Consider the following 61,532-nt stretch of genomic DNA (forward strand, 5'->3'; position numbering starts at 1 on the left):
CGGTAGTGTATGTTTGTTTTGTTTAATGTTTAAATATAGCATTAAAACTAACAGCAGTAAAAGCATTATTTTAGCGTCACGTGTGTTACCCTGATGGTGTTTTGTCCTTGTGTAGGTCACACTGTGCACGTTCTACAAACTGTTTATGTTATTATATGTTTGTATTTTCATTAGTCACGGTTCATGGAAAGTCAATTTTGATGAACTTAAGCCATTTTTCTGTAAATTTACCAGGATGTTTTACAGTGCATGAAACCTGAAATGAGCTGCAATCTGACGGAACAGCAATTTAGTGGTTTTCCTTTTTATCAGCACAAATAAATATTTCCCACCATGTCAGACGTAGTGTTTACAGCCCACACAGCACCTGAACACACCTGTTCTCTCACTGTCTCACACACACACTGTGTGCAGCGGCCAGTAACGTGATCCTAAAGCCCATCAGGGTTTTGTCTGGGATCCAGAGGAATTACCTCCAACTCCATCACACTTCTCAAATCCTATTGCTGTAAGATGGTCAGTGAACGCTGCCAGAACGTGTGCTTATTACGTAAATATACAGCAGGATTATATTTGTGATTTTTCCACACTCTTTCAACTGCAACTAACATCATGCATTTCAGTACACAGTAATCATTTTATTTAAACCTAATCTGTTCAAAATGAAGGTTGATGAATTTTTGATGGTACATTACATGTTCTTCTGATCAACATATTAATTTCTGGGTACTTTAAAGCATGTTTTCTAAAAACAAAAAATTAAGGAACATCATATGCAAAATGACAACAAAATGACATTGAACAGGTCCTCTTGTTGTATTATGTATGTTTTTATTGGAACCTTAAATCTAAAATGATCCTAGTCTGATGATTGACAGCTATTAACAGTTTATTGCTGATTTATGGAAAAACACTTTCATTCCATTTACTACTTTATCTGCTCGTTGAGAGTTAAATTATATAATTGAATAGTCTTGAATGGATAATCTATATATTAAATTGTCGTTTATGAGCACGTTTTATTCTCTAAAAAATTTCAACATGCACGTTACTCATCTATAAGTCACGTGTGCACTTACTAAATGTTTCCACCAAAATACTATGTATTGCTAATTGAATATGGGATCCCCTTCAATAAGTACAACAATATTTTAGCCATTTTATAGTAAATACAGGCCTATACTTTATAGGAAACTGTCATTACAGTATTATATGTAGATATACTTTTCAATAACAAAGTTATAGTAAACCAAATGAAGTACAATAAATACAACAGTACATATAAAACCATTATTAAACATATAATTAAAGTTACTTACTTGTTATGTTCAGAAGGGAAGGAAAAGGATTCCGGGTGATAAAACTGCACTAGATCCATGAGACAGCCGAGAATGAAACCATTACCTGAGAAAACGCTTGTGAAATCAAGAAAAACACTAAATATCTCACTTGTTTTCTTCTATATTGAGGTTTTAATGTAAACAGACGCTCGTCTGTTTCTCTTCACTGCAGCGCAGGACTGCTTATTGAATAAACGTTTCGGGTTATTCCCACCTTAAGGCCAACGTCACCGGATAATCGACCAATGTGAGCGCGCTCTAATGAATATTCATAAGCATTTCAGGTGCGCGTAAAAGACGCTTCAGTTTGAGAGTGAGGAGAGAAAGACGGCAACAAAACTAAAACGTTGTCAATTAAATTGTATATTTTTAGGGGAGTATTATAAATTAATATAGACACAGTGTTTTATTCTCTAACCAGCCTCTAAAACCATTTATATATAGCCTACCTTTACAAAAATACTGCATTTACCATGGTACAATGATGGTATCAGATAGTGGCCACACTTACATAAAAAGTACCAAACATTTCTGAAGGGTATAAACAGATTTCCACTATAAACATTACAGCAATTCTTGTCTTCAGAATTGTGACTGAAATAAGACCCTTTCATTCTTCCCCTGCACAGCTAGGCTCAGCAAATTAATGCTCAGCAAACTTTTAAGAAACAATAAGGTGTTTATGCGAGATCATGGTGTTTGAAATGAGAAAGCCTTCATTATGCAGGAGGTAAACAGACAGTGTTTTCAGTGGTATTATCTGGGAAAGCCTCTGTCCACTCATGTGCTGAGGGCAAACACACACTGAGCTGAAAAACAAAAGGAGATCTCAACGCTCTCTGTGTCAAAATCCGTCATTTACTTGATTCTCCAACTCTCTCACCATCATCATTGTCAATGCAGACTAAACAGCAGGAAACGCTCCTCATTAAACATCCTCCTCATCGCTTTTGATCACAACTACACCCAGATTATCAGACGGACAGGTCCGACCACACCACAGATCTCAGTTCATAACAACACATCAGATGAAATATAAGAGCAACTATCTCCATGTCATTCACCGCTGGTGTTTTTTAACACATTTTATAAGCCAGACAATAGCAGTCCTGTATGCTTCAGAATGCAACTGGTAAAAAAAAAAAAGCAACATGGGTTTTGGATGTTCATGTGCTGGTATCCTTACCTGGGTTCTTACCTAGATAACCAGTGAGAGATTTGCTGTTTAAACTAGTTAGGACGCCAGGTAAGGATACCAGTTTGTGAACATCAAGCATCAGAAAGATTCTAGCATGATATTTACAACACTTTACAATATAAGGCCCCGTTAGTAAACACAATATTATTTACAGTGATTGTTAATCTTTGTCAACATAAGTTAATAAAAATACAACTGTTCATTGTTAGTTTATGTTAACTCAGGTCCATTAAATAATATGAACGGATACAACTTTTGATAATATGTTAGTAAATGTTGAAATAGCATGACTGGTTAAAGGCACAATATGTAATTTTTCGCCCCTAGATGGCGCTCATTCAAAACAAATGCGTAGCTTGATGTTCATTGTTAGTTTATGTTAACTCGGGTCCAATAAATAATATGAACAGATACAACTTTTGATAATATGTTAGTAAATGTTGAAATAGCATGACTGGTTAAAGGCACAATATGTCATTTTTCGCCGCTAGAGGGCGCTTATTCAAAACAAAGGCGTAGCTTGATGTTCATTGTTAGTTTATGTAAACTCAGGTCCAATAAATAATATGAATGGATACAACTTTTGATAATATGTTAGTAAATGTTGAAATAGCATGACTGGTTAAAGGCACAATATGTAATTTTTCACCGCTAGAGGGCGCTTATTCAAAACAAATGCGTAGCTTGATGTTCATTGTTAGTTTATGTAAACTCAGGTCCAATAAATAATATGAACGGATACATCTTTTGATAATATGTTAGTAAATGTTGAAATAGCATGACTGGTTAAAGGCACAATATGTAATTTTTCACTGCTAGAGGGCGCTTATTCAAAACAAATGCGTAGCTTGATGTTCATTGTTAGTTTATGTAAACTCAGGTCCAATAAATAATATGAACAGATACAACTTTTGATAATATGTTAGTAAATGTTGAAATAGCATGACTGGTTAAAGGCACAATATGTAATTTTTCACTGCTAGAGGGCGCTTATTCAAAACAAATGCATAGCTTGATGTTCATTGTTAGTTTATGTAAACTCAGGTCCAATAAATAATATGAACGGATACATCTTTTGATAATATGTTAGTAAATGTTGAAATAGCATGACTGGTTAAAGGCACAATATGTAATTTTTCACCGCTAGAGGGCGCTTATTCAAAACAAATGCGTAGCTTGATGTTCATTGTTAGTTTATGTAAACTCAGGTCCAATAAATAATATGAACGGATACATCTTTTGATAATATGTTAGTAAATGTTGAAATAGCATGACTGGTTAAAGGCACAATATGTAATTTTTCACTGCTAGAGGGCGCTTATTCAAAACAAATGCGTAGCTTGATGTTCATTGTTAGTTTATGTAAACTCAGGTCCAATAAATAATATGAACAGATACAACTTTTGATAATATGTTAGTAAATGTTGAAATAGCATGACTGGTTAAAGGCACAATATGTAATTTTTCACTGCTAGAGGGCGCTTATTCAAAACAAATGCATAGCTTGATGTTCATTGTTAGTTTATGTTAACTCAGGTCCAATAAATAATATGAACAGATACAACTTTTGATAATATGTTAGTAAATGTTGAAATAGCATGACTGGTTAAAGGCACAATATGTAATTTTTCACCGCTAGAGGGCGCTTATTCAAAACAAATGCATAGCTTGATGTTCATTGTTAGTTTATGTAAACTCAGGTCCAATAAATAATATGAACGGATACAACTTTTGATAATATGTTAGTAAATGTTGAAATAGCATGACTGGTTAAAGGCACAATATGTAATTTTTCACCGCTAGAGGGCGCTTATTCAAAACAAATGCGTAGCTTGATGTTCATTGTTAGTTTATGTAAACTCAGGTCCAATAAATAATATGAACGGATACATCTTTTGATAATATGTTAGTAAATGTTGAAATAGCATGACTGGTTAAAGGCACAATATGTAATTTTTCACTGCTAGAGGGCGCTTATTCAAAACAAATGCGTACCTTGATGTTCATTGTTAGTTTATGTAAACTCAGGTCCAATAAATAATATGAACAGATACAACTTTTGATAATATGTTAGTAAATGTTGAAATAGCATGACTGGTTAAAAGCACAATATGTAATTTTTCGCCGCTAGAGGGCGCTTATTCAAAACAAATGCGTAGCTTAATGTTCATTGTTAGTTTATGTAAACTCAGGTCCAATAAATAATATGAACAGATACAACTTTTGATAATATGTTAGTAAATGTTGAAATAGCATGACTGGTTAAAGGCACAATATGTAATTTTTCACTGCTAGAGGGCGCTTATTCAAAACAAAAGCGTAGCTTAATGTTCATTGTTAGTTTATGTTAACTCAGGTCCAATAAATAATATGAACAGATACAACTTTTGATAATATGTTAGTAAATGTTGAAATAGCATGACTGGTTAAAGGCACAATATGTAATTTTTCACTGCTAGAGGGCGCTTATTCAAAACAAATGCGTAGCTTGATGTTCATTGTTAGTTTATGTAAACTCAGGTCCAATAAATAATATGAACAGATACAACTTTTGATAATATGTTAGTAAATGTTGAAATAGCATGACTGGTTAAAAGCACAATATGTAATTTTTCGCCGCTAGAGGGCGCTTATTCAAAACAAAAGCGTAGCTTAATGTTCATTGTTAGTTTATGTTAACTCAGGTCCAATAAATAATATGAACAGATACAACTTTTGATAATATGTTAGTAAATGTTGAAATAGCATGACTGGTTAAAGGCACAATATGTAATTTTTCACTGCTAGAGGGCGCTTATTCAAAACAAATGCATAGCTTGATGTTCATTGTTAGTTTATGTTAACTCAGGTCCAATAAATAATATGAACAGATACAACTTTTGATAATATGTTAGTAAATGTTGAAATAGCATGACTGGTTAAAGGCACAATATGTAATTTTTCACCGCTAGAGGGCGCTTATTCAAAACAAATGCGTAGCTTGATGTTCATTGTTAGTTTATGTTAACTCAGGTCCAATAAATAATATGAACGGATACAACTTTTGATAATATGTTAGTAAATGTTGAAATAGCATGACTGGTTAAAGGCACAATATGTAATTTTTCGCCGCTAGAGGGCGCTTATTCAAAACAAATGCGTAGCTTGATGTTCATTGTTAGTTTATGTAAACTCAGGTCCAATAAATAATATGAACGGATACAACTTTTGATAATATGTTAGTAAATGTTGAAATAGCATGACTGGTTAAAGGCACAATATGTAATTTTTCACCGCTAGAGGGCGCTTATTCAAAACAAATGCGTAGCTTGATGTTCATTGTTAGTTTATGTAAACTCAGGTCCAATAAATAATATGAACGGATACAACTTTTGATAATATGTTAGTAAATGTTGAAATAGCATGACTGGTTAAAGGCACAATATGTAATTTTTCGCCGCTAGAGGGCGCTTATTCAAAACAAATGCGTAGCTTGATGTTCATTGTTAGTTTATGTAAACTCAGGTCCAATAAATAATATGAACGGATACATCTTTTGATAATATGTTAGTAAATGTTGAAATAGCATGACTGGTTAAAGGCACAATATGTAATTTTTCACTGCTAGAGGGCGCTTATTCAAAACAAATGCGTACCTTGATGTTCATTGTTAGTTTATGTAAACTCAGGTCCAATAAATAATATGAACAGATACAACTTTTGATAATATGTTAGTAAATGTTGAAATAGCATGACTGGTTAAAAGCACAATATGTAATTTTTCGCCGCTAGAGGGCGCTTATTCAAAACAAATGCGTAGCTTAATGTTCATTGTTAGTTTATGTAAACTCAGGTCCAATAAATAATATGAACAGATACAACTTTTGATAATATGTTAGTAAATGTTGAAATAGCATGACTGGTTAAAGGCACAATATGTAATTTTTCACTGCTAGAGGGCGCTTATTCAAAACAAAAGCGTAGCTTAATGTTCATTGTTAGTTTATGTTAACTCAGGTCCAATAAATAATATGAACAGATACAACTTTTGATAATATGTTAGTAAATGTTGAAATAGCATGACTGGTTAAAGGCACAATATGTAATTTTTCACTGCTAGAGGGCGCTTATTCAAAACAAATGCGTACCTTGATGTTCATTGTTAGTTTATGTAAACTCAGGTCCAATAAATAATATGAACAGATACAACTTTTGATAATATGTTAGTAAATGTTGAAATAGCATGACTGGTTAAAGGCACAATATGTAATTTTTCACTGCTAGAGGGCGCTTATTCAAAACAAAAGTGTAGCTTAATGTTCATTGTTAGTTTATGTTAACTCAGGTCCAATAAATAATATGAACAGATACAACTTTTGATAATATGTTAGTAAATGTTGAAATAGCATGACTGGTTAAAGGCACAATATGTAATTTTTCACTGCTAGAGGGCGCTCATTCAAAACAAATGCGTAGCTTGATGTTCATTGTTAGTTTATGTAAACTCAGGTCCAATAAATAATATGAACAGATACAACTTTTGATAATATGTTAGTAAATGTTGAAATAGCATGACTGGTTAAAGGCACAATACGTAATTTTTCGCCGCTAGAGGGCGCTTATTTAAAACAAAGGCGTAGCTTGATGTTCATTGTTAGTTTATGTAAACTCAGGTCCAATAAATAATATGAACAGATACAACTTTTGATAATATGTTGAAATAGCATGACTGGTTAAAGGCACAATATGTAATTTTTTGCCGGTAGAGGGCGCTTATTCAAAACAAAGGCATAGCTTAATGTTCATTGTTAGTTTATGTTAACTCAGGTCCAATAAATAATATGAACAGATACAACTTTTGATAATATGTTAGTAAATGTTGAAATAGCATGACTGGTTAAAGGCACAATATGTCATTTTTCGCCGCTAGAGGGCGCTTATTCAAAACAAATGCGTAGCTTGATGTTCATTGTTAGTTTATGTAAACTCAGGTCAAATAAATAATATGAACAGATACAACTTTTGATAATATGTTAGTAAATGTTGAAATAGCATGACTGGTTAAAAGCACAATATGTAATTTTTTGCCGCTAGAGGGCGCTTATTCAAAACAAATGCGTAGCTTGATGTTCATTGTTAGTTTATGTAAACTCAGGTCAAATAAATAATATGAACAGATACAACTTTTGATAATATGTTAGTAAATGTTGAAATAGCATGACTGGTTAAAGGCACAATATGTCATTTTTCGCCGCTAGAGGGCGCTTATTCAAAACAAAGGCGTAGCTTGATGACGCCTTGATTTCACAGAATCATGGGAGGTGTTGTCTTCACGTCTAAGAATATGACGGGACTCGGACAGAAATCATATTCATGGATGAGCTAATGTATTAAAGATTTATTAACATTACTGTAGAATGAAGCAGGGTGTGGATGAAGGCCGTTGGAGCAGAACAAGGCCGTTGGAGTGATTGCTAATGAGAGACAAGCACGACACACGAGAGCAGCTGGACTTTTATTATGCCGCAGACGAGCGCTTCCGCTTCTACCGGTAAAGAGTATGTGGGGTAGCACAGCGCTGTTTATCATATTAAATACCTTTGTGTGTTGAAAGTTGTTATAATGCTACTCTGTGCATTCACTTGGCGGCTACTATGAGATACTTGTTGCACACTGCACTAAGCTAGATCGATATTAGGCATGGTAATACATGGTAAATCCAGAGAAATAAGCAAATCAATAAGTAAATCAAGAAAACAAGATTTAAAGAATTAGACTTAACGTGTTGAGCTATATAACAATGATTAGTTTTCTACATTTATTTAATCAAAAATGCAGTAAAACAGCGATGTTGTGAAATATTATTACAAGTTAAAAGAATGGTTTTCTGTTTTAATATATTTTAAAATGTAATTTGATGCAAACCTAAATTTTCAGCATCATTACTCCAGTCTTCAGTGTCACATATGCAGACAATAAGTACTATTTCACATAATATAAAAAGTAAAGCAGAAAATACATATCAATGGCCAATCCTGTGATTAGTTATTCCTCTAAAAAGCACGCAATGTATCAACCGGTATCTTGTTACCAGATGACTTTTTGAAATATATGCATCAATATATGCTTAAATGTATAAACCATAACTTGTGGCACTATGAATTTGTCTGGATGTGTGTGTGTATCTGTGACAGCCGTTACCTGTGTGCTGAGTGTTATGTAATTCAGGTCTCAAAGTGATGAGCTGAGCAGGATTACATGCTGGATTTCCTCTGACTGAGAAGATTCTCATCTCGCTCGTCTCACGCACGTCTGTGTGAGAGAGAGACAGACACACACAACCACACACACACACACAGAGATGATGACACAGCATTTTAAAGAAATAAGAGCACAAATCCCATGTTTTTTTAGAGGCAGAACTATTAGATATCTTAGGCCTTAAATATTAACATTGGATAAAACACGATACCTTTGGTCTTGACCACATCTCTATTCAACAAAATCGAACAAATGTCCATTTTGATACAATCAGTTCAATTGATCATCATTTGAATTAACTGAAGAAAAAATATACATCATGTATCGGAAATCTTAAATATATAAGGTTGATCTCTTTTTAAACAAGACAATCAGCAGATTATTGCACTTCATGAAAATTATTTTATACAAAATATATATTTTACAAAATAATCTGGACCCTAAAATTGATATAAAATCAAACCAATATGTCTAACCAAGTTGTGTTCCAAATTTGAAGCTGATATCACAAACATTTTGTTTAGGTGCCATACCAAAAATAGCCACTGGGCGACATCCCCTCCATTGAATTTTTTAGATGCGTTCTCCTGTCACAATTTAATTAATTTCTGTCAATATCACCTATATGCAAAACAGTGACCAAATATGGATCCTTGAGTCTCAGACCTTTCTAATGACATGCATTTTGTCAAGATTAGAAAAAGATTTGATTATAAAATAGTACAGTAAATTTTGTAATATGAAAAATGATACCACTGCTAAAAGGTTTTTAAGTACCGTTTACATGGTAATGCAATGTCCAGTTTCAGAAGAATCACAGAATGGATTTTGAGTTTTTAAAGGTAGGGTAGGCAAATTTGGAGAGGCTAGAAATAGCAAGCTAGCCGGCTTGCCTTCTTCCCATAGTGCATCCTGGTGCCACGTGTTCCCCAGTTAAGCAACGCACACGCATCCGGCCATCCACGTGATGTAAAAGAAAACATGATTCATCAGACCACCTTCTTCCATTGCTCCGTGGTCCAGTTCTGATGCTCACGTGTCCACTGTTGGCTCTTTCGGTGGTGGACAGGGGTCAGCATGGGCACCCTGACTGGTCTGCAGCTATGCAGCTCCATACGCAACAAACTGTGATGCACTGTGTATTCTGACACCTTTCTATCAGAACCAGCATTAACTTCTTTAGCAGTTTGAGCTACAGTAGCTCGTCTGTTCGATCAAACCACACAGGCCAGCCTTCGCTCCCCACGTGCATCAGTGAGCCTCATGACCCTGTCGCCGGTTCACCACTGTTCCTTCCTTGGACCAAACATTTCTTAAATCTGTGACACCCAAATGCAACATTTGGACACTTTCTACAGTAAGTTGTCATTGTATTTTTATTTATTTATTGTAGCATTGACTGCATTCCACTTCAGAGCTAATCAGGATTCTATTGTGTTCACACTGACTCACTTGCGTGATGCTTTGAATAAATCTTTAACATAGCTGCTGAGCAGGAAAGGGAGACATTGAGTCCATTGGTATAATTTTCTGCTAGATTGCACAGTTATAATTACTCTAGAGATCAGCTGTACTGTTGAGAGTATATTAGTATTGATCTGCCCACTGACAGTCATCACAATAAACACACACAGAATATGAAATAACTACCGTTAAACACATCCCCTGAAGACAATCCACATGATAATTGAGTTTTCTCTTAATAAAGTTGTACATTTACTCACCCTCATGTTCTTGTAAGCACTTACGGCTTTCTTTCTTCCATTGGAACAATAAAGGAGATGTTTAAAAGAATGCCCAAGCTGCTCTTTCTATTAAAACCATGACAGAATTTTCTGGAGGGAACTAACAATTTAATGTTGCAAAACATATATAATAAATCATTTAAATGAATTTAAACTTGAACTCTGCGTTCAAAGTATTAAGCGTGTTTAAATTACATTTAATGACTGAAATTTAATCTGATGGAGGATCACAGGAAAGATTCAAAGATTCAACCTTGAGCAGAGAATGCTTTAATACTGATCTACAGTATATGAACATACATCACTTTGACTTCAGAACACACACATCAAGACCATATCACCCCTGTTCCCAAAATGCAAATTGGCAAAAATGACAAAAAGACCAGAGTAAACAAATGTATCATGTTTGGTAGTTTGGCATGTTGTACAGATTACAGGAAGAGACAAAGCTGACATGTTCCTCATTCACGTTAACGACGACTTGGTAACTGTTCATTCTGAGTGCAAACATGGTTAAAAATACAACATGTTCCCAAAACAATAATAATAAAAAAAAAACCACTTATCTTCATTTAGGGCGGTACAGCCCTGCTCAAACATCAGAGAGGAAGTGATGTCACATTCAACTCAAAGACTCTTCCTGTCTCAGCGACCGTTCTGCCGAGATAATAGCATCTCCAATCATCTGGGATTGTTCGTAAGAGGCATTGAAGTGTTTACCCAACAATGGCCTAATCTTCACCTCGTGACAATCAGAAATGGCAGCCGTCAGTGTGTCACATCCTTGAATAGTTAATTCCATCTGAACTAAGCCAATTCAGTCAATTAATCTTATTCATTACTCAAACTCTGCTGAGAAATACGTGCATTTCACCGAATTTCAAATGATACGGGCTGGAAATAAACAGAATGGACCCCAAACCCTCATAATATATCACCATTAAAACACACGTGTGTTCAGTCATGTAAAAGAGCAGCACTCGCTTGTTTCAGTCGGCATCTTTTTCATACATGCAGAACTGATTTCATAAGAGTGTGATTGGCTGAGGTATTGACATTCATTATTAGTGCATGATATTTGCACAAACGTCAAAAAACAGGATGCAAAAACTAAAAAACAACAACAAATCATTATAAATTAAATGAAAAACAAATGTCACCCCAAAAAATAGGCTAAAAAACAAATTATATCATGAGCGACATCAGATATACAAATATCAAATGAATACAGGAGACAGACGGTCATTCGGACTGAACTAATCTGCTAAAACAGGTCTTCATGAGGTGAGAATTAATGTTTAAAAATTATTTTTGAAAAAAAAGAAGAAGAAACAACGAAACGTATAAAATATTTTGCTAATTTCCGCTGGTATTCACTGAGAGCTGAGGTTTGGCGGTTAGTTTGTAATTAGCGTCACTGATAACGACCCACAGGCTTGTTTAAAATACTTGTGCGGGGTGTTGAATTACTGCTTGATAAATCAACATCAAAATAAAATAAAAAATAATAAATTATTTTTTGTATAAATAAAATGAAGCCTGTTTTTAGAATCATTATTGTTTTCGAGACATATTAAAATGACAGTTAAGCACAATTATTTGCCAAATTCTCATTATTGTAATGTGAATTTTTTGGTCACTATTGTAGAGTATTATGGAAGCTTTTTTACGCTACCGAATAAAGGATAAAAAATAAAAAAGGTAACTGTGACTTTTTATCTCACAATTTGGACCTTTTTTATTACAACTGTGTGATATAAACTCGCAATTACAATATAAAGTCAGAATTGTGAGATATAAACTCGCAATTTTGAGATGAAAGTCAGTCTTTTTTCCCCTCAGAATTGGACTTTATAATTCGCAATTGCAAGAAAAAAGTCAGAATTGGGGATATAAACTCACAATCAAGAGAAATAAAGTCAGAATTGCGAGATAAAAGTCAGAATTGCGAGATATAAACTCACAATTGTGAGATATCTCGAAAAATGTCAGAATTGTGATATAAGTCACAGTTATGCAGTTTTTTTTATTCAGTGGCGGAAACAATCTTCCATAGAATATATTAAATTCTCATTTTAACAAAATCAAAAACAATTTTTTTAATTGCAATAACAAGAATGTTGAGGTGAAGTGTGCTTAATTAACATGAAAATAAAGCACGAAATCTTAATGGTCCAAAAAACAGGCTTAATTTTTTTTATGATGCAAAATATAATTACTTATTTATTTTTCCTATGATTTTCCTATGAAATTGCTCATGAAATTCATCCTATTATGTCAGATGGCAAATTCTTGACTGTTTGACTTTTTAGTGCATCATATTTTTCCTGGAGTTAATTGAAATGGTGATGTTGATGTGTGTGTGTGGCGGCAGTGAGGCAGCTCTAGAGTCAGTCCTTGTCTGGGCCAGTGCAGGTGTCCTATTTCCTTTCTTTCTGTCCATCATCGTTTCCTACATCTACTGGTCTATCACCTCAGCGCTGCCTTCTGCTGGCTGGCTGCCGTTAACTCTGAGGTTAACGGAGAGAAAGACGACCTGCGGGCCCGGGTCGCCGTCTCTGCGCGAGTTGCTCTCTCTGTTCTCGGCTCGAGCTCAGTTGAAGCCCAATCCGGCTCCCTTCGGCCTCTGAGACGCACGAATCGGCTCAGTGATGCCTCTGCCATCAGGGCCCAGGCCCGACCCCGGGGTCCAACCCATACTTTGCAGCATACGGTTCCCCACGTTTGACTCCGGGAGAGGAGCAGCACTCTCGCCCACCACGCCTGAGAGAGACACAGAGAAAGGGATAATCTGCATTAAGCTGTAAAGCTCATTGATTCTTGTAATGCACTTGATGGGTGGAAAAATAGAACTTTAGATGAACTCTGATCTGCATCAAGGCCTGAAATGCATTCAAAAACAAACATATAAAAATGTGCATACGGGTAACATAACATTAGAACGTTTTTGTGCGTGTCCCTTTAAATGCAAATGAGCTGCTGCTCCCGACCCTCTTTCCAGAAGAGGGCGGAGCTTTAACAACAACAAAGCTGGAGAATCTCACACAGCCAAAATGAGGATTGTCAGTAACGGTGTTCAGCCTTACATTGTCGACATCGAGGGAGAGACTCAGGAAGAAGTTACAACTTTTAGAATGAAACTGGATGTTTCTGAATGGTTAGTGGATAAATTTATGTAGTTGTTGTGGAGTTGATTCGACTCATCCACTAGCATGTGCCGTCATGTTAATCTTTTGTGCAAATCCAGTGTTGAATTGACCCTCGTTTGTGAAGCAGTGTGGCGTAAAATGACGGCATGTCAACAACACTCTACTACAACAACTCTTCCTCTTCTCTAAAGCAGCCCAACATGGCCTCACCCCCTTTGTTGCGTGTTCTCGGGGGCGGAGTTTATGTAAATTTTAGGGTTAGTGATGTCACCAACCCGGGAGGAAGCTCGTTGTAGTCCCTACCAGCCGTTTGTTGTAGTCCTTAAAAAGTGATTTCTGTAAAAAACATATTTCCCTTTGCATTAAACTCAAAGCATCGTAACTTGTTGCCCATTTTTAGTTTATGATCTTCACCTAAATGTTGACAAATTGAACCTTAACATAAATCAGTGTTCCTGGACAGGGTTGAAGTGAAAATCTCATAACTAAAGTAGAGAGTGCATTCCTCTTTGCTGTCTTTAAAATAATCCTGATGTTACATGCCAAGTTTCCTGCTCCTCATAAAGTCTTTAACAGATTCTGAGAAATGCATAATCTCAGCTCTGTGACCTCTGACCCCCGCGGTCCGCAGGTATGCGCTTTGCGTCACAGATCAGGGCAGGAAATGATGGCCTGTAATGAGGAAATTAGATCAGCACTGATCTGCCTGTTCAGTTGCCAATCCCTTCACATAACCAAGACTCTGAATCTTCCTGATGATGCTCGTCGGAAATTAAGTGGACACATGTGTCGCATGTTTCCATGAACTGTTTGTGTTGAAGAAGACATCATTTACTTGTAGTATTCAGCATGTGGGTCTGATGTCTATAGAGAAACATTTCAGATAATCCCACAATTGTGTATAATGCGATGAGTGAGTGTGTGTGTGTGTGTGTGTGTGTGTGTGTGTGTGTGTGTATATGTGTGTTACCTGAGGCTGATGGAGCTCCGACAGGTGCAGCTTTCCGTCTTCTCTTTATATCTCCAGTACACAAAGAGCCAAGATGACCACTTGTCTGTCTACAGAGAGAGTTTAAGATGGTTACTGCTTAGATGATTACTACTTTGTTTGTCTATGGTAAAATGACACAGAAGAGCTAATTGGTGCCATCTTGAGGCTCAACATGGTTAGCTATAGTCTTGTAAATAGACTTCAGTATTACATATTATTACATTATTAAATATTATATGTATTATTACCTGCTGGCAGTCTTTAAAGAGCAGCTTTTCCTGTGGCTTCTGTCACTACGAGAATCCCAAAGCAACTGAACAAACACAAAGTAACATGTTAAAACGTCACACATCCCACATTAGAATCATACATGCGGAGTTTATTACATGCATACAAGCCTGAAACTCAGCATACAGTAAATAACGTAATCTAAAGAAAGAGAAATATTTGAACTTAGGGAGCATATCTTACTTGGTCTCTTCTGGTTCCGGAGCTGAACCACGAGCTGCAGAAGACAAACAAAGACTATGGATAGGCAAGAAGACCAAAATATTATATCACAGTATGAGTACATATATCTCACAATGCAAAGTTATTTTTATTTTACTTAAATTACTTTTTAATTTGTAAAAACAGTTTAAAATAACGGTTAAATTAAATTGAGTTTAATAATTATAATTAAAAGTTAAATGTAAAAATAGCTAATTACTTTTTACTTTCTAAAAATATTGTTTAAAATTGCTAAAAGAGATCTAACTATTTTTAATGTATTATATTGTTGTAATAAACTTGCATAATTTGTTACAGCTCAAAAAAAAAAAAAAATATATATATAGTTTAAATACATTTAAATGTAATAATTGTAAATAAAATTAACTTAAAAAGTAAATTACTCTTTACTTTGTAAAGACATAGTTTAAAATAACCATTAAATTAATTAAATTGAATTTAATAATTTTAATTAAAAATGTATTTACATTACAAATTAAATAAAAACATTAAATAACCATAGGCAATATGACCAAAATATTAAATCATATTATTTATTATATATATATATATATATATATATATATATATATATATATATATATATATATATATATATATATATATATATATATATATATACTTTAAAAATTCCCACAGTTATGGGAAACCTGGAAATAACAGAAGATTGTGAAATCCAGGCCTGTAAAAATGAAATAAAATAAATAATTGCATTAATAAATAATAAAAAAAAATCATAGAAATTAATAATATTTTAATATTTTGACTTAATTCACATACTTTTGTTTGTGTTATTTTATAGTTGACAATGCAAAGATATTTTTTTTGTAAATGATTTTTTACTTTGAAAAAGAGTTTAAAATAACAGTTAAATACATTTAATGTAATAATTTGAACAAACAAATAACCATTAAATGTAAATTTAACCATTTTAAATAAAAATGTATTTACATTTCAGATTCAATAAATAAATAACATTAAATAATCATGTGTACCTATTTTATTCAGGTAATCCTGCAAATTAAGTACTTTCTAAATGAATTACCTTTTTCATCTGTCTACTTTTACATATATAAAACAATGGATGCAAAAAAATCCTATTCATAAGTCAGACTTTTTAAAAACAGCTTCACATTATGTGAAGACACATGAGCAATGCTTCAACTAAAATGTTGCAAACATTACGACACACGCCACTCTGTGTTTTCACAATGCTCCATATGACTTAATTCCTCTCACATTTGTAATAATGTATAAAAATGTAAAGCATTCCTGCCCAATGTGAGCAGCATGGATATATGTACCAAAGGCCAATTCACCATGCACCAACAGATGGCAACAGACACTCTGTCGAGTTTTGTCAGATCAGTGCGTTACCCCTGTCAGCGTCTACCAGCACTGATCGGCTATCATGTTGACATGGTCGTGAGATGTCTGAGCAGTAATCTGGTGATTGTCGGTGTCTGTGCAGTGTGAATCAGCCTTAACAGTAGCTTCACTGGTTTCTACTGAATGTCATACAGCCAATCCCTGTGTAGAGCTGTCAAATACCTTTGAGCCAATCAGGACTTACTTCTGAGGATCCTGGGATAATCTTGGTAATCTATCAGGAATTCCTTGAGAGGTTCCCTGTTAGGAAAGAGAATGAAAAATATCTTATATACATACACACATGAATATAAAAAATAGTGAGTTCATATATTTTAGACAAGCGCACATACCTGTGACTGCTGAAGACAGGCCTGCCGAGCGAGCCGTGCTTGAAACCCTGAAAAACAAGACTCGGTTAAAAACTTTTAGAGAGAAGACCGAACAATTAGTGTGTGATCAAAATTCCATTGAGATGAACAGGAATAAATACTTTTCTCCAGGTATAAGAGACCTTTTTTGAACATACGCCATTCCAGGATACCACATTCAGATCTTTTATAACTGTGCATTTTTGTTATGTTTGGTTCAATATTCAAGATGACTGCACTGCAGGTTCTGTCTGATAGTAAGATGAAGATGTATGAAGGCGGGTTATATGGTCTTTGTTTCCATCTCCTCTCCATAACTAGTTGTACAGCACTGTCCTCAGGTGGACAAACATGTGAACTACAACTCATGCTGTATAGATAGACCAATTTGGAGCAGACGTCACAGTTACGTCACTCGCAGCTGCGCATGCATAGTGGTGGCAGAAAAACAGCAGTAACAAGGGGTGGAAAATGGGCAAAATCCACAGAATAAGAGAAAAATGTTTGGTTGTGCCTTAGGATCTCAGAATCGGAATGCAAAAATATATATAGTCTTCATTTTTATAGAACAACATCATTGAAGACAACCTCTGAAGCTAAACGCAGACATTTATGTTGCAAGTCACAGACTGGACTGATGAAACCTGCAATGATTAGTCTACTATTAAAGCATGAATTTGATGTAAACGGAACGTCTACATAATATTCACATATGCAGTTCATAGGGGACACACAGACATAGCAGTTACTGCTTGAAATAATATTTAAACCTATAACATTTTACATAGATAACTTTCAGAGATAACATTTTTATCTCACAATTATGACTTTTTTTTCTTGCGTTTGCATGTATACATCTCCCAGTTCAGACTTCATAACTTGCAATTGTGAGTTTATATCAATTCTGAGGGGAAAAAGTCAGAATTAAGTCGAAATTAACCTTTTTTTATTCTTCTATTCCGTGGCTTCCACAAACTGCTACTGCAAAACTGTTATTAAAACCGCCCACAAAAAACGTCATCGCTATTTGCAAACACAAAATAGGTCAATAGAGTGCCCCAGGGATGACATGTTTTTGTAGGCCAACCCGGAAGTTAGCGGCGCACGGGTTCCCTCGGTTGAAAGCCTATGCATTTTTCCCATAAACTTTTGGAAAATCGCAGAAAATAAGTTCTGTGTTTAACAAAGGGTTATGACACTTACATGTTTTGTCTACCAAGATAATCTTTACAAGTTAACACAACATTTATAGATTTTGAAGCCTAAATAAAGTGGTCAGATATAAAAGGCTAACAGTAGGCTATAAACGGACTACAGCACACCATGTCGGAGATCAACGTCACCACCACCAAGCTTCCTCAAACTGTATTTAAAAAAACAACGTTATTTAAAAACATGCTTGCTGATTATGATCTGCGCTGTGTATTAATACTTATCCTATTTTTTTTATGATAAATGCTGTCCAAATGTCCCGTTTTTAATGATGACGTCTAAAGTCCCCGCCAAAGGAAGTAGTCCCTTTTAGCAATTTGTTAGCAACCTCCGATTTTAAGACACAGTAAAAGTTTAAAAATCACAAGTAAGTGGGTTATAACTGGTGTGTTTTATGTCATAGATCAAAACGTGAAAGTATTTAGAGGCTTTGTTAACCACAGACCTTATTTCAGCCGATTTAGCAAAAACCCATAGACTTGACGGCGTTGGAACCGGAAGTCCTAAAATGCTAACTCGCTTCCGGATTTTGCCTACAAAAATGCGTCATCCCTGAGGCACTCTATTGAGCTAAAGGTTGTGTGTGAGTAGGAGCACTTGAACACACACCTCTTTGAGATCCCTGTGACATTAACGGGAACGCTCCGGTCAGGATGCTGTTGAACATGGGGTCATTGAGGTCGAGTTCGTTGGAATCTCTCTCCCACCACGGAACCACGCCCGCAATCCCACAAGCCCCGCCCGGCTCGCCCTCATAGAACCAATCGCTCTGCTCATCGTCACCTGAAACACAACACACAACGCTAAAACACATGCTAAACACACACTCTTGTGTTCATGCTATACATCAGAATGCACTTTATTTGCCGAGGAATTTGGTATGGTTTTGTGGAGCTCTAGGTACTTATAATGTACATATATAACACAAAACATGACATATGGTGATTGTGTAATATATGGATATACACACCTTGCCTTCCCTCGTCGTTGGTGTACAAACCTCCATCACTGCTGTTACTCACGCTGCTCGTCTCGCTGCAATCACACACATCACAAGTCGTTTTAAGCCATTCGTGTCAAGTAAAAGAGTGAATCTCACAAAAGCATGTCCAAGGTCACAAAATCAAAAGAATTTTTTTTTTTTTGCACAAACAATATGAAGCCTATTTTTAGGACCATTAAGATTGTTAGTACTGTGATGATTTTCATAATTATTAAGCACATTTTCCCCCTAATTTGCATTATCATAATGCATCCAAACACTGATTTTTTTTTTTTTTTTTTTTTTTAAATCTCTCAATGGTGATTCTCATTAGATTCAGTATTACAATTAAATATTAGCAAATTAATTTTTTATTTTAATTTAAATTTTTTCATTTATTTTAATTTAATATTTAACATTTTAATTTAATTTAAATCATTATATTTTAATTTAATATTTTAATATTTAACATTTTAATTTAATTTAAAGCATTATATTTTAATTTATTACTTTAAATAAATAATTATATTTTCTTATATTATTTAAAATCTGCACAATTTTAAGGCAATAAAATGTGACCATGATATATATTTTAATTATGCCAATTCAAATATTCTTTTTTTTTATTATTATTTTGCATTATGCATTTTTGTGCATCATGGTACTTGTGAGGGATTGGAATTGGGGTGTATAACTGTCATAAAAAACAAAACAAAAAAAGTTTCTGCAAAACAGAATTTCTTATTTTGGTTTTGGGTTATGACCTGGGCATGTTCCTGACAGATTTCATGAGATTCAGCTATATGAATAGGTTATGCTGATATGTGCTGTTATTATTTATTCTTATTGTTTTTATAAAATATTATTGTTATTATTATTATTATTATATTCAGTGGATTTAATAAAGGATGTTACTATTAATAATGTTTCTGGCATATAAAAGAGTGTTTGCTGGCCACGATCAGAAACATATCAAGAAAATTGTCTCAAGACTACAACTTTTGTCTTAAAACTACAAAAACCGCAAGATCTTGTTCTGAGGGACGGAGAAACAGGAAGAGGAGGGACTACACAGGAGAGGTACACTAACCACCTGTCACTCATGTCCTCATCTGAGCCTTTCTGTTCCTCAAAGTCCATCTTATCTTTGACCGCCTGGCCGGCCTCTTCGCTCTCCACCACCACGCCTTCATCCGCCGCGTCCTGAGCGAGTCTCTGTGCCGTAAACTTCCTTTTCTTCACCCTGTTTTTGTTTGCGTCACTCCCTCTGGCTTCCGGACTAAACCCCGCCCCTCTGCTGCCTCCTACTATTGGCGCTTTGGGCGGCGGCGCCAGCATGGTGGCGACATCTAGTGGCGGATCCACAGCCATGCGCTTGACTTTCCGACGCCTCCGTAAACTGCGGGTTCCCAAACCGTCCGCTCCGCTCAAGTCGTCCAGCCAAAGCGGCCTCTTCCCCCTGCCAGAGTCAGCGGTGAGGGGCGTACGCCGCTTTGCACCCAGCTGCTCATCGGAGTCGCTGTTGTTGTTGTCACGGGTGTGAGCGCCCCCTGCTGCTGTGGATGAACGATAGTCTTTCTGCTCCTCCAGGCTGGATTCGGAGCCTTCGCTCAGGTGGCAGGTGTCCCACGGCGGGTGAGGGTTATCAGACCGACGTTTCCGGCCACGCCGCTTGCGGGCTTGCCGTTTGAGCAGGCAGCCGACGGCCAGGGCGTGATCTCCACCGTCTCCAAACCCTCCACGGGCTTGTTCAGAACTCTCCTCCAGAGCCGACACCAGGTCATGGACCAGCTCGTCCATCGTCCGCCGAAAGTGCCTGATCGGAATGAGTGACGCAAGATGAATTAGGTGAAAATTTTGAAAAATTAAACACAAATGAGAAAATATGATTTTAAAAGATATTGTACTAACAGAGCAGTTTCTAGTCAATTAAATATTTCAGAGCACAAACATGTATAGTCACAAAAAAATCCATGATTTTTAAAATAATTGCCATGCCATGTAATTGCCACATAAAGGTCTATTAAAGGGTTAGTTCACCCAAAAATTAATATTCTGTCATTTATTACTCACCCTCATGTCGTTCCACACCCGTAAGACCTTCATTAATCTTCAGAACACAAATTAAGATATTTTTGTTGAAATCCAATGGCTCAGTGAGGCCTACATAGGGAGCAATGACACTTCCTCTCTCAAGGTCCATTAATGTACTAAAAGCATATTTAAATCGGTTCATGTGAGTACAGTGGTTCAATATTAATATTATAAAGCGACGAGAATATTTTTGGTGCACCAAAAAAACAAAATAACGACTTATTTAGTGATGGTCGATTTCAAAACACTGCTTCAGGAAGCATCTGAGCACAAATGAATCAGTGTATCGAATCTGCGGTTCGGAGCACCAAAGAATCATGATTTAATCCGAATCATGATTCGATACACTGATTCATTTGAGCTCCGATGCTTCCTGCGTGTCAAACCGCCAAACTGCTGAAATCATGTGACTTTGGTGCTCCGAACTGCTGATTCGATACGCTGATTCATTATGCTCCGAAGCTTCCTGAAGCAGTGTTTTGAAATCGGCCATCACTATATAAGTCGTTTTTTTGTTTTTTTTGGCGCACCAAAAATATTCTCGTCGCTTTATAATATTAATATTGAACCACTGTACTCACATGAATTGATTTAAAAATGTTTTTAGTACCTTTATGGATCTTGAGAGAGGAAATGTCATTGCTGGCTATGCAGTCCTCACGGAGCCATCGGATTTCAACAAAAATATCTTAATTTGTGTTCTGAAGATTAACGAAGGTCTTACGGGTGTGGAACGGCATGAGGGTAAGTAATAAATGACATTATTTTCATTTTTGGGTGAACTTACCCTTTAATTTCTGACTATATTTTTCTATGATCTATTTTATTAATTGTCTATTATTTGCTCATTTATTTATTTTATTAATTTTTTGGGACCATCAACAGGCCATCGTCCACTGAAAGTGCCCGATCAAAATGAATGAAATTAGGTTAAAAATGAGAAAATGAAACACCTAATGAAAAGAAAATATATTTGTCCATGATTATTGGATAAGGATTTTTAAATATAATTTGAAAGAGATTGTACTAAGAGCAATTAAATACAGCAGAAACATGCATATTCACAAAAGAAAAATCCATGATTTTTTAAAATTAGCTAATAGCAATGTCACATAATGGTTTATTAATTTCTATTATTTATTTAATTAATTTAACGATTTTCCCATTATTCATTTTTAAGACTTTCCATAATTTTTATTGTTTATTAATGCATTTTTTTATTGATTTTTTCAGGCCTGGACATCACAATTATCTCTGTTATTTCCAGGTTTTGCATGACTATGAATTTAAGTTAATATATAAATGTCACTGTCAGGATTTAAAGTGATACCATGGTATTACCTTCTTTATGGCCGTGTCAATACATAATGATGATAGTAACACGATGATATTTTTTATAAGAACTGGATTTATAATAATATAATCAATCAATTGATCGATGGTTTTAAGCTCTGCCTTTAAAAAGTAACACCACATTATTAGCATCGTACCGTAATAAAAAGTACTGGTACAAAGGTCCAGTGATGGCATCAGATGGTTATACCATGGTACTGAATTATTACCATATTTATGAACTGTGGTATTTCACTTCAAAGAATACCATGGTAAATTGTCAAAAACTGCATGATAATTCAATGGCAGTTTATTTTGAGTATGATCGGGTCAGAAAAACACACATCGAACACATCATGATCGGCTCTGAACAGACTAATGGACAAACACATGCAGTCCCGCAGGAAGACACCTACCAGCCGGTTCCCGCTTTACCGAAGCTCTTGATCTCGGCGGCGCGGAACATGAAACCCGCAGAACGCGACAAAAGCTCACGGGAAAAGATTGAGGCCGCGCTCACTTATCATAGCGCCTCAACAACAACACCGCACCGGAAATGGACTACAAGACATAAAAGACACGTATCCGGCGACGAAAAGAGCGTATGCTTTCAAACTAAAAGTATATAATAATAATAATAATAATCGATAATAAATCGATAATAAATAAATGGAGAAATCGACATGATAAACAAAATCGCTATATATATATATATATATATATATGAAAGTTTGTGAACCCCTTGCAGAATCTGTGAAAATGTGAAAAAAATAATAGATACAAAATGCATATTGTTTTTATTTAGTACTGTCCTGATTAAGATATTTTACATAAAATATGTTTACATATAATTCACAAGACAAAAAAAATAGCTGAATTTATTAAAATGACCCTGTTCAAAAAGTTGTGAATCATTGAGTCTATACTGTGTTTCATTACCTGATGATCTACGACTGTTTGTTTGTTTTGTGATGGTTGTTCATGAGTCTCTTGTTTGTCCTGAGCAGTTAAACTGAGCTCTGTTCTTCAGAAAAATCCTCCAGGTCCTGCAGATTCTTCAGTTTTCCAGCATCTTCTTCATATTTGTACCCTTTCCAGCAGTGACTGTATGATTTTCAGATCCATTTCATCACACTGAGGACAACTGAGGGCCTCAAACACAACTATTAAAAAAGGTTCAAACATTCACTGATGCTCCAGAAGGAAACACGATGCATTAAGAGTCGGGGGGTGAAAACTTTTGAACAGGATGAAGGAGTCCAAATTTGTCTTATTTTGTTTAAATATCATTGTTTTTCATTTAGTACTGCCCTTCGGAAGCAACAGAAGATACTTTCATGTTTCCCAGAAGAAAAATTAAGTACAATTTACCTTGATCTTCAAATTCTAAAAGTTTTCACCCCCTGGCTCTTAATAGTTGTGTTTGAGTCCCTCAGTTGTGTGAAAAGATGGATCTCAAAATCATACAGTAACTGCTGGAAAGGGTTCAAATACGCAGAAGATGCTGGAAAACTAAAGAATCTGAAGGAGCTGGAGGATTTTTCTGAAGAACAGAGCTCAGTTTAACTGCTCAGAACAAACAACAACCATCACAAAACAAACAAACAATCGTAGATCATCCAGGTAATGAAACACAGTATTAAGAACCAATGGTTCACATACTTATGAACGGGGTTATTTTAATAAATTCAGCTATTTTTTTGTCTTGTGAATTATATGTAAACATCTATTATGTATGATATCTTACTGAGGACAGTACTAAATAAAAAATAATATGCATTTTGTATGATCTCTCTTATTTTGTTAACATTTTTCACATTTTCTGCGAGGGGTTCACAAACTTTCAAGTGGCACTGTATGTATATATATATATATATATATATATATATATATATATATATATATATATATATATATATATTGTTGGAGATAAACAGTTTAGGACCCTTGAAACCAGATATGTTGAATAAAGACCCAGAGTCAACGTTAAAAAATAAATAAATAAATTAAAGAAAAATTTAATGAAGAATAGTTTAGAGTTTCATCAGCAGAAGCCAGCTTCAAGTCTCACAAGGAGTTTGTAGGCCGCTCTGTGTACATTCACATTTCCACAATAATTATACTCTAACAGAGTCTAACTACGTCATAACTTCAGGTTGAATGATTCTGATTTGGTAAATTTGGTAATCTTCCACACATGGACAGATAGTCAGAAGCATATCTCCCTTCGTCACGATTAAGGTACTGGATGTCCTTTTGGGGTCATGACATGATGTCTGCTGGTCTCAAGTACTGAGTACCAGTTGTTCAGTACAAAGGACCTGCACAGAACAATTAGCACACATACACAGATACACATGTTTCACAGCTTCTTCAAGGCTGAAGTTGATCTGAGCTCTGCTTTGAGCAGGAAACTTTCCCAAAACATACTGATAACATGTTCTTATCTCTCAATGAGAGGTACAGACAATATTCAAAATTATTTTCTAGTGTTTGAAAAGGAAAAGAAATGCTTTAACATACGTTGAAAAAGTCATTCAAATAATTTAACAGAAAGATAAATGTTGATTAATAACTTAAAATATATATATTGAAGCGGCAGTGAATTCCAGAATATATATATTCCTTTCAATATTCTCTGTCTGTTTTGCTGATTTGAAGGTTATTCTACTTGCCCATCACTTATCATAATTTGATTAAACTTAATCTGCAATAAGTATTTAACAAATAAACAAATAGAAAATCAAAGAAAATGGGAACTTCAGAGTCTAAAAAAAACATTTCATGAACACTTGTGCACACACACACACACACAATATAATTGAATAATATTTTAAGACAAATAAATAACACTACATCTGCATAATATCTGCAATAAGCTTTTAAACAAACAAGCAAAAAAATAAAACAATTGAAATGGAAACTTTGGAATCTACAAAAAGCTTTTTCCTTAACACTTACAAACACAAAAACCCATGTTCCCTTTATTTGTTTCTCTTTTTATTATTTCCTTATCAGTTTATTTTCTTTGAAAATTCATTTTGTGCTGATTTGAATGTGTCTTTGAAAGGGTCATTTTAATTTGTGTGTGTATATTTGGACTGTGAACTTGAGGGTCTCGCATGAACTTGACCCTCTCGCATTACCACAAACACGCAGTTTACAGCAGGTAAATATAGAAAGACTCTGTCTCTGCTCCTCATAAACAAGCTGAATGGCAGAACTGCTCTCGATCAAACGGGTCATCTGCAATTATTTGTAACTTTGGCTGATTTCTTCTGCAACATTTGCATATTTAAAACTCTTCATCAGGTATAAACTGGTTCTGAGAAGATCTGTGATCACTGAGATTGACATGCACAGAGAGGATGAGGAGTCTGAGAATGAAACTGGAAGTGACCAGGAATTCAGGAGCAGAGAAGAAGCCATTGGCTCCAGCTGGTCCTGGGTAACCTGTGTGTGTGTGTGTGTGTGTGTGTGTGTGTGTGTGTGTGTGTGTGTGTGTGTGTGTGTGTCTTGGCAGTGTGTTTATAGCACCAGTTCAAAGTCTGGACACACCTAATAGTAAAGTCATCAAAACTATAAAATAACAGTGAATTAAGTCAAAATATTAAAATATTATTAATTTCTATGATTTTGTTTTATTATTTATTAATGCAATTATTTATTTTTATTTCATTTTTACAGGCCTGGAAATCACAATCTTCTGTTATTTCCAGGTTTCCAATAACTGGGAATTTTTAAAGTATATATATATATATATATATATATATATATATATATATATATATATATATATATATATATATATATATATATATATATATACACTTGATAATTTGCATAAAAATGATTGAAGGTTTTGTGTAAATAAGTAAATAATGCATATGATTAGGAACAAAATGTATATTAACATCAGGTTTGTCCAAACTCTTCACTGGCATATTAATGATTTGACATTTATAAAAAAGTTAGGTAGTTGGTGTTGGCATTAGGTAATGAGAATCACATTGATTACTGTCTCTATAAAGTAATCGGCAGTTTAGACGTTTGATTGGATTCGAAAATGATCTGATTACAAGAATGTAATAAGCCATAACTGCTGTTGTTGATGCATTTACAAAATTGTCATTTTTCCTTTTCATGCATATAGTCACGTAAAGCAAGTTGCATGTTGTTGGCCCTATATGCACTTCAAGGTGTTTTAAAGGTGCAGTGTGTACATTTTAACGGCATCTATCGGTGAGGTTGCGACTTGCAATCTAGAGAAGCTACGGTGGCCAACACAGGACATAAATGTCGTCGTCTGAGACTATTGCCCTGTCCAAATACACTTGCTGTCTTTGCACTTGACCACTTGTCTACTTACATGACGTATTTCCTGTATTTGGCCCAAGTGTTCAAGTAGGCGTGAAGACCGCAAGTGTGTATAGAACTTTTGATTGGGACACACTTATAGTCTTGCAAAAAAATGCAAGTTTAAAGAGCTTTTTTATTTTCAATACTTTGCATTTTAAAATAAAGGTATAAATGTCTGTTCAGTAGTCACTATGTAACGAACAGAAGACACAATCTTAATTGTGGTGTATCTAATTAAGTGATAAAAAGCAGTTGCAAATGTTGTACAAAATACACCCTACCCATATTTGCAACACTTAGCCTCGAATACCGCTTTTGATAGTGTGGGTTTAGTGTGCATTAAGGGCACTGCACTTTGACATTTTTAAGACATGGGACTTCCTTACTTGCGCACTTACTTCCTGTCACGTGCATGAGCTCTCAAGTGGCCAAGATCGCAAGTGTGGGTATTTGGACAGGGCAAGAGAGTAGCCAGTCAAGCAATCGCACTCTGTGTGTTTGTCCGTTTAGGGCTACTGTAGAAACATGCCGGCACAAAATGGTGAAAGTAGACCCGCAGTGTATGTAGATAGAAATGGCTCATTGTAAGGTAAAACATAACAGTTCATTATGTAAGGTCTTTATATACAACTGAAAACATTGCATTTAATAGAGCTTCCCAAAATGTACACACTGCACCTTTAAGTAAATGTTAGTTTTTGATGATTCTAAAGACGTTTTTTTACACAATTTTGGTAGTTGTTGACTTGAGTATAAATACTAAATGAAAACCAGCTGAGTCCCACTGAACTATAAGGAAAGTATCAAAGCAGACAGATTGAAAAGACTTAAAACTCAACTCAACTGGGCTGTTTTACCCATCAGACAGTGGGGTTAGTAGAGAAATAACACATGAACGTGACTCAAAACCTCAAAACCAATCTCCTGTTTCCTTTTTGTCTGTCAGTCTGTTTGCTCTTCCTCTCAACACATGATCACAGAACTGAAAGAGTCTGTTACATGCAAATCTCAATGTGGTCTACTAGCATAAATGGTACTTTTATAGTTCTAGGCTTTAGAGTCTTTCCACAGACATGTATGAATACAGCTAGACCTCTTCATTGGCTGTATAATGTTTAGAAACGGTCTGACCTTGTATCATACAGTTGAATTATGGGTGATTGGGACATAAGGTCAAATGGGACAGTATAGAATTTATTTTCTCACCTGATGAGTGAAAATAAAAACTTTTTTTTGCTGACCCCTAGCTGTGAGACCACATAATTAAAATAGTTGTCTTACATCATATAGGTGGGCGGGGCATGCATCAAACAGGAAGTTGACCAAGAAATGCATGAACTGAGGAAAATGACATTAGCTTTTGGTAGTTTTAATAATAAGGTCCTAAAATTGTCATAGCTCCTATATTGTACAAACGTTTAATAGAAACATGAATATGATGCACTATACTGCTACAAAATCAGTAAAAAAAATGTTAATATCATGTTTCTATTTTCAGAATTAGGTTGTTTTTATTTTGTCACATCCACCCGAACACTTTTTGGGTGGATGGGACAGAATAATTTTGGGTGATTGGGACAGTGCTTAAATGCTTTGCTAATTAAGAAAATTATTAGCCTTGCAATAGAGAACCATTGTATGCTCTAAATCAGTGTTCCTAACCATGTGCAAGCCCTAATCAACCACTAAAATATTAATGAACTAGCTAGATTTTACTAAAGTAAAACAACCAAATTCTGAAAATATAAACATTATAGTTAAACTCTTTTTATGTATTTTTTTTTACTGATTGCAGTAATCATTTTACTGTTGCAGTAATGAAAGGTTTGTGCAGGTTAAATGTGTTTGTCAAACAGTTAATTGGTGATGTGCCCACCCAACATCTCATCCAAATGTTACCCAAAAAAAAAAAAAAAGGGTTTTGGATCAGTTTACTTTTTTTGTATGAATTTTGAACCTATAGCATTTTTTTTTTTTACTTGTTTTCTTGATTTTTAAATGTTTTCAATGACTTTTGGCCTTCTTTTGTGGATGGATTTATGAACTGAGAAATAAAGTTGAACAAACATAAACATGGACTCATAATGATGATGAACAGAAAAGGAAATATTGCATATAAAATTATATCAAAGTATGAACTAACATGTGCAATACAGTAAATATGCTTACACTATCCTAAATCAATGGAAAGATGCTGTCCCAATCACCCAAACATTACCCCCAAAAAATGTTTTGCTCAGTTTACAGAAAAGTGTATGTCACACATCCTTTCATTATAATATTTTTTCCTCCTCAAATGGATAGTTAAAGGGTTAGTTCACCCAAAAATGAAAATTCTGTCATTTATTACTCACCCTTATGCCGTTCTGCACCTGTAAGACCTTCGTTAATCTTCGGAACACAAATAAAGATATTTTTGTTGAAATCCGATGGCTCCGTGAGGCCTCCATAGGGAGCAATGACATTTCCTCTCTCAAGATCCATTAATGTACTAAAAACATATTTAAATCGGTTCATGTGAGTACAGTGGTTCAATATTAATATTATAAAGCGACGGGAATATTTTGGTGCGCCAAAAAACAAACAAAATAACGACTTATTTAGTGATGGCCGATTTCAAAACACTGCTTCAGGAAGCTTCGGAGCGTTATGAATCAGTGTGTCGAATCATGATTCAGATCGCGTGTCAAACCGCCAAACTGCTGAAATCACATGACTTTGGTGCTCCGAACCGCTGATTCGACACGCTGATTCATAACGCTCCGAAGCTTCCTGAAGCAGTGTTTTGAAATCGGCCATCACGAAATAAGTCATTATTTAGTTTTTTTGGTGCACCAAAAATATTCTTGTCACTTTATAATATTAATATTGAACGACTGTACTCACATGAACCGATTTAAATATGTTTTTAGTACATTAATGGATCTTGAGAGAGGAAATGTCATTGCTCCCTATGCAGGCCTCACTGAGCCATCGGATTTCAACAAAAATATCTTAATTTGCGTTCTGAAGATTAACGAAGGTCTTACGGGTGTGGAACGGCATGAGGGTGAGTCTGACATTATTTTAATTTTTGGGTGATCCAACCCTTTAACATCTTCAGTATTACAGAAATGTATCATGTTGTTGAGCTGAAGTTTTGCACAAGGCGGAAATTCAAAAACTGTCCCAATCACCCTTAATTCACCCTATATGCTCTTGTATTTGTTTAGACAACAATAGTTGGGAGGTTAGGAGGCTTGTGTGATTTTCTTTTAATCACATTATCTCATATCTGGCCTGTCTGACTGACTCCCGTTTATTTATTTATTCTAGAAATGTGTTTACTGGATAAGAAAGTGTTCAAAAGTCTTCAAGCTCCAAACATTTGACAGATATTTAAATGTTTAGTTGGATATTTTATGAATATATAATTTGCCTATATATCAAAATACAAATATTAAAAAATATATACGCCTATTAGGTTATGTTTTCACAAAATACAGCTACAAATGTCTTTAAATTTAAAATGCTAAATACATATTTTACAAGCCCCACCTAATTTTCTTTAAAACCCCTTTTCATCATTGTAGAAAGTACACATTTTAGTTGATAAGTTTATTTTAACTCGCATTTATGTCGACGTGAAAAGTGCTAAAAACAGCATACATCGCATGTCAGTGAAAGCTACTCACTGATTGGACAGGTAGATCACCTTACACAAGCGACTCGGAGAGAGGAGAGCCGCGAGCTGATTGGTTAATATAATCACCTCACAGCAGCCACTGTGTGTCATGAATGCTGCGCGCTGATTGGGCAGGAGGATCACCTCACAGCTGTCACTCAAAGCGGTACCCAAAATAAAACAAACTATCAGCGCCCCGCCCACAACTTATCGGCTCTCTGTCAGTTTCTTCCAGCCGGATGATTAAAAATATTCCGGTTTAATGTCATGTTAAACATGACAGGCGACTTCCAAGCGTGAATGAACACGAAAGTAACCCGACGAGAAGAAAGAAAGAAGAATTTTCACCGATTGGCTGATCGGCGTCTTTTCTCAGCAGGGTTATTTTTTTCTTCAGTGTACGTGACGTCACTCACTCGGTCCTCTATATATCACAGTGATGAATATGACAGAGAGAACATGAGTGTTTCTGTGTTTGTCCTTCACTCTTCTGAAAACATGATGAGCTGAACCGGAGGTGAGAGAGACTTTATACATCACTGTCATCTAATTCATTCTGTTTATGGGTGATAATGTCACCATACAGCAAGTTATTGATGTTTTGGGATGTTTTATGAAAATGAAATTGTGGTGTTGACATTCTTAAGTGATGTTTGTAAACATTGTTTTCATATTCACCCTGATTACATAACTGACAGCTGTTGATGAGTCATTATTTCCCTATTTTCTGATATTTTATCACAGTTATTATGTATTGATGGCTCATATCTGCTGCAAGATATGATAACAATCTACTATATAACATTTTAAGACAAATTCAATAATAAATTAGTATATATAAACAAAACAATAATAATTTTGAGTAATGTGACTAATTCTCAGCCTAAATGGTTCACTTCTGCATTGACTCCACTTATAGCTTCAGTGAGAAACTTTAAAGGATTAGTTCACTTTCAAATAAAATTTTCCTGATAATTTACTCACCCCCATGTCATCTAAGATGTTCATATCTTTCTTTCTTCAGTCGAAAAGAAATTAAGGTTTTTGATGAAAGCATTCCAGGATTATTCTCCTTATAGTGGACTTCAATGGGCACCAAACGGTTGAAGGTCAAAATTACAGTTTCAGTGCAGCTTCAAAGGGCTTTAAATGATCCCAGACAAGGAATAAGAGTCTTATCTAGAGAAACGATTGGTCATTTTCAGAAAAAAATACAACTGTATATGCTTTATATAAACAAATGATCGCCTACACGTTCCCTGTTCTACTTACGGAAAAAAACAGAACTAGCACTGCGTTCATTCCGTGAGTTGAATAGGGAAGGCGTAGGACATACGGCGTAAGCTTTTTGAAGAATACAGAAGTACGGTTTTGGCGGAAGCACGTGCAAGGCAAACATTTGTTTATATAAAGCATATACAATTAAATTTTTTTTCGAAAATGAGCGATGGTTTCTCTAGATAAGACCCTTATTCCTCATCTGGGATCGTGTAGAACGCTTTGAAGCTGCACTGAAACTGTAATTTTGACCTTCAACCATTTGGAGTCCACTGAAGTCCACTATAAGGAGAATAATCCTGATGTTTTCATCAAAAACCTTAATTTCTTTTCGACTGAAGAAAGAAAGACATGAACATCTTGGATGACATGGGGGTGAGCAAATTATCAGGAAAAGTTTTTTTGAAAGTGGACTAATCCCTTAAGGTCATTTTCTCCTCTGTATATTTCTGGAATCATTTGTTCTGTTAACTCAGCTGGGAATGTCTGGGGCTGACATAATTCAGTTATGGAGGAATATGACACCAGAAGTACAGCAGCGATAATCTCACATGAGCGCATTGAGACTGTGTATCTAAGTACAAAACAGATTCTGCCATCTGATCCTGTGCCGTTTGACTGACAGATGTTTTTTATTAGTGTCTGCAAGTGTGTATGTTAACCTTTGTGATTCATATTGTCCAGAAAATCTTCGATAAAAGCATGTGTGTGTAACTGGTGACAGAATTCCTGCTTGTACAGTGATAAACTCACAAGAGCTTCACCAGAGATTCTGGCAGAAAATCAATAATTCATTTCTGCTTGTGAGGGTATCAGATTGACTAGAGTGAAAAACAACTGGATTGCATTTCCAAAAAGATGTGTTTATGTCAAAGGTCACTTTGTTTGATTGGCAAATCGAGGGGAAGTACAGAGAAATTAAACTCGTGAACTCATTACATCAATTCACATTTATTTGTACATTTACTGAAAATGCATGTTTCTACATTACAATTTAAAGTAATCTGTTATCAGACTGTGACTGTGTCTAACACTATAAACCCTAATACATTAGATTACACTTAATTTTAGCATTTACTCTCCCTTTTGAGTGCCAAGGGCAAAGCATGCTGGTAAATAGAAATCCCAGCCCAGGTTCAGTTAAACTTAAGTTAGTCTAAATGAAAATAAATTAGTTCATGCAACTCAAAACAAATTCAGTTCGGTTTACTTGAAATATGAACTCAGAAGAAAAAGAACGTTTTAAATACTCATAACAGTTAATTTAAGTAAACTAATTTGTTTAAGTTTGTCCTACTCAAACCAATTAAGTATTTTGAGCATTAGGGTTTACAGTGAAGTAATGTCCAAGTACAGTTCCTTAGATAATAACCATGAGCTCATTAAAGCGATTATTACAAGTTGTGATCATAATGATTACAATATATCGAAATTTTGTCAGTTGTGTATGTTGATTCAGAGTTGGCATCATCTGAAGTCCTCGCAGGGTTTGACTTCATCTCTTGTTGTGTAATCTGAAATCTTCGTAAGAGGCTGGATCCAAACTGGAGCTTGAGTAATCTCTAGATGCATTATGTGAATGCTTGGCTAAAGAGATGTGTCTTGAATCACAAACATTACTCTCTCTCTGTCCTCTAACCTATTTCCAGAATCATCTGTTCTGTTAACTCAGTTAACTGTAGAAGATGAAGCAAATTTAAATTGTGTATTATTACCAAGGCGCAGCATGTATATTGAAAATAGCAGAGGGCCTAAAACAGACCCTTGTGGCACTCCATAATTTTACTGACATTAACTTGGAAAATTCCCCGTTGAAATAAACAAAATGGTAATGGTCAGATAGGTATGATTTAAACCACCTTAATGCCTGCCCATGAATACCAGTGTAATTTTGTAATCGTTCTAGGAGTATGTCATGATCTATAGTGTTGAACACAGCACTAAGATCAAGTAAAACTTGAGATGCAGCTTTAGTCAGAAGCTAGAAGTAAGTCATTTGAAATTTTAAGGGGCACAGTTTCTGTGCTATGATGGGGCCTGAATCCTGACTGAAATTTTTCATAGATATAATTTTTTTCACAAGGAGCACAATTGAGCGGACACAAGTTTTTCTAGTATTTTAGATTCTAGTATATTTTTCTAACATTAGACATGAATAAAGATTTGAAATGGGTCTGTAATATGCCAATTCATTTGTGGTTTCTTAATGAGAGGCTTAATAACAGCCAGCTTGAAGACAGAGATGAGATAGAGAGAGATAGAAACGAGTTAGTAATATTGAGAAGTGTTTTTTCTGCTACAGGTAACAACTCTATGAATTTAGTGAGTATTGGATCTAACAAACATGTTGTTGGTTTAGATGCAACAATATGTTTATTTAGCTCTTCCTGTCCATTATATACTATAATATACCTCATTTTTAATATACTACAATATTTAAAAGTGAAGTGTGTAAACCAATAGTGGCACCAAACTTAATTGAAAAAAAAAAAAAAACACTGATGGAAATGTGCAAATGTTGCTTCCACAATGCTAGAGTGTTGCAGTGCCTTGTGATGGTAGAAATAAAGCTTTTCGAAACTTCGAATCAGTTGAACCAATTGCTTTGCAAAATAATTCTCGGTTTTGAACTGCTCGAAATGCCGCACACTGGTGACCCCTGATGGTCTGAACAGTGTAAATGCAGCAAAAACTCAGCCCAAACATGCAAAAAAACATCTTTTACAAACCAATTTCAAATGTTTTATTGAAGGTGTTATCTATTAAATGCAATTAACAAATCGTCTAATACCATTAAATATAACGTGTATTTATAATGGGTGTTATTTTTTATTAAATTAGTGCTTGTTTTGTTTGTTTTATGTAGAGAGCTTGGTTAGTCAGACCAATAAGAGGCTATAAACTACAATTCTTCCTTTTTATTATACAAATGAGACCAATAAAGAGGGTGTTAACTACAATTCTTCCTTTTTATTATACAAATGAGACCAATAAAGAGGCTGTTAACTACAATTCTTCCTTTTTATTATACAAATGTGTCATTAAATGTATATCATATAAATGTAAATCATATAGGGCAGGACTGGAGACACTGGCCCTCGGGATCCACTTTAGCTTCAACCCTAAACAAACACACCCAAACAAGCTAATCAAGGTCTTCAGTATTACTACAAAGCTACAGGCAGATGAGTTTGATCAGGGTTGAAAGTCTGCAGGAAAGTGGATTTTGAGGGCCCAGGGTTACCCAGCCCTGATATACAGGTGCTGGTCATATAATTAGAATATCATCAAAAAGTAGATTTATTTCACTAATTCCATTCAAAAAGTGAAACTTGTATATTATATTCATTCATTACACACAGACTGATATATTTCAAATGTTTATTTCTTTTAATTTTGATGATTATAACTGACAACTAAGGAAAATCCCAAATTAAGTATCTCAGAAAATTTGAATATTGTGAAAAGGTTCAATATTGAAGACACCTGGTGCCACACTCTAATCAGCTAATTAACTCAAAACACCTGCAAAGGCATTTAAATGGTCTCTCAGTCTAGTTCTGTAGGCTACATAATCATGGGGAAGACTGCTGACTTGACAGTTGTCCAAAAGACGACCATTGACACCTTGCACAAGGAGGGCAAGACACAAAAGGTCATTGCAAAAGAGGCTGGCTGTTCACAGAGCTCTGTGTCCAAGCACATTAATAGGGAGGCGAAGGGAAGGAAAAGATGTGGTAGAAAAAAAGTGTATAAGCAATAGGGATAACCTCACCCTGGAGAGGATTGTGAAACAAAACCCATTCAAAAATGTGGGGGAGATTCACAAAGAGTGGACTGCAGCTGGAGTCAGTGCTTCAAGAACCACTACGCACAGACGTATGCAAGACATGGGTTTCAGCTGTCGCATTCCTTGTGTCAAGCCACTCTTGAACAACAGACAGCGTCAGAAGCGTCTCGCCTGGGCTAAAGACAAAAAGGACTGGACTGCTGCTGAGTGGTCCAAAGATATGTTCTCTGATGAAAGTAAATTTTGCATTTCCTTTGGAAATCAGGGTCCCAGAGTCTGGAGGAAGAGAGGAGAGGTCCAGTGTAAAGTTTCCACAGTGAGTGATGGTTTGGGGTGCCATGTCATCTGCTGGTGTTGGTCCACTGTGTTTTCTGAGGTCCAAGGTCAACGCAGCCATATACCAGGAAGTTTTAGAGCACTTCATGCTTCCTGCTGCTGACCAACTTTATGGAGATGCAGATTTCATTTTCCAACAGGACTTGGCACCTGCACACAGTGCCAAAGCTACCAGTACCTGGTTTAAGGACCATGGTATCCCTGTTCTTAATTGGCCAGCAAACTCGCCTGACCTGAACCCCATAGAAAATCTATGGGGTATTGTGAAGAGGAAGATGCGATATGTCAGACCCAACAATGCAGAAGAGCTGAAGGCCACTATCAGAGCGACCTGGGCTCTCATAACATCTGAGCAGTGCCACAGACTGATCGACTCCATGCCATGCCGCATTGCTGCAGTACTTCAGGCAAAAGGAGTCCCAACTAAGTATTGAGTGCTGTACATGCTCATACTTTTCATTTTCATACTTTTCAGTTGGCCAAGATTTCTAAAAATCCTTTCTTTGTATTGGTCTTAAGTAATATTCTAATTTTCTGAGATACTTAAACATTTGAAATATATCAGTCTGTGTGTAATGAATGAATATAATATACAAGTTTCACTTTTTGAATGGAATTAGTGAAATAAATCAACTTTTTGATGATATTCTAATTATATGACCAGCACCTGTAGACACTGGTTCATGCGTTCACAGAGATCATCGCTCCCTAGTGGCAAACCACTGAAATTTCGAAACATCTCAAAACAGTTATAACATAACAAAGCCTCGTTTACAGAAATCACTTCACTTTGGCAATTTGATACACACTCCGAATCACTGTTTTGCCTCAAATGATTCGCGAAGGTTTCAAAGCATCACAAAGCAGTGTTTCGAAAATGCTCATGACTACAAGTGCCTTTTTAGAGCTTTGCTATGTGGTTGTTTTGGGTGGTTGCATACTGGCAAAAACATCCACCTTCAAATGTCTATGATATTCTGGTCTCTTCGTCTGTGTAATTCTGAAAGTATTTTAATATAAGAAAATTGCACACTTCAAAGAATGTGTTGCATAGAGTTCATACTGACCATACTTGTACAGGTTCCATTAATGACATTTCTCCTCCTTTCTCCATGTAGACTCAGACCATGAATTACGTGGGTCAGTTAGCAGGGCAGGTGTTCGTGCAGGTGAAGGAACTCTACAGAGGTCTGAATCCCGCCACGCTGTCCGGCTGCATTGATGTTATCGTTGTCCGACAGCCGGATGGAGCTCTAATCTGCTCTCCATTTCACGTACGCTTCGGAAAGATGGGTGTCCTGAGATCACGAGAGAAAGTGGTGAGTGGTACCAGAATACATTTGAGATAACAATGACATGTTGTCTGACCTCTCTATGATATCTGGTTGGTCCATAATGTCTTGACTTATCTTCTGTCAATCAGGTGGACATTGAGATCAATGGGGAACCTGTGAATTTGCACATGAAGTTAGGCGAGAACGGAGAAGCGTTTTTTGTCAAGGAGACAGAAGACGATCAGGTGCAGAACAACAGAGAAACATGCAAACATGCGACTAATATTCATGCTTGTTTCATTTCTAAAGTGAATTCACATAGAGCAAAGATATTTGATCAGTAGAGATAAGTTGCATAGTTTGAGTGCTATAGGCTCTGAAGTCATTTTGCATGCTCAAAGCCTAATGTGATCTTAAAGGGGACCTATAATGCCCCTTTTACAAGATGTAACATAAGTCTCTGGTGTCCCCAGAATGTGTCTGTGAAGTTTCAGCTCAAAATACCCCACAGATCATTTATTATAGCTTGTCAAATTTGCCCCTATTTAGGTGTGAGCAAAAACACACCTATTTTTTTGTGTCCCTTTAAATGCAAATGAGCTGCTGCTCCCAGCCCCCTTTCCAGAAGAGGGCGGAGCTTTAACAGCTCACGCTTCGGTTGCTCAACAACAACAAAGCTGGAGAATCTCACGCAGCCAAAATGAGGATTGTCAGTAACGGTGTTCAGCCTTACATTGTTCAAACCGGAGTCAACACTGATGGAGAGACTCAGGAAGAAGTTAATTTCATTTTTGGATGAACTAACCCTTTAATCCAGTTTTCTAGAACTGAGCTGCATTCTGGAGCAGATCAGAGCAGTGATTCTAGAACAGTACACTTTTAGAATTTAGAATACTTTAGAAGTAAGATTCTAAAAAGTAACAGTACAGCATTTTAGAACAAAGCTTTATGGTAGAATAGAAGAGCATTTTGGAACAATAGTATTGTGGAAAAGATTAGTGTTCTGAATGGAATCATATTGAAAGAAATAAAGGAAGAAAATATAGGAAGTGCGGTAAAACCACTGTGAATGTGAGACTTTTGTTTTTGAGAATCAGACTTTGTGGTTCTCTGAGATCAGCAGAGAGAACATCCTGTTTTTATGCCCAGTCTTATTTTCATCTTTTCATTTGATTTGTTCTAATACTTCAGATTATTACACTGCACTTTACATTCACACAATAATATTATGTGACCTCATTCAGAGCCAAAACAGTACAGAACGCACTTCTTTGATCAGATCTCAGATTAACTTTCTTTTCTAATGATTCCCTACAGGAAGTGATTCCATCTTACCTGGCCACATCTCCCATTCCGTCCGAAGGGGGTTTTCTGATGGGCTCCTGCACTGAGAATGGAATGATGAAGAAGAGGAGAAAGAGGAGAAGGAAGTACAGATTGGAGGATGTGAAGAGGGAGGACAGCGTGGAGTTCTCAGAGGAGGAACTGTTCAACATCGACATCAATGACAGCGAGCAGCATGATCAGAACAGGTCGGCTGATCCTTTTAAGCCTTTTTAGACCAAATACATAAATATCAAATTAAAATAGTTGTGTATATATATATTTTTTAACTATTTTGCCAAACACAGATACCTTACGTTTGTTTCTATGTGTGTAGAGACCTGCCGAATGGAGGTTTATCCTCTGGAAACATGCAAAACACAATTTATGCTCGCTCAGATGGAGAGTGGAGTCCTGTTTACAGGTAGAGCCCAAACACACATACTAAAATTGAGTTTTAATTTAGGCATCACAACATTATAATATACAGTATGAGCTTTGTTAAAGATCACATTTAACAGTGTTACTGAAGTAAATTATTAGTGTTATTAAAAATATATAACATTGACAGATTAAAGAATACATTTAAAAATCGATACAATTAAAAAACTGACCTTTCAGGCATCCATATATAAAATATAAGGACTATAAACATTCAAAAGTTTGGGGTCTGTAAGATTTTTTTTTAGCAAGGATGCATTAAATGGATTAAAAGTGTCAGTTAAGACACTTTCAATAGTTAATAAATATAAAAGGTAGAGACCAAACACAGAGACTCGCTCACACGCACCATTATTCACTGCATATTTGCATAGTATTGATGAGTTTTGCATATAAAATGTATGTAAAAATCTAGTTTGTGCAGGAATATGTTTGATTATGTCCTCTCTTTTTCTCTTTAGTCCGAATGTGTCTCGTCCCTGCACCCCTAAGAGTGACTCTGAACTACTTTGTAAAGATCAGCAGGAGGATTCGGCCATGTTGTGGTCCTGGGGGGAGTTACCACAAGCTGCCAAGGTCAGAATTATCCTAAAAACCAACTCACTGACACATTAACCCAACTAACAGCAACTATAACATCAATGTGATTTGAAAGACCCCTCATCTATTAAACTCATACTTACCTCATAATAAAAATGTATTTACAGCCATCGTTTCTGTCAGCGAAACCAAACGTCCTGCCTGCGTGCCCACTGTCAATCCCAGTCTCTGACAACACACATTTCAGAGTCATCCCTGAGACTGCCGCCCATAACCATCACAGCAACAGGACATTACCTGCTAATGGCCAATCAAACAGAGCGAAAGAGTTTGAAAAGCAGGATGTGTCACTAGCAGCTTGTGTGATGCCTGAGGTTGTTGAGGAAGGAGCAAATATTGGACCCCGCCTACAGAATAAGACTAAAAGAAAAGGTTATTAGTGCATTATTTTTTTAGGTTAAAAATTCACTTAGCCTTTTTTTGTGTGTATTACTTAATTCATGGTGTTGTGTGTGTTCTCATGCAGATAAGAAAAGTCGCCATCTGGGTTCTGATGGGGTGTATTTGGACGATATAAAAGATTTGGAGCCGGAGGTGGCGGCACTTTACTTCCCTAAAAGGTGTGTCATCCTAATTTCACCTCTCTGTAAGGCTGTATGAACCCTGTAAAGCCTGATATGTGAAATAATCGAATTTTTTAAATGGAACAGTTTACTATGGAAGCTTGTTTCTGCCATGAAATAAAAAAAAGGGTGATTGCGACTTTTTATCTCACAATTCTGACTTTTTTTCTCAGAATTGCGAGATAAAGTCATAATTGCGAGATATAAAGTCAGAATTGTGAATTATAAAGTCAGAATTGCGAGATATAAAGTCAGAATTGTGAGTTATAAAGTCAGAATTGCGAGATATAAAGTCAGAATTGAGTTATAAAGTCAGAATTGAGTTATAAAGTCAGAATTGTGAGTTATAAAATCAGAATTGTGAGATATAAAGTCAGAATTGTGAATTATAAAGTCAGAATTGCGAGATATAAAGTCAGAATTGTGAATTATAAAGTCAGAATTGCGAGATATAAAGTCAGAATTGTGAGTTATAAAGTCAGAATTGTGAGATATAAAGTCAGAATTGTGAATTATAAAGTCAGAATTGCGAGATATAAAGTCAGAATTGTGAGTTATAAAGTCAGAATTGTGAGTTATAAAGTCAGAATTGTGAGTTATAAAGTCAGAATTGCGAATTATAAAGTCAGAATTGCGAATTATAAAGTCAGAATTGAGTTATAAAGTCAGAATTGTGAGTTATAAAGTCAGAATTGTGAGTTATAAAGTCAGAATTGTGAGTTATAAAGTCAGAATTGTGAGTTATAAAGTCAGAATTGCGAATTATAAAGTCAGAATTGCGAGATATAAAGTCAGAATTGTGAGTTATAAAGTCAGAATTGTGAGATATAAAGTCAGAATTGCGAGATATAAAGTCAGAATTGTGAGTTATAAAGTCAGAATTGTGAGTTATAAAGTCAGAATTGCGAATTATAAAGTCAGAATTGAGTTATAAAGTCAGAATTGTGAGTTATAAAGTCAGAATTGTGAGTTATAAAGTCAGAATTGTGAATTATAAAGTCAGAATTGTGAATTATAAAGTCAGAATTGAGTTATAAAGTCAGAATTGTGAGTTATAAAATCAGAATTGTGAGATATAAAGTCAGAATTGTGAGTTATAAAGTCAGAATTGCGAATTATAAAGTCAGAATTGCGAGATATGAAGTCAGAATTGCATCTATATCTCGCAATTCTGACTTTATATGAAGCAATTCTGACTATAACTCGTAATTGCGAGTTTAAATGTCACAATTGAGAGACAAAAGTTAGAATTGTGAGATAAAAAGTCACAATTACCTTTTTTTATTTATTTTTTTATTAGTGGTGGAAACAAGCTTCCATAGTTTACGGAACATTATAATATAAAAAAAGTCATTTTCTTTGTTTAGTATCATATTTGATGCATAAGGATTTTATGGCTCATATAGTATGATTAAATTAGAATATGGAGCTCATACTTGAGGAGACAAAAACACCTTTTATTCAGTGGCCCAATCTGAGAAAACAATATACAATTTGGTGCAGTTGCTGATATTTATATGGCCAAAAAGTAAGATGAACTTTGGATAGCTTGTAATGTAATTCAGTGAGATCTTTATAACTGTATGGAGATGCATATCTAAACTGTATTTCCCAATTATATGTCTTAGTAAGATTACATTTAGATGCTTAGTTTTATGATCAAAGTTTTTATTGTAAGGGTGCAAAACATATAATGCAATGATGATTGAGAGAGTGACAGAACACGATAAGAGTCAGCTTTATCAAATATATGTAGAATGACTAAGATTGCTTATAGAAACAATTAAACATGGTATTGCTTGTTTTTGTGTTTTGTCAGTGGTTCAGAGCGTTTCGGTGAGAACGGTGTCCGCAGTGTGACCGTGTCTCCTCAGTCTATGTGCAGCTCAGGAGCAGACAGCGGAGTGGACAGTTACGACCTGCCCACTATGGCCATCTCTCTCTGTGGAGGCCTCACAGAAAACAGAGAGATCACTAAAGGTGCACAGACTCGCTCACAATCAGCACTGCATATTAATTATGTACAACAGGACTACTTGCTTGAAATGCATTCATTAAGCATTCATGTCAGCATTTGCGTACGTGAGTAGAGTATCTGTCTGGCCACATTCACTCAAACTAATACATATTTATGAATCATTATTGATTTACTGTCCTCTCTCTCTCTCATTCAGAGCATTTCCAGCAGAAGTCTGTGTCTTTTCAGCAGTTTGCTGATAATCCGTCTATCATTGATGACCCTAATCTGGTGGTGAAGATCGGCTCTAAGTGAGTGTCACATTACTGTAATCGATTCTCGTCTCATTTGTCTTGGACTGAAATAACAGCTGCTATATTTATTTCTTTTTATCTGTGCAGGTATTATAACTGGAGCACTGCTGCTCCTATTATGCTGGCTATGCAAGCCTTCCAGAAACCATTGCCTAAGGTACACACACACACACACACACTCTTACACATCAGTAGTGGGGATTATATAGAGTCTCTCTTTCTCCAGTAACATTAGGAAGTCCGATTCATTTCAGCAAATCAATTAATTCAGATTGAATTTTTTTCACTGAATTTGTTCAAAAACTGATTCGCCTATTCGATTCATTTGAGTCACTCAATAGTTCTCCCGGAAGTCCCTGTGCAGCATTTTATGACTGTTTTGTATTGAAATACATATTTAGTTAATACTTGTATCACTATGCGATTGATTCAGTAATGTAAATTAGTGTTTTTGGTGTTTTTATATAAATGATTTAATCACATATAAAATTATGGATGAAACAGATAAGCTGTCTTTTATTTTCATGTATTGAAAATAGGGGAAATAAGCATGCACTATTAAATATCTAATATTGGCTGATAATGTAAATTAAAAAAATACACTACTGTTCAAAGGTTAAGGGTCAGTAAGATTTTTTTTTTAAAGAAATTAATAATATGATTCAGTAAGGACACATTAAATTAATCAAGTAAAGACTTTTATTTAGTTATTTTGAACTTTCATCAAAGAATCCTGAAAAAGGTGTTGTTTTTCCACAGAAATATGAAGCGGCACAAGTTTTCAATGTTGATAATAAGAAATGTTTCTTGAGCAGTAAATCAACATATTAGAATGATTTCTGAAGGATCATGTGATGTTTTTACAGTATTTTTGATTAAATAAATGAAAAAAACATTAAAAAATCTTACCAATCCCAAACTTTTGAATGGTATATTGTATATAACTGATGACTCGCAGTGATGCTGTGTCAAGTTTTTCCATCTGTTCTCTTGTCACTTCCCTCTGTGTGTGTGTGTGTGTGTGTGTGTGTGTTTTAGTTTGCTGGGCTCAGTCATGTGTGTTCTGTGCTGGAGTTTGTTTTCTGTCGCCTCATTCATTTCTTTACTTCCTCAGTTCGTTGCACTAGTTTTATCAATCCTCTTCCCTGCATGAGTTTATTTTGAGAGTTTTTCAGTTGTTTAGCATTACACTTGTGTGCATGTCCCTCACAGGCCACGGTAGAGAGACTTATGAAGGAGAAGATGCCCAGAAACCGAGGAAGATGGTGGTTTTCATGGCGAGGAAGAACAAACAGCACCAAACCGGTACTTAAATAAGTACACATCATCATCAGTGGCTTTGTTTTTAAATGATGCACTGGATGTGGACTTACAGTTTTGTGACTTTTGCTTATATCTGTGAAGTCCTCAATTGTAAGTTCTTTGTGTTTGCAGGACTCAGTCTCATGCGGTTCAGCCTGTGCTGCAGGAGATGAGACCATCAAGAACAGGTTCAGATCTGATGGATTTCATCTGAAACTATATTGCAGTCTGTAATTATTCATATGTTTAACCAAGCGTTTGTTTACAGACGGACAGAAGAGTCCTCCTCCAGCGATGAAGATCGCTTATCTGCCAAGCAAACCCCCGTACCTGTTCACACAGACCCCGCCCCTGCTGGAGGGGGCGTGTCCTATCAGAAAACTCTCCGCCTTTCTTCGGAACAACTCGTAAGTTTATTGAATTTAATTGAAGGGACAGGTTGCCCAAAAATGAAAATTCTCTTATAATTTACTCACCCTCATGCCATCCCCGATGTATATGACTTTCTTTCTTCGGATAAACGCAAACAAGGTTTTTTAGGAAAATAATCAATCTCTGTGAGTCAAATGAATGGGTGCTGCTTGGGTGAAGCATGAAAAACCACACACTGTGATTGTGGTGGTAATCCATCACTTTTTTAGCTATAAATCATTTCTTCCAGTCTATTGTCATGCAAACAATCATGAGGGGAGTGTTGTAACATGATTTATAATTATTATAAATGTATTTATTATAAATTGTATAATTTAATAAGATTTTACAGAGTGTTTAGAATGAATTAATTATCTTATCTAGATAAATTTGAACAAATTAAAAGGGATAGTTCACCCAAAAATGAAAACAAAAATCTTCTTTCAGACGAACACATATTATAAAATATTATAAAATATCCTGGCTCTTCCAAGCTTTATAATGGGATTAGAATGGCGCTTCATACAGCTCCAGGGGGTTAATAAAGGCCTTCTGAAGCAAAGTGATGGGTTTTTGTAAGAAAAATATCCATATTTAAAACTTTATAAACTAAAAGAACTAGCTTCCTGACATTTCTCTTTAAAAATTCTCATTTTAGACTTCTGATTCATGACCGCCATTTTGTTATGCTCTATCCTCTGCGCTTCCGTGTTCATCAGTGCATCATGCATCGGGTCAGAGGTCACTCTTCTGGCATAAACCGATTTGCATAGGCCGTCTGCTGGAAGCTTTAGTTTATAAAGTTTTAAATATGGATATTTTTTCCTTACAAAAAACCCATGGCTTCACTTCAGAAGGCCTTTATTAACCCCCTGGAGCCGTATGGATTACTTTTATAATGGACGGATGCACTTTTTTGGACTTCAAAATCTCAAGCCCCATTCACTCCCATTATAAAGCTTAGAAAAGCCAGGATATTTCATAACTCCAATTGTGTTCATCTGAAAAAAGATAGTCATATACACCTAGGATGGCTTGAGGGTGAGTAACTCATGATATCAGTGAACAAACCCTTTAATGTCACACTAAATACTACTAAAAAACAATTACATTTAAGTCCAAACAGTAATGAAAAGCAGCACTTTGCTATAAAACAGAAGACCTGGAATTTTATGCAGAACTTGAATCAGTGACTCATTCAAATGAACCAATTCAGTAGAATGAATCAGACTTTCCAAAACTACATATGAGATTTGGGCAGTTTTGAAGATGGTGAATTGCACACACTGATTGTGAGACTGTTTGCCTGCTGTAGGTCAGTCTGCAGCTAAAGGACGGTCCTAATGACGTATTGTTTAGCGTGACGACTCAGTATCAGGGCACATGCCGCTGTGAGGGAACCATCTACCTGTGGAACTGGGATGATAAAATCATCATCTCAGACATCGATGGCACAATCACCAGGTGCATAATCATAAATATAATCATAATCTTACACAATATCAGGTCGCTTTACGTTAATGTTCTTCTTTCATAGGTCAGATAAGTTGGGGCACATTTTGCCCACACTGGGTAAAGACTGGACCCATCAGGGCATCGCACGTCTGTATCATAACGTCAGCCAGTAAGAGCCCACAACTGCTTTCTCTGATTCTCTGCTATCTCATCAGGATGAAGAGTAAAATGCTTGTGTTTGTTTTACAGGAACGGTTATAAGTTTCTGTATTGCTCCGCGAGGGCGATCGGTATGGCTGACATGACACGGGGTTACCTGCACTGGGTCAATGAGAGAGGAACCATGTTGCCACAGGGACCCGTTTTACTGAGTCCCAGCAGCCTGTTTTCAGCACTGCACAGGTGATTATACACACAAATCCGCACACTCACACACACTGCTTGATTCACTATATATCTGAGGACATCTCATTGACTTCTGTTGCTTTTACATTAGGCTGTATTCATTTAAAAATAAAACACTAAAAACTAAAATCATTTTTGCTTTATTTACATCGTTGGGAACAGTTGCTTAGAAGTCTTTAAACGTCATAATAAAATTTTGATCAAAATGCTTTTCAGGGAGGTGATTGAGAAGAGGCCGGAGAAGTTTAAGATAGCGTGTTTGACAGATATTAAGAATCTGTTCCTCCCAAACACAGAGCCCTTCTACGCAGCATTCGGGAACAGAGACACCGTAAGTGAACATGGGACGATGAGAATGCAAGATATTAGCTTATTTATTAAACAAAATTATTAGCTAACTTATCAGTCAAAATTGCTTGCATACCTAATAAAGATGCCTGTAGATGATCTGTGCCATGTGTAGTTTTGTAATCCTCGTTTGATGTGTCTGTAGGATGTGTTTTCCTATAAGGAGGTGGGTGTTCCCTTAAACCGAATCTTCACTGTCAATCCTAAAGGAGAACTGATCCAGGAACATGCCAAGACCAACATCTCATCGTGAGTACACATGATGATACTGACCAGTTCCTTTAAAACCATTGTTTTTCAAGCTATAGCTACTCATAAGACAAGCTACTTTTTTGCAAAACAAAAACCCCACTAACGGAAGCTACTAACAAAAAGTATTAAAGTATTATCTCACTGGGTAGGGAATGCTGAAGTTATAGCTTTTTATATTTAGCACAGGGGTTCCCAGAGGTTTTTGTCAGCTGAACCCATTAGACGTAAAATATTTACTTAAAGTACCCCTTGAGATTTTAAGTTAATATTTCAATTTAACGACACATTTGGATATACATGGTTCTCTAATGACGATCACATGACATGCTGATAATGGTCACATGACATGTAAGTAAACATACAATTTTTAATCGTTTTTTTACTAAAGTTTTTATTTCCGGAACCCAAATGTTCCACTCTATACTGGTGAAACGATGTAAATGATGTTGTAATTACGAGATTTCAACTTGTAAAAAGTGTTCACATCACAACTGGGAATTTTGAGAGCTCCTACTTGTACCACATGACCATTGCAGATTAATTTAGGCATTGGTAGTGTTGCCATATAAACGTATAACAGCACAGAGTGAAATGTCACGTGTCGTCATCATGAAATTACTGTACATGCCGTAAATGCAGCATAAAATTCTGTCCACAAAAATGTTGGAAATTATGCAAATTAGGGCTGTCAAACGATTAATCGCGATTAATCGCATACAAAATAAAAGTTTGAGTTTGCCTAATATATGTGGGTGTACTGTGTGTAATTAATATGTATATAGAAATACACACAAATTAATGTATATATTTAAGAGAAATATGTTATTTATGTACAAAATATTTTTATTTATATATAATATAAATTATATAAAAATATAAATAAATAAATATTCTTGTAAATATTTCTCAAATATATACATGAACGTGTTTGTATTTATATATACATAATAATTACACACAGTACACCCACATATATTAGGCAAACTCAAACTTTTATTTTGTATGCGATTAATCATTTGACAGCCCTAATGCAAATATAAATAAAGAGAACCTAGCATACATTACGGTGCCAGAAAATGAATCAGTGAAATGTTTTTGAAGTGGTTCATTTACAGTAAATGAAGCATCCAAACAAACCAATTCACTAAAATGAATCAGAGTGCATCATATGAGAGAGAGCGCTTAAGATGAGATGTTTGATTGTTACCTCAGTTTGCTGGTTTGTAAAGCTGTGACACAATACACTGTGACTAAAATCAACATACTGATAAATGTAGTTAAGCCAGCTGTGCTGCTGCTTTAATTAATAACTCCCTCAGTTAGCACTGCTACTGACTGTGTGTCTGTGTGATTAAATGCTTTATATGAACGAGTGTGTCTGCTGTGGTTTACTTGTGCAGGTATTTGCGCCTGGGTGAGGTGGTGGATCACGTCTTCCCGCTCCTGAAGCGCAGCAGTTCATGTGATTTCCCCTGCAGTGACACCTTCAGCCAGTTTACCTTCTGGAGAGAACAGCTCCCCCTTGTGGACGGACAGATAGCAAGCACTATCAACACCTCTCGCTGAACAGCTGCAGGATCTACTCACGACATCACGTGTGGATGCTCACATAAGCTGCACATAATGCAGAAATACAAAACAAGCACAGGCTGAAAATCACTGAACATGCTGAAATCAGTGCAAACAGATGAAAATCACATATGAGATTCACAACAGATGAAAAAACTGCACTTTCTTTCAAAAAAAGTCTTCATGTCATTTGTGATTTACTATACACTCTAAAAAATGCTGGGTTAAAAACAACCCAAGTTGGGTTGAAAATGGACAAACCCAGTGATTGGGTTGTTTTAACCCAGCAGTTGGGTTATATGTTTGATCAACCTGCTGGGTTTTATTTAACCCAACTATTGTTTAAAAATGACTGTATCGCTTGCTTAAAATAAACCCAAAATATGTTGGAAATTAACTTTTATTTTTAATAGCTGAACAGTTTAATTAATAATAATTGAACATTAAACATTTATTAAATTGCTTATTAATAAATGTTCACCTTTTGATTATTATTGTTGCTTCTTGTAATTATGTGTCAGATTTTTTTTTTTTTTAATTTCCAAACTATTTTGTTAATTTTAATCCATCCATATAGCAAGTTCATCAAACATTTAACCCAACTGCTGGGTTAAAACAACCCAGTTGCTGGGTTTGTCCATTTTCAACCCAACTTGGGTTGTTTTTAACCCAGCATTTTTTAGAGTGTATATTGTTAAATTAAAATTATATATATTTTTACCTTTTCAGTTTTGCTTGTGATCACAAGCTTTGTGTTGAAAAGCATCTGTTAATATATGAATGAAACTGAATAATGTTACATTTCACACAATTTGAAATGTCCAGGTCATATTTCACCCCAAAATCATTATTTTACAAAAATAACATACAATTTAGATTTATAGTTAATGGTCCAAAAACACAGTTCATTTTCTTTATGCAAAATATAACTCAGACATTTCTTGACAGTTTTTGTGAGATTTACTCCTTAAAAACAGTGGAGAGTATATAGAAAATGTTACATTTCTTTATTTTTGAATGGACATCATTGAACTCTTACTTGGTACCTTTTTTGATAACATATTAAGTAATATTTTATCTGTCTGATCATTTAATAGGTCATATGTGGTCATATCACAGCTGTATTCTGATATTCCTGCCTTCATATGTTTTTAACCAGAACTTTATGTGTTACTGAAGAAAGATATGCTGTCATATTTTCCTATGAATTACTAATCATTGGGGTTCTTCCATTTTATTATGGTTTCATTGGGGTTTAAAGATTTAGATATGTAGTATATGAGACAGACTCACTTTATTGTATAATATTGTAATATATTATATTGTAATATAAAAAATATTCTATATCTGTAGCTTGATGCTGTTGATATAACATTATATATATATATATATATATATATATATATATATATATATATATATATATATATATATAAATTTTTTTTTTTTTTGCCTTTTAATTGAAAATTATTTTCAGCTATTAGTTTCAAAAAGAGAGTGTTTGGTGTTTTGTCTGATTTTCTTTCAGTGAAAGAGCAGTAGATTCTCAGGTGATTCTTCTTTGAAGGAAAATCCATCTGTTTTGATCTTCAGTAAAACTACAGCAGGAAATATATTGTGTCATTCTGATTTAATTCTTCTGTTTATTTAATTTATCTGTAAATGAATATATCTGAGGTTTGGACAGTAAATGTTTATTATCTTTCATTTCATACAGGTGCTGAAATTCTTCACCATAAGATCAGAATGATTTAAAACATCCATGATCTGCCAAATTAATAGTTTTAAAGCTCATCAATAATAAAAGAACTAACATTTATTTATTTATTTATTTATTAATAAAAAATAATGTTCATTATAACATTTAACATACTATTTAATTCGTGAAATCAAAATCTGACAGATTGTTTAAATTGGAGATTATTGGGGGTAACAGGTCACGCGACAAGAGGCGTTCCCGCGGTGCGCGCGCTCATTGGTTCGGTCCGAGTGTCTGTCGGTTCAGTTCACTCGGATGTCGTGTTGTCAGAGGAGGGGGCAAAAGAACACCTGCTTCTGTATGGGACATGGAGCGATTGGTATGAACATGATCTGTCTTTTGTTAAATTATCTTTGTATATTTATTCAATCAATCCGGACGTGCATTATAATACCGTGTATACAAAGAGAGTGACAAAACTAACTTATATCGATCTCATTATAATCAACGATGAACGCTTGAAGTGTAACGTATATCGCTTCGGTGATTATAAATGGCCATTTAATTAAGTTTTTATGTCTTTGTGGTATAAACTCGTTTTTGTTTCGCTTTTTGTTTCGCTTGCTTTACTGAAAAACACGGAAAATGAGCAACACAAGCTAGGCAAAAATTACGCAGGACGCGCTGGTGTCTCCTTTCTGAATTCAAAATATATAATGATATCATTTAGGTCAATCTTTTATCATCTTTTAGAAGTTATTGTTATAATTTGTCGAGAAGGAAAGTGTTTTACCTCAGAAAATCTCTTCTAGTCTCCCTGTGCGCTCGCGCTGCTCAATTCAGTTTAACGGGTTTTCACAAATGATATAACGTTATTTGTATAAGCTCGTGTCTCGCGAGCCCATTCAAAAAAGTTAAAATAATGAGAATAATCACAATTTTGTTTGTTTCTTTGTTTAATAAATTAGACAAATAACGCCCCACAAATGTTTTTGAAAACTGTTTTTTTTTTGTCTTCGTATAAAAAAGGATTTCGATTCTACTTAAAGGTGCAATATGTAAGATTTTTGCAGTAAAAACCACTAGGCCAGTGTTATATATTTTGTTCACTTGAGTACTTACAATATCCCAAATGATTCCAACTATTTGTAAATCGTGAGAAAATTGCAATTTTAACCAAGGCACCGGGACGTGTGAGGACTCGCCTGTCAATTGCTTCATACCCGCGTTACCCTCGGTTTCCGGTTTATTTTGTAGAAACTATGGAAACACCAAAGATGCTTTAAAATATTACGTTGCAATAGACAAGGGAACAACTGTTTTGATATATTTATAGACAGAAAAAGAATTTTCTTGATTTTTTGCGAGTACCTTGCTTTACCATGCCTCTGAGAAAAACACTATTTTGTGAAGTAGCTAACATAGCATAATCAGATGCAGCTTTATTTTTATTAACAGTAATACATAATTTTCTACATCATACAATACGTTTTAAAATTAATTGCATGCCATTTATCAACGCAAGCCATCCAATATTTAATACGATATTCTAAAATCGATCTATCTTACTGCAGTGTGTAACAGCAGCCGCCGAGCGAACGCACAGAGTAACGTTAATCATTTTCAACACTCTCAAATGTATCTAATATGATAAACAGAGCTGTGTTACCTCATACTCATGACCGGAAAAGCGGAAGCAGCGCCGGCGACTGTGGCATAATTAAAGTCCTGCTGCTCGTGAGGCATGTGTTGCTCAATCGCTCCAGTGGCCTCGTTCAGCTCCCACAACACTCTGTCCTGCTCTGCTTCATACTACAGTAACGTTAATAATCGCATCCATAAACATGAGTTCTTCCCGACTCCAATCCCTATTCTTTTGCACCATCCGTTGAGATAGAGACCACATGTCCCAAGATTCCGCTCTCAAACTTGCCGTCATCAAGCTACGCCTTTGTTTTTAATAGGCTTCTAGCGACCTCTAGCGGACAAAATTATTACATATTGTACCTTTAAACCTTCCATTTAGGTAATTTCACAAATTTCACAATTTTGGATGTATAAAATTAAGATGTGATTGCAAATAAAATGTAATTTTATCAAATTAATGTTCATTTTTGGCCATTCAAGTATGTAATCTGCACATAACCTAAATGCAACATCTGTTTTGATACTGTTTATATGAACTATTTATCTTTCTTGTTGATTGAACTAGCAATATTGTGTGTGTTATTAGAGTGCTGAAGCACTGGGTGCAGAACCTGATGGCTTCTTTGACATTCTGGAGGAGAGGAGGCGGAGCAGTGACTTAAGCCACGCCTTTCGGACCTTTAAACCTCAGCCATACCGTGGAGCCACACCCATTTCAGCTGCTGCTCTAAACAAGATGGTGCTTGAATCACAGTACCTGCGCTACATCATACAGGAGGTGAGAGAGAGAGAGCGAGATACAGTAGATATTAAAGGTGCCCTAGAACCCTTTTTCACAAGATGTAATATAAGTCTAAGGTGTCTCATGAATGTGTCTGTGGAGTTTCAGCTCAAAATAACCCATAGATTTTTTATTATTAAATTTTTTAACTGCCTGTTTTGGGGCATAATTAAAAATGCGCCAATTCTGTGCGTGTCCCCTTTAAATGCTTGCGCTCCCCGCCCCCAAGCTCGTGACTCTATAATACATTGCATAAACAAAGTTCACACAGCTAATATAACCCTCAAAATGGATCTTTACAAAGTGTTTGTAATGCAGCATATCAGATCATGTAAGTATGGTATTTATTTGGATGTTTACATTTGATTCTGAATGAGTTTGAGGCTATGCTAACAGGGCTAAAGCTAACATTACACACTGTTGGAGAGATTTATAAAGAATGAAGTTGTGTTTGTGCATTATACAGACTGCAAGTGTTTAATAATGAAAATAACGACATGGCTCTGGTCTCTGTGAATACAGTAAGAAACAATGGTAACTTTTACAAATATCACTAAAAATATCATGATATCATGGATCATGTCAGTTATTATTGCTCCATCTGCCATTTTTCGCTATTGTCCTTGCTTGCTTACCTGCATAAAGTCTGTTGATTCGGCTGTGCTGCTCCAGATGTTAATACTGGCTTGTCTAATGCCTTGAACATGGGCTGGCATATGCAAATATTAATTTGCATATGCCAGCATATTCATATTAATGATCACGACTGTTGCGTCACAGTCAGTGTTATGTTGAGATTTGCCTGTTCTTCAGAGGTCTTTTGCACAAATCAAATTTACATAAGAAGGAGGAAACAATGGTGTTTGAGACTCACTGTATGTCATTTCCATGTACAGAACTCTAATTATTTAACTATGCCGAGGTAAATTCAATTTTCAATTCTAGGGCACCTTTAAAGGAAGATGTCACAGCAGTTTTTATTCACTGTTTCTTGCTCACGCTCACAGATCGTGGTTGAGTGCGATGAACCACGTGAGGCAGTTCTAGAGGAAGCGTCTGCGTTACTGGACGAGATGAGTCAAAACCTTCAACTGGGGTTCATTCGTCTGCTGGGCTTCGCAATGAGCAAAATTTTTAAAAGCGTGTTCAGCTCTATAAATGTCAACGAGGATGGACTCGCACGGGTTAGTGTTTTCTTGTCCTTTTAAAAATTATGTCTACTTTTAAAAAGTAATACTGCACCAAAAAATTGCAAATTCTTTTATCATTTAGCTCCAGCAAGCCATTCAGGAGCATCCCGTCATCCTGATGCCCAATCACAGGAGCTACATGGACTTCCTTGTTCTGTCTTACATCATGTTCACTTATGACCTCTCTCTCCCCGTCATTGCAGCTGGAATTCGCAAGTATCTACAGGTTTTTGTTGTAATTGTAGGTGGCAAAACCCCACAGTCACATCATGTACTTTTTAATTTTAAAGGTGCACCAAGTAATGCCCAACACTTTAGACAAATGTTTGAAATGACTAACACTTAAAGCTGAAAGGTGAGCATCGCCTCATGGTGGCCACTAAATGCTGTCATGTCAAAACATAAACACAAATCTGCTTAGTGCATCATTAAAGATGGATTTAAGAACTTGTATTCAGTAAAATATTTCTCTAATCACCTCTTTCCAAATCTGCCCACCTTTTTTTCTCTAACAGCTCTGATGGGGATGAAGCTGATTGGTGAGATCTTACGACGGTCAGGCGCATTCTTTATCCGTCGTGCCATTGGCTCAGACAAGCTGTACTGGGCGGTGCTGTCCGAGTACGTCAGAACGATTGTGCGGGTGAGAACTTAGTGCATGCTTTATTCATTCTTTTTCTAGAAATTATTGTACACAACCATTCAAAAGTTTAGGGTCGGTAAGTTTTTTTAATGATTTTGAAAAGAAGTCTCTTTGTGAGACTTGCGACTTTTTATCTCACAATTCTGACTTTTTTTCTCAGAATTGCGAGATATAAACTTGCAATTGTGAGTTATAAAGTCAGAATTGCGAGATATAAACTAAAAATTGCGTGTTTTAATGTCTAATTGTGAGGGAAGACTGATGTTTTTTCTCAGAATTGCGAGTTTATATTTAGAACTAGCAATTGTGGGTTTATATTTATAATTATAATTATAAATAAATAAATAAATATATATATATAATTATAATTCTGATTTTATAACATTCTGACTATAACTCACAATTGCAAGTTTAAATCTCACAATTCTGAGAAACAAGTCAAAATTGTGAGATAAAAAGTTGCAATTACCTTTTTTATTTTGTTATTTAGTGGCCGAAACAAGCTTCCGTATGTTCTACAGAAACACTTATATAGCCCCTAAAAATATAGTTAGCAGTGATACTCACAGTAGCTGTTTTTCTGCAGACAGGTTATGCTCCATTAGAGTTTTACGTCGAAGGATTACGGAGTAGAACGCTGAAATCTCTAACACCAAAACTAGGTAAGATTACATTTAAGATAGTAAGTTGGAAATGTGGCTGCATGTTCTTGGTCCTCAAGTTCTGTTTGGATTCTCACAGGAATGATGCACATGGTGTTGGAGCCCTTTTTTAAAGGAGAGGTGTTTGACATCAGTCTGGTCCCCATCAGCATCAGTTATGAGCGTGTGTTGGAGGAGTCGCTTCTTGCTCGTGAGCTGCTGGGTGTCCCTAAACCTAGAGAAACCACAGGGGTACAGCTTTTAAAGCCACAAAGAGAGCCAAAGTTTCATGCATTTGAAAATATGAAGGAATGAACGTGGTGCTAAGCTCTTGCTGTGGATCTGCAGGGTTTGCTGAAGGCCAGGACGGTGCTGAAGGAGAATTACGGCAGCATGCATGTGTGCTTTGGAAACCCTGTGTCTGTGAGAGACCTGGTCAAGGGAAAGATAAACAACAGGCAGTATAATCTGGTACCCAGGTAATACACACACACTTGACTATTTAAAATAATAATAATATCTGAAATAGTCTGCATTATGCCGTGAAAAATTATTTAAAAGGGGTCATGACATGAGACATCAAATTTGCCTTGAGCTTTTGACATATGTCTTTGTACCATTAAAACTTCCTGCAAGTTTTATAGCTTAAAATGTCCTCCTCATTATAAACAGAGCATTTATTTAATGGGATCTGTGATGTCACACGGGCAAATACATTTGCATATGACTGCCTCTTGAGCAAGACTGATTGACTGATACGATTTTAAAAATCATGGTTGATATTCAATCCCCACAGTGTAAATGCACGGTGAAGTTGACTGCATTGCATTGTGGGATATACAGTATTTCACTTAGTATGTGCCATAGTACTATACAGAACATTTTTGCTTCTTGGGAGTTGCAAACTGACAAGTATACAAACTCCATACTGCAGTAGTAGTAGTATATTATTGCACAAATAGTTGCTCAGTTTACCTCCACAAAAGCTCACTCTTTATTTCTTCTGTCTCATTAATAGAGATCTGCCCATGAAGCCCAATAAGGAGACACAGGAGTTTGTATCTGGTCTAGCCCACATGATCATCCGTTTGCAGGAGAGAAATTCGGTATTGAGCGCCTGGAACCTGATGGCTGTGATTCTCCTTCAGAACCTCCAGGGCATTGATTTGGACCTGCTGACCCACAAAACCCTCTGGCTGAGGAGAATCGCCCTGCAGTTTGGAGCCCACCTCAGATGGCCTAGTAAGGACACATGTAGAGATGACATTCAATAAATAAACCCTGAATAGAACATACAATCAGCTCCTTTAAAGGAAGATAGTATGTTCAGTGCAAGATACACTCTACAGACAGCTTCTGTGAGATGCAGTCAGTTAGCATAGAAAGTAGTTTTGGCTCATTTTACAGTTTAAAAATAAATTGTTTGCACTGATGCACTTACAAGGGAAGTCTGGCAAAAGTAAACATTACACAAACATGTGAGACTAGTGTGATGCAAAATTATGTCTCATATTTCGTCTCCTGTTCTGATCATGTTAATGCAGTAATTTCTGCAAATACCAGAAAAGGTTGAAAAAAAGCACAATTTAGAAAACTTTACAGCTCAAATAGCACATATTTGTTCGGAGGGATTGCTTTCACAACAATATAATGCCCCATATACTTCAATAATACAGTACGTATATTACTGTAAACACAATGTTGGCTTGTTTTTACAAACTGAGGGACAAGTCAAAATATTTTATGCCATAAAATCAACAGCAGATGCTGTCCACAGAGAAAACAGTATCATTTGAGCTCTGTACTTCTGTATGGTTTGAATATTCATGAGCTCTTTCCAAGGGTCTCTAGTTTAGCCTTCCAAGAATTGTGAACCACTTGTAAAGGTTCTTTAATTCTGGGACTAAAGCCAAACATGTGAATGGGATCAACAGCATCTGAAAACAACAAAAACCCCATTCAGGGCTGTTCCTATGGCAATCACACAGACTGACCATTCAATATGGGGCAAACGGGATAGAAGTTCTTAAATTTGTTTGTGTTAAGTCTTGTGGAAAGAAAAGATGCTTGTTTAAGCCACCGTTAATTACAATAATAACTTCTTCATAGTAAAAATAATGATTTTATTTTCATATCATCATTTTTAATGCACAGCCTGAAGAGTTGACCACCCCCAACACACTAACAACTGTGTAGCAACCACTCGGAATACCCTAGCAACTGCATAACAACACTCTAGCAACCACCTATAACATTCCAATCATTCTTCCCCCTCTTTTTGTTTGGTAGAGCATGTTTTGGATTCTGAAGTGATGTCATCGATCTTGACCCTGCATCACTCAGTAGTGCGCTGTGAGAGGGGGTGTGTCTATTTAGTGGAGGAGGAGGGTCCAGGACCTGTCACTCAAGAGGAGGGCGTGTTCCAACGTGCTGCTGCTGTGCTCATATGCGCCTCCTACAGGAATCAAGCAGTACATGTTTTCACACGGCCAGCTATGGTGGCAGTTGCAATGACAACAGCTATAAGCAGTAGGACAGGTGAGTAGTATGAGAGCATCACAGGAAGTTCTCATATGTTTAATCACCCTCATGTTATTTACTGCAAAATTGTTTTTCTTATGTCAAACAGTAATATTTTGAGGAATTTCCAAGGTTGCAATGAAAGTCTGTTGATTTCAAGCTCCAAAATGTATGAAAAAGCACCATAAATGTATTTCATATGACTATTCTGGGAAAGATTTTCAGTGAATAAATGACTTAAATATTGGTCTGTTTCACAAAGCTATTGTGTGACTCAAAAACATGACTTTTATGGCCATTTTCTGGATCTCCCATTCACTTTAACTATGAAAAAAGTTGCATGTGGCTGGTCATATAATTAGAATATCATCAAAAAGTTGATTTATTTCACTAATTCCATTCAAAAAGTGAAACTTGTATATTATATTCATTCATTACACACAGACTGATATATTTCAAATGTTTATTTCTTTTAATTTTGATGATTATAACTGACAACTAAGGAAAATCCCAAATTCAGTATCTCAGAAAATTAGAATATTGTGAAAAGGTTCAATATTGAAGACACCTGGTGCCACACTCTAATCAGCTAATTAACTCAAAACACCTGCAAAGGCCTTTAAATGGTCTCTCAGTCTAGTTCTGTAGGCTACACAATCATGGGGAAGACTGCTGACTTGACAGTTGTCCAAAAGACGACCATTGACACCTTGCACAAGGAGGGCAAGACACAAAAGGTCATTGCAAAAGAGGCTGGCTGTTCACAGAGCTCTGTGTCCAAGCACATTAATAGAGAGGCGAAGGGAAGGAAAATATGTGGTAGAAAAAAGTGTACAAGCAATAGGGATAACCGCACTCTGGAGAGGATTGTGAAACAAAACCCATTCAAAAATGTGGGGGAGATTCACAATCAGTGCTTCAAGAACCACTACGCACAGACGTATGCAAGACATGGGTTTCAGCTGTCGCATTCCTTGTGTCAAGCCACTCTTGAACAACAGACAGCGTCAGAAGCGTCTCGCCTGGGCTAAAGACAAAAAGGACTGGACTGCTGCTAAGTGGTCCAAAGTTATGTTCTCTGATGAAAGTAAATTTTGCATTTCCTTTGGAAATCAGGGTCCCAGAGTCTGGAGGAAGAGAGGAGAGGTCCAGTGTAAAGTTTCCACAGTCAGTGATGGTTTGGGGTGCCATGTCATCTGCTGGTGTTTGTCCACTGTGTTTTCTGAGGTCCAAGGTCAACGCAGCCGTATACCAGGAAGTTTTAGAGCACTTCATGCTTCCTGCTGCTGACCAACTTTATGGAGATGCAGATTTCATTTTCCAACAGGACTTGGCACCTGCACACAGTGCCAAAGCTACCAGTACCTGGTTTAAGGACCATGGTATCCCTGTTCTTAATTGACCAGCAAACTCACCTGACCTTATTGTGAAGAGGAAGATGCGATATGCCAGACCCAACAATGCAGAAGAGCTGAAGGCCACTATCAGAGCAACCTGGGCTCTCATAACACCTGTGCAGTGCCACAGACTGATCGACTCCATGCCACGCCGCATTGCTGCAGTAATTCAGGCAAAAGGAGCCCCAACTAAGTATTGAGTGCTGTACATGCTCATACTTTTCATGTTCATACTTTTCAGTTGGCCAAGATTTCTAAAAATCCTTTCTTTGTATTGGTCTTAAGTAAAATTCTAATTTTCTGAGATACTGAATTTGGGATTTTCCTTAGTTGTCAGTTATAATCATCAAAATTAAAAGAAATAAACATTTGAAATATATCACTCTGTGTGTAATGAATGAATATAATATACAAGTTTCACTTTTTGAATGGAATTAATGAAATAAATCAACTTTTTGATGATATTCTAATTATATGACCAGCACCTGTATATTCTACTAATGTTTTGTGTTCCACACAAGAAAGAAGTCAAACAGGTTTGGACTGACATGAGGGTGAATAAATGATGACAGAACTGTTATTTTTAGCTGAACTGATCCTTAGAAACAAGGTTGTTTCCTTTCCAGACGACGTGTTTCATCATTTTAAATTCCTTCTGGAGCTCTTTTCCAACGAGTTTGTCTTCATTCCTGGTCAAGCTGTTCAGGTGAGTCTGATTGTCTAAATGAAGCTGTTAATCACAGGACATCCATCTAAACATCTGCCTCTCTCTCAGGACTACGAGGAGGGCTGCTCTTTGCTACAGCAGTCTGGTGTAATCGGCCGCTCTGATGAAGAGGTCTATGTGAGAGACGACGGCCAGGACACCATCATCTTCCTCAGAACCATTCTGCAGCCTTTTATTGAGAGTTACCAGGTGATTGTAGTCATCTACAAAAATTGTCCAGGCAGTTCACCATGTCGATTGGTGAGTAACAGAATGTTAAACACGTCAGCACTGATATCAGTGTGTTTAGGTGGTGTTTAGGTACCTGTGTGAAGAGAACTCGCAGACTTTCAGAGAGAAGATGTTTTCAACCAGCATCCGCAGTTTCATTATGAAGCTCCTTATTTCAGGTGTGGGTCATTTCCCTATTTTGACTTTTGCCAGTATTTGTGAAATAACCTTGATGATAATGTAACAGATTCTCATGTATAGTTATGTCTCTGTCTCAGGTGAAGTTCAGTCCTATGAGTGTTTGTCATCTGACCTACAGAAGAACGTTCTCTCAGCTTTGCTCAGGATGGCTGCTGTGACCAAAACTAAAGTGTAAACTGATACAACACACATACAAGTCCTCTGTGAAATGAACTTTGAAATTGAAACGCATTTACGAGCACAGAAATGAAGTTAATAACAATGTCATCTCTCTCTGTATCTCAGTGACGACCAGAATGAGTTCAGAGTGAATAAATCTGCAGTGAAGAGAATATGGGACACGCTGAGTAAGATTATTGATTGATTTTAGTTTTTTCTTTTGCAGTAGTTTTGTTGCAAACTAAAGGGTATTTCTGCTCTGTCAAGTAGTGTAATGTGTTGTACTTTGTCTTCTTCATGACAGATGACGGTTGGAGCCCTCGAATCAGTGTAGACGCCAGACTGTGATGAGGAGAATCAGACAACAGCGACTCAAGATTCTTTTACTGTAGAAGTGCTAATAAGTATTAGTACCATATGTGTTTTAGTGTCAAACACAGAGTAAACCTGCAGTAGCGGCTCTTGATGTAGAACATCAGTTATTTTGGACTGTTGTTGCAGTATAGATGATTTAATTTTAGATAGGTCATGTGAAAATCATAACAGGTAATTATGGTATATCAACAGCAAAATATAAATTTAAAGATATATTCATCTTTTAAGTGTTCATTTTATATGCATGTTTAACATGCAATTTAACATGTTTTTTTTTTAATTTTGATAATCAAATAATTACATTAATTGCATATTTTTTTAAATATATATTTTTGTATGATATCATTGTAATAAAATCTTGATTACTGCCGCACTTCCTTTGTTTAATAAAGCAGGAAAAATTAATAGAATAGAAATAGAAATAGAATAATAATAATAATAATAATAATAATAATAATAGAAGGCTAAACTAATAAGCATGAAATAAAGTCCCTTTTCAAAGAAAAGTCAGCAAGGCTTAAAGGGTTAGTTCACCCAAAAATGAAAATTATGTCATTAATGACTCACCCTCATGTCGTTCCAAACCCGTAAGACCTCCGTTCATCTTCAGAACACAGTTTAAGATATTTTAGATTTAGTCCAAGAGCTTTCTGTCCCTCCATTGAAAATGTATGTACAGTATACTGTCCATGTCCAGAAAGGTAATAAAAACATCATCAAAGTAGTCCATGTGACATCAGTGGGTTAGTTAGAAGTTTTTGAAGCATCAAAAATACATTTTGGTCCAAAAATAACAAAAACTACGACTTTATTCAGCATTGTCTTCTCTTCCGGAATCCTTTCCATTGAATTGATTCCATTGAATTGATTCCATTGAATCCTTTCATCTGTTGCCGTGGTTGTTTTTGGCGATTAGGACATCCGCGACATGCACACTTACGCACCATTTTAAAAAATATAGCAATACCAAAATACAAACAATGTAGAATAGCTTGAATACAGCGTGCGTCTCCCTCAGACTGTAAACGAAGCTTGGGCGCACCGGATAAAACGTCAGCAGCGTCACTGTCCGGAGCAGAAGGGGGCGGTAATGCACCAATAAGCTGGATGCCAACCGCTGTAAAGCAGGAAAGAAGAAGAAGCAGCAGCGGAGTCATGAACGCGGATTG

The 61,532-nt window shown here is 35.9% G+C and overlaps 4 protein-coding genes across 9 annotated transcripts in view; 2 read left to right on the forward strand and 2 right to left on the reverse strand.

Moving 5' to 3' along the window:
* The window catches only part of esrrgb (estrogen-related receptor gamma b), a 15,613-nt gene extending 14,100 nt beyond the window's left edge, over positions 1-1,513 (reverse strand). The window contains exon 1 of the mRNA XM_048207719.1: positions 1,320-1,513. Coding sequence (XP_048063676.1) covers positions 1,320-1,378 — 59 coding nt within the window. The 5' untranslated portion in view covers positions 1,379-1,513. The remainder of the gene's footprint in view (positions 1-1,319) is intronic.
* Positions 1,514-12,442: 10,929 nt separating this feature from the next.
* gpatch2 (G patch domain containing 2) lies at positions 12,443-23,105 on the reverse strand. 2 transcript variants are annotated; one of them, XM_048207721.1, is made up of 10 exons: positions 22,949-23,105; positions 20,200-20,922; positions 19,095-19,159; positions 18,734-18,907; positions 16,895-16,941; positions 16,747-16,802; positions 15,135-15,168; positions 14,912-14,976; positions 14,643-14,731; positions 12,443-13,286 (listed from the first exon to the last, which is right to left on the reverse strand). In XM_048207721.1, exons 1-10 carry the CDS (start codon positions 22,996-22,998, stop codon positions 13,117-13,119), a joined length of 1,473 nt encoding a protein of 490 aa, XP_048063678.1. In that variant the 5' UTR covers positions 22,999-23,105; the 3' UTR covers positions 12,443-13,116. The 2 variants fall into 2 exon arrangements, with proteins under 2 accessions (XP_048063678.1, XP_048063677.1); XM_048207720.1 differs by having other exon boundaries at positions 20,197-20,922.
* Positions 23,106-25,727: 2,622 nt separating this feature from the next.
* lpin1b (lipin 1b) lies at positions 25,728-48,432 on the forward strand. Of its 3 annotated transcripts, none has more exons than XM_048207722.1 (20): positions 25,728-25,980; positions 37,078-37,278; positions 37,383-37,478; positions 38,551-38,765; positions 38,894-38,980; positions 39,459-39,573; positions 39,705-39,969; positions 40,064-40,157; positions 41,980-42,242; positions 42,335-42,428; positions 42,519-42,588; positions 43,644-43,736; positions 43,866-43,921; positions 44,002-44,140; positions 45,460-45,608; positions 45,682-45,768; positions 45,849-46,001; positions 46,221-46,335; positions 46,498-46,601; positions 48,005-48,432. In XM_048207722.1, exons 1-20 carry the CDS (start codon positions 25,888-25,890, stop codon positions 48,168-48,170), a joined length of 2,655 nt encoding a protein of 884 aa, XP_048063679.1. In that variant the 5' UTR covers positions 25,728-25,887; the 3' UTR covers positions 48,171-48,432. The 3 variants fall into 3 exon arrangements, with proteins under 3 accessions (XP_048063679.1, XP_048063680.1, XP_048063681.1); XM_048207723.1 differs by having other exon boundaries at positions 25,729-25,980; positions 41,980-42,140; positions 48,005-48,431; XM_048207724.1 differs by lacking the exon at positions 25,728-25,980 and adding an exon at positions 30,422-31,072.
* A 1,669-nt stretch (positions 48,433-50,101) lies between these two features.
* On the forward strand, positions 50,102-60,736 carry gnpat2 (glyceronephosphate O-acyltransferase 2). Of its 3 annotated transcripts, none has more exons than XR_007187155.1 (16): positions 50,102-50,251; positions 52,106-52,297; positions 53,308-53,484; positions 53,573-53,702; positions 54,006-54,133; positions 54,720-54,795; positions 54,875-55,026; positions 55,123-55,253; positions 55,793-56,016; positions 57,064-57,312; positions 59,318-59,397; positions 59,467-59,607; positions 59,699-59,807; positions 59,907-60,000; positions 60,115-60,176; positions 60,293-60,736. XR_007187155.1 is itself a non-coding variant. In XM_048207725.1 (16 exons), exons 1-16 carry the CDS (start codon positions 50,240-50,242, stop codon positions 60,334-60,336), a joined length of 1,992 nt encoding a protein of 663 aa, XP_048063682.1. In that variant the 5' UTR covers positions 50,103-50,239; the 3' UTR covers positions 60,337-60,736. The 3 variants fall into 3 exon arrangements, 2 of the variants coding, with proteins under 2 accessions (XP_048063684.1, XP_048063682.1); XM_048207725.1 differs by having other exon boundaries at positions 50,103-50,251; positions 59,708-59,807; XM_048207727.1 differs by lacking the exons at positions 59,907-60,000; positions 60,115-60,176; positions 60,293-60,736 and having other exon boundaries at positions 59,687-59,807.
* The last annotated feature ends 796 nt before the right edge of the window (positions 60,737-61,532 follow it).

This window comes from Megalobrama amblycephala, linkage group LG11, assembly GCF_018812025.1.
Source record: "Megalobrama amblycephala isolate DHTTF-2021 linkage group LG11, ASM1881202v1, whole genome shotgun sequence".
Classification (NCBI taxonomy): domain Eukaryota; kingdom Metazoa; phylum Chordata; class Actinopteri; order Cypriniformes; family Xenocyprididae; genus Megalobrama; species Megalobrama amblycephala.

What these genes read in the sequence shown, in the direction of transcription:
- gpatch2 (XM_048207720.1), bottom strand. Translation starts at nt 22,998, where the DNA reads ATGTTCCGCGCCGCCGAGATCAAGAGCTTCGGTAAAGCGGGAACCGGC. An exon ending in GGTAAAGCGGGAACCGGCTG is followed by an intron (nt 20,923 to 22,948) that starts GTAGGTGTCTTC and finishes CATTCCGATCAG; the next exon opens with GCACTTTCGGCGGACGATGG. An exon ending in CAACGACGAGGGAAGGCAAG is followed by an intron (nt 18,908 to 19,094) that starts GTGTGTATATCC and finishes GTTGTGTTTCAG; the next exon opens with GTGACGATGAGCAGAGCGAT.
- lpin1b (XM_048207722.1), top strand. Translation starts at nt 25,888, where the DNA reads ATGCACAGAGAGGATGAGGAGTCTGAGAATGAAACTGGAAGTGACCAG. An exon ending in GCACTTTACTTCCCTAAAAG is followed by an intron (nt 40,158 to 41,979) that starts GTGTGTCATCCT and finishes GTGTTTTGTCAG; the next exon opens with TGGTTCAGAGCGTTTCGGTG. An exon ending in ATCGATGGCACAATCACCAG is followed by an intron (nt 45,609 to 45,681) that starts GTGCATAATCAT and finishes CTTCTTTCATAG; the next exon opens with GTCAGATAAGTTGGGGCACA.
- gnpat2 (XM_048207725.1), top strand. An exon ending in ATCTCTAACACCAAAACTAG is followed by an intron (nt 54,796 to 54,874) that starts GTAAGATTACAT and finishes GGATTCTCACAG; the next exon opens with GAATGATGCACATGGTGTTG. An exon ending in CAGTATAATCTGGTACCCAG is followed by an intron (nt 55,254 to 55,792) that starts GTAATACACACA and finishes TCTCATTAATAG; the next exon opens with AGATCTGCCCATGAAGCCCA.